Here is a 72,089-nt window from a genome sequence, read left to right as displayed (position 1 = left end):
GGGGGGGGGGGGGGGGGGGGGGGGGGGGGGGGGCAACTGAGTAGTTAATAGTCTAAAACTCCTTTTCTTTAACTTTCTATAATGCTTTCCCCTTGCCCCCCTGCTAGCTACGGCCCTGATAATATATCTTATACAAAAGGATTGAGCACAAGTTATCCAACGTACAAGGCCCTCTCCTAAATACAAACATTAAATTGTACAATAATGGAGACTACAATTTTCAATAAATAAATTAATTAATCATTGAAAGTAAACGTTTGTGAAAAACGATCGAATAAACTGAAAGGACAGAAAAGGAAAGGAATAGATCCAGAATTGTGGTTTCAGAACTGTGTTGTACCGAGATAGTGATAGTGATAATGATAGAGATAGAGATAGAGATAGTGATAGTAATATGATACTTGTTTTCCCCATATCTTATATATATACACACTGATGGAAATAAATAAAAAACCACAATAAATTATAGACTAATATTTTATTCACTACTAGCATAGTAATGTCTGTATTTCATACATAGTTGTAACATGGGATTGAATGTCAGTAGTGTAGAATCGACTGCTAATAACACAGCCACTATAGATGGGGGGGGGGGGGGGGGGGGGGGGGGGGGGGGGGGGGGGGTGGAGGGAGGGGGCTGGGGGAAGGGGGGTTGCCACTTTTATAATAAAAGTTTTATTTTGTATTTTTCTAAGAGGGAGGGGCGGGACTTGAGTGCTCGCTTGAGGTCCTTGCGTCGCAGGATCGAACCAACTCGGTGGATTCATTCAGCTGATTGGTTTTTTTCTCGTTCCAACCAGTGCACCACAACTGGTCAAAGGCCGTGGTATGTGCTTCCCTGTCTGTGGGAAAGTGCATATAAAAGATCCTTTGTTGCATTAGGAAAAATGTAGCGGGTTTCCTATGTTGACTACGTGTCAGAATTACCAAATGTTTGACACCCAATAGCCAATGATTAATTAATCAATGTGCTCTAGTGGTGTTGTTAAACAAAACGAACTTGTTTCTTAGATGATAACACCCGCTGCCTCCAACTAAAGGTCCTGCATACATTAGCGTTACGTTGTACACAAACAATTCAGGAATAGCGTACATTGGGATCAGTGCAAATGTTTTTTTGTTTAATTTCTTTTTTTTATGTTAAATATAGTACAATTTAGTATCAGTGAACAGAGACTTATTATGACAGGAGTATGGGTCGACAATGACGCAATGGTGACGCCTACTGCAGTACGTCTGGAACACTTATTTTGACAGGAGTACGGGTCGGCAGTGACGCAGTGATGATGCCTACTGTTGTACATCCGGGACACTTATTTTGACAGAAGTGCGGGTCGACGGTGACGCAGTCATGACACCTACTGATGTGCGTCTGGAATGCAATTCGTGGAATCAGCCAAGGATATCCGAGTGCCTACATTTTATCGCTCGTTTATAAACAGTTCCAGAAAATACTTATAAATAAATAAATAAATAAATATATACAAAACAGGAGTATTAACGACAACTGATAACTTCTGTCATGCTCCACATAAGTGGCATATACTAGTATTTATGTACTTTTTTTATTTAAAGTCGCAGACCCTAGTTTCAACCCGTACAAACAGACACTAAGTTAATTAATCTACAAACCTGAAACACATTTAGATAAAAGTTACAATAGAGTTAAATGAAGGAAATGTTTTATTTAACGACGCACTCAACACATTTTATTTAAGGTTATTTGGCGTCGGACATATGCTTAAGGACCATATAGATATTGAGGGAGGAAACCCGGTGTCGCCACTTCATGGGCTACTCTTTTCAATTTAGCAGGGGATCTTGTATATGCACCATCCCATAGACAGGATAGCCTATACCACGGCCTTTGGTGTATCAGTTGTGGTGCGCTGACTGGAGCGGGAAATGAGTTAAACAAGAGTCTGTGACGCTGAAACAGGGAACACCACAACTGGTCAAAGGCCGTGGTATGTGATTTCCTGTCAGTGGGAAAGTGCATGTAAAAGATCCCTTGCAGCATTAGAAAAATGTAGCGGGTTTTCTCTGATGACTACGTGTCAAAATTACCAAATGTTTGACATCCAATAGCCGGGGGCGAGACGTAGCCCAGTGGTACAGCGCTCGCTCGATGCGCGGTCGCTTTAGGATCGATCCCGTCAGTGGGCCCATTGGGCTATTTTTCGCTCCAGCCAGTGCACCACGACTGGTACATCAAAGGCCGTGGTATGTGCTATCCTGCATATGGGATGGTGCATATAAAAGATCCCGTGCTGCTAATCGAAAAGAGTAGCTCATGAAGTGGCGACAGCGGGTTTCCTCTCTCAACATCTGTGTGGTCCTTAACCATATGTCTGACGCCAATGTGTTGAGTGCGTCGTTAAATAAAACATTTCTTTCTTTCTTTCCAATAGCCGATGGTTAATTAATCAATGTGCTCTAGTGGTGTCGTTAAACAAAACAATTGTTTAAAAACTAGAATGGGGAAATGCCCTTTAAAAATAGATTGGAGCTCGTTTTCATAGCGATTACTTCTCAGACGCACGTGTGTTTTTAAAAATATCAAAAACGCCTGTTCTGGTATTATAAAAACCAAGATGACCAGAAACATTTTGGATGTACGAAAATGGATATTTTATACAATAAAATCTAAGCAATGTTTGATTTTAGTGATAAAAAACGGCTCTAATACTAAAAAATACGGTTTACTGGTTTAAAACTAGGATCTGTCAATTTAAAATACACTTATTCGTTTTCCAATGAAACACAATACTGCACATCATGCTAAATACAAAAGTACAACAAACTTGCGCGATAACTTGGGATTACCCGCCAACACAATACTAAATCGTCACGTAATCAGTTCTGTCAATCACAAACTATATTAATATAAGAGCTATACAATTGTGCCGTGTCCAGAGTTTCCAAATAACGAATTTTCCGAGACCTCTGCGTCGGGACCTATTATTATGTTATTAGTAACGTTGTATCCTCTAGGATGATGAACATCTCGTCCAAGACTGGAGGCAAAATCTCCCACGAAACCGGAGCCTCCTCCTCCTCCACCGCCACCAAGATACCCGAATACACCACCGCCTGCACTTCCACCTCCATTACCTCCTATTGATGTTCCAGATGCATGCCCGTTTCCTCCAGTCCCCATACCTGAAGATTGTGAACCGAGTCCGATTCCTGATGGAATGCCAAGTGCATTACCACCTTGACTGGTGGAACCCATCACAATACCCATCCCATTGCCTCCTCCGTTCACCATGCCAGTGTTTGAATATGGACCAGCGCCAACCCCCTGTACCTCTAGCATTGATATATCAAAACCTTGAATTAGCTTTGACCCTGTGCCAATCCCAGACGATCCAAAAAATGGGCCAATAACTTCTATGATGTTATTTGATCCACCCATAGACAGTATATTACCAGCTGTTGTTTCTTTCCCAGAGACGTCAACTGTACCCCCAATTTCTACTCCTAAACCAACGCCCATACCAAAACTACCACCACCAGCACCACCGATCATCTGACCATTAGTGTGTAGTCCACCAATGCCACTTTCAACACCAACATTTGAACCACCGGCACCTACCCCCAACCCCACACCACTAATTCCATTAATACCTGTACCATACGTGGGTATCCCAAACCCAGTGTCAGCAATTAGCCCTGGAACCTGAACACCTGACCTTCTAACGCTTGACCCTCCACCCACACCAATTCCAACACCTACACCTACGCCAATACCTACTCCCGATCTGGTACCCCTAGTTATTTGAAGTCCATTACCTGCGTGTCCCACACCTCTAATCTGTCCACCATTTGCAAACCCTCTATCCCTAAACCCTGTGGCTAAACCATTCCCTGATCTAGAACCAGTACCAGAAATAGGTTCCCCAAAATTGGTCATAACACCTGGTGGTGTGATGACTCGCCCTCGCTCTGCTCCAATGTTAATTCCAGATCCAACTCCTAAACCAGTACCAATTCCTAAACCTCTAGCACTTGTTCTTAGTCTGGAATTAGCACCGGCAGAACCAAAACCACCAGACGGAAGAAGTATGGGACCTCTAATATTTCGCTGAGCAATTCCCACTCCTATACCGGATCCAAGTCCAAACCTGCCAGCTCCAGAAACCCCCCTAAATGGATATCCAGTTGTACGGAAACCACGATTTCCAGCTGTAGATATACCTATCCCTACTCCGACACCTATTCCAGACCCACTACGACCACCATTTGCTCCTCGAAGTCCATTTCCTGGTCCTACACCAAAACGATTGGAGAAATATCCAGGGCCCAGGCCTAACCTGCTTCCACGTCCAACGCCACCACCATTTCTGCCCGCTATTCCCATCCCTAGACCAACACCATAACCTCCAATTTCACTTAATTCCGGATCCCACACTTATTCCTAACCTTGTTCCAACTGAAGGTCTCGCGTGGTTCCCATTACCCCTGCCAACTGTAGGGTTTAAACCACCGAGACCCGGTGATCCACTTGCGCCTATTCCAGCCCCTACACCAAGTCCAATATTCCCTCCGCTTGTACCACCAACACCGATGCCAATCCCTATACCAACCCCACTCCCACTTGTAGCAGCACTACCGTATCGTCTTCCTCCAATACCTGTTCCAAATGACACGGGGCCGTTACGATTGTGGAGTTCTGGAAGAAATGCCGAGCCTCTGGTATATGGACCTAACACAGGAGACGGTGAAAGCATGGATTGTTGCGGAGATGGGTATGGTGCAGCTCCCCATCTTCCTTTGAAAACCATACCAAGCACTGGCAACCTTGGGAAGACCACGGGACCTCTTGGTCCTCCGAAAAAAGATGGATGTATTCCGTATGGAAAACGACCGCCTGGAAAGTAAGCAGGCCACGGTCCCATAGGGAATTGGCCAGGCAATGGTCCTATTTTCCCTCCAAATGGTCCTATGGGAAAATGATGAGGAAGTGGTATAATTTTTCTTCCGAATGGTCCAATAGGAAAGCGTCCTGAAAATTAAAGAATAAAGATAAGTGAACACTATAAGCCATTATCGTCCATGTGCATGGAGTCGCACGTTATTACGTTTAGATACAATTAAGAAACAAATTTCATGGTTACGAGAATAGATCAGCAATCGTTTGAATGGAAATGCATTTAATAAACAATAACATAACGTAAAGTTGTTCAAGATAGTTTTTAGGGGCGAGACGTAGCCCAGTGGTAAAGCGCTAGCTTGATGCGCGGTCGGTATGGGATCGATCGACCGATCAGTGAGCCCATTGGGTTATTGATCGCTCCAGCGACTGGTACATCAAAAGCCATGGTATGTGCTATCCTGTCTATGGGATGGTGCATATAAAAGATCCCTTGCTGTTAATCAAAAAGAGCAGCCCATGAAGTGGCGACAGCGGGTTTCCTCTCTCAATATCTGTGTGGTCCTTAACCATATGTCCGACGCCATATAACCGTAAATAAAATGTGTTGAGTGCGTCGTGAAATTAACCATTTCCATTTCCTTCAACATAGTTTGGTGGGGAATGCAAAACCCAAAAGGATCATTTACTGTACTATAGGTAATGGTTGAAGGGAACCTTTTAAAGCGTAATATTCGTCAGCTATTTTATTTCATGGGTTGGGTTGGGAAAACAGAGGCATTCAGATGCTCTCCAATTTTATTTAGCTCAAACCAAAAACTTTATAGAAATGGAATGTGTATTTTAGTCGTTTATAAACATAGTAGACACTTACATAAACAGCCGTTACATATACAGTTCATTAATTGCATATAACATAGGTATAGAGACAAAGAATAGAAAGAAATGTAACAATAAAAAGAAACTGAAACTTACTTCCAGGAAAATGAGCAAGGCAAGCTATTGTCAGCTGAATTACTAACACCGCCGTCACAGGTAACACCGCCATAATTAAATCTACAAAAGAATAATACTACTTTAGAAATGCAGTCAGGGCCGTACCCTCCGGGGGGGGGGGGGGGGGGGGCAGTGGGGGCAGTTGCCGCCCTGTGAATCTCACTTCTTTTTTCACTCCAGAAAATAGCATACACATCTCAGGGTAGTGCCCCCACTAGGATTTTGATCAGGTTACGGCCCTGGCAGTGATCATTATTGTATTATATATATAAAAAAAGAAACAAACGAACAACAAGATGTATGCATTTATTACCGGCCTCGGTGGCGTGGTGGTTAATCCATCGGACGTAACGCTGGTAGGTACTGGGTTCACCTCCTGATCCCGGCTCCCACCAAAAGCGAGGTTAATGACTCAATGGGTAGATGTAGGGCCACTCTACCAACATCTCTCCCACCAGTCACTAACAACTAACCATTAACCCACTGTTCTGGACAGCCAGTCCAGGTATCTGAGATATATGCCTAGAATAGTATGTTTCAACCTTAATTGGATATGAGCACAAATATATGTTAAAATGAAAAAAACGTCCTAATTAGATTTCATTCTGTATATATTTCTTGTCATCGTAATAACTCGTGACGTAACAATTTTGAAAATGATCACAAAGCGAGCTATAGCTTTAATGACGGATACAGGAATTTTGAAAAAGGGGCTTATATTTTAAGATTTAATAGTAATGGAATGCCAAGAGTGAAATGCCTGTGAGCGTGGAATCATACTTCTCTGTTCACGTAGTCTCTAAAATTATCCTTGGGTTAATTTTCGTTTTGTTATCATTATCAGAACTGTTGATATAGTTAGTAATTCCTAGTACTTAAATCAGTTAGAGACATCATTAATTTTAACTTACCAATGCTTGTTTACAAATGAACGTATGATTCAAACTGCTAGCGGCGCATAAACCATGTAGTATTCGGCGGAACGGTCTCTGCAAAAGAAACAAACCAGTTACTTTTCAAATCTCGTATCTTTGAACAAGACAGAGTCCGAGCAAATTTAAAATCTCGCGCTAGAGACTTTGTCTATTCGTGAAATAATTATGCCATATATATATATATATATATATATATATATATATATATATATATATATATATATATATATATATATATATATATACACACACACACACACACAAAGTCAAACTTCGATCACTCCACCTTCGATCTCTCGAAAACTTCGATCTCTCGATCTGAAACGACGGTCCCGGCCGAGTTGCTATACAAACTAGTAATAACGACCTTCGAAAACTCGATAACCTCGATCTCTCGACCTAATTCTTTTGTCCCGCCATAAAGATTTAATAGAGTATGCACCTCTAAAACTCGACGTGTGTGGATTGATCAAACTGTCGTTGCCGATAGTATTTTAAAGACGAATGTATTGTCAAACAAGCGAAGCGCGCCTGTCTCGAGTGGTCTTGGCTGTCGAGGATTAGGGTGATAATTACAGAATTATGAGGTGACTGATATATTAATTCGCCTTTCAACTGTGGATGCATAGTTTTTAGAGTTCAGAAGTAGGCAGCGAAGCGCACGCTTCTTACAATATTAAGCGAAATCAACCAGCTGCAATGCAGTTTCAGATTTGAGCTCTTATATATTGATTTCGAAAACTCGAACTCCCTGAAACTCGAACTATTTCCTCGTCCTCTTCAAGATCGAGTTATCTTTTAAAGTTCAAAGTGTAGTAAAGTTTGATCTGTGCTGCATACATCTTTGTATGGCATTGACATGACATGACATGACATTGGCATTCAGGTTTTTACACTTTGTCAAGACTTTAAGACTTGGGAGCTAATTTCACAAACATAGACACTTTACGTTTACGGTTAAATTTGTACTTTAGAAGTATTTTGGCATCAATTTCAAATAGCAAATTATGTCAACAGTGCGCGGTCGGTTTGGGATCGATCCCCGTCAGTGGGCCCATTAGGATATTTCTCGTTCCAGCCAGTGCATCACGACTGGTATATCAAAGGCCGTGGTATGTGCTATCCTGTCTGTGGGATGGTGCATACAAAATGTCCCTTGCTGCTAATGGAACAATATAGCGGGTTTCCTCTCTAAAACTATATGTCAAAATTACCAAATGTTCGACATCCAATAGCCGATGATTAATAAATCAATGTGCTCTAGTGGTTTCGTTAAACAAAAACAAACAAACAAACAAAATTAAAACGATTCAAAACTAAGGAGTTCATCTATCATGTTATCAATCTGATTAAAATTAGATCTAACAGCATTGCGTGGACTCCCATGTCCAGGTGACATTTCGTCTATAAATAACAATTTAAATATCGACCAATTACACTTCGCCTTTTATAGCGTTATTCGGGGACATACAAATTCTAAAAATATCGGGCGAGATTATTTATGCAATAGGCAAACTTGTTGGTCTACTTCAACATTAAAAGACAGGGGGAAAAGTGCAGTAGTAAACTCTGGATTGTATACTAGTATAAACAGATTTTATGGCTATACCATCACGGGGGTGGGGTGGGGGGATTGGTCGTCTTAAAACGAATTTTATATAAAATTTTATATTGAAATTAGTTTCCGGCATACTTCACCCCAATCATTTCGAATGTTTTTAAATTCTGTTCAGATTTTGTAAGTAAGGTTTTGATTGGTCGAATGAAATGTCAACTGGACATGAGCTCCAACGGGGTGCTGTTAGATCCACAGGTAATAGTAATTAACCATTGGAGCTAATTTTAATTAGATTGTCATGTTATACACCAAAAAGCCAGAGATTAATCATTGTACCGGGGTGTCCTTTAAGAAAACATTCCTTTCCCTTGACAGATTTTAAAGAATACAATTCAATCATTATAAGTTTCAAAATGACAGTGGAAAGAGTATGCGTGGCGCCAGTGATTCACACAAAGTTTATTTCAGTCAAACGCAATTTTGTCTATTATGTTTACTTATTTTTGTTGCAAACATCACTGTCAAGTTATCATGTACAATGTCAAAAAACCCCACATTAAAGTCAAATAGTGTGAAGTAGCCAAAGGCAGTTCATAAACCACCAACTACGTCAACGTTTATGATGCAATTAGCGTAACACACGACCAGCGACATAAACACGCTGTATGTGTTATAAAAACATCATATAATATGTTCAAAGCAGCAATTTTTAGTGGTTTATTTGGTGTGAGTGTTTTTGTGTGCTTTTAATAATTAATTTAAACATTTAGAACTGATGGTTCTAAGTGTAACTATTTTGCCTTTACATATCACTCTTCGATACATATGTATATTATGCTGTTTCCAATCTTTTATCGAAGGGAGAAAGAAAATGTTTTATTTAACGACGCACTCAACACATTTTATTTACGCTTATATGGCATCAGACATAATATAGTTAAGGACCACAAACATATTGAGAGAGGAAACCCGTTGTCGCCACTTCATGGGCTACTCTTTTCGATTACCAGCAAGGGATGGTACATACCACAGCCTTTGTGACACCAGCTGTGGAGCACTGGTTGGAACGAGAAATAGCCCAATGGGGCCACCGATGGGGATCGATCCTAAACCGATCGCGTATCAAGCTAGCGCTTTACCACTGGACTACGTCCCGCCCGACGGGGATCGATCCTAGATCGATCACGTATCAAGCGAGCGCTTTACCACTTTATCGAAGTAGGGTCGAGATATATCTCAATGATACAGCGCAAATTTGAGGTGCAACAGTTCGTAGGATCGATTTCCATCGGTGGACCCGTCCGGGTTTCCCCGTACATCAAAGGGCGTGGTAAGGGCCGCTCAATAATTATGTAACGTAAAATTTGGCATTTTTTATATCCCACCCCTTTCCGCCCTTTAACGTTTTGCAACGGTAAGACCACTATCTAACATTACATAACGCTTGTAAATACCGCCTCCCAGCTTTTCTTGTGAATATGATGTAATTTGACCAACATTAAATAATTTTTCTGTTTTATTTCTGTTTGTTTGAATTGGTAATAAATAGTAGACAGAAAATTGTTTTTAAAGAACAAAGTGACAATGACTAATTGCAATTTACTTCATAAAATAAAAATCATTCATTCATTCATTTCATTTAATTTCAACTAATTTTCGTGCTTATATCCAAGCACGCTGTCCTGAGCACACACCTCAGCTATCTGGGCTGTCTGTTCAGGACAGTGGGTTAGTTGTTATTTGTTAGTGGTTAGTGAGAGAGGAGAAGGTGTAGTGGCCTTACTCCAATCCACAGAGTCGTTAAAACTCACTCTGAGTGGGAACCGGTACCGGGATGCGAACCCTGTACCTACCAGTCTATGTTCGATGGCTTAACCACGACGCCAACGGAAAAAAATCAAAAAAAAAAAAAAAAAAAAAATCACATGTATGTTTTAAAAACGTTGCGTAACTCTAGACTCTCCCTCCCCCATAACATTTCCAAACTTACCCCCACAATAGGGTAAAGTACTATACATGTTAAACGGCCCACTATACTGTTTTGTCTATACGAAAGCACATATAAAATATAGAAAAGATAGTTTATAAACCATGGCAGCGGGTTTAATTTTCTCCATCTTCTTCTTGACGAAATGTCGAAATAAAATGTGTTGAGATGTATTAAAACAAATATTCGTTTACTTTTTATGAAAGCAATGAAAGTGGGTCGAATCCTGGCTTACAAAGTGCTCAAACAAAATGGCTTGCAGATTTGTTTATGTTGCATACATATCCGTTGATAGCAAAATCACAAGTTTATAAAAAGCTATAGTTGTGTTTTATTTTGTGCATTATTTGTAAAATGTGAGGGGTGGGACGTGGCCCGGTGGTAAAGCGTGGTCTGTGCTATCCTGTCTATGAGATGGTGCATGTAAAAGATCCCTTGCTACAACTAAAAATTCCTGTCCTGAACGGAGGAGTCGGCCAAGGCCGGCACCTGTGCCCAGGACAGGCGTGCGCTACAACAGCTTGTTCTGAATGTGCACGTTAAACACTCTGACCTGACCTGACCTGATGAACAATGTAACGGGTTTCTCCTGTAAGACTATATGTCAAAATTACCAAATATTTGACATCCAACAGCTGATGATTAATAAATCAATGTTTTCAAGTGGTGTCGTTAAACAAAACAAACTTGAGTTAAAAAAATTAAAATATGTGACGGTGAGATGGAATCGTTAAAAGCAAAACGTTAAGTGTAAAATTCCATTATGTCTATATACATAAATAAGACATAAAGGAATGCACATCAAACAAGACGATCTTTCATTATATCTAGAGACAAGATAACAAGAGATTAATGTATGAATGACATGAAATTAATGGACTTGAACTCAGTCTAAATGATATATGTAGTAATATAACTATAATATTATAGGGCGATGCATAAAAAGTCATATATTTTGAAGATGAATAGAGAAAAGGTATGCAACGTTCAACGTTTGTTCCTAAAGCATTTTCAACTTCAAAAAGCGGGAGATGTTTTTTCTACTTCCATCACCCGATCGTAGGTCAAGAAAAAGAAATATTTTTATGTACTTTTTTTTTTACAGTTAGAAGAACCAAAATATATCACATTATTTGATTTACCTAGTCGTGGAACACTGGCTGTAACGATAAGTTATACTAATGTGCTTACGGAACGAGACATTATACCTCAGTGGTCTACAGGCTGGTAGGTACTGGGTTCGAATCCCAGTCGAGGCATGGAATTTTTAATCCAGATACCGACTCCAAACCTTGAGTGAGTGCTCCACGGGGCTCAGTGGGTAGGTGTAAACAACTTGCACCGACCAGTGATCCATAACTGGTTCAACAAAGGCCATGGTTTGTGCTATCCTGCCTGTGGAAAGTGCAAATAAAATATCCCTTGCTGCCTGTCGTAAAAGAGTAGCTTATGTGGCGACAGCGGGTTTCCTCTAAAAAACAGTGTCAGAATGACCATATGTTTGACGTCCAATAGCCGATAATAAGATAAAAAATCAATGTGCTCTAGTGGCGTCGTTAAATAAAACAAACCTGTTTTTTATACCTCAGTGGACTTACCGAAGGGACATCGATTCTACGACAAAAGATTAGTGCCCTAGCCACTGTGCTACATTCCACACTCCATGGAAGAAAGGAAGGATATAGGAAAATATTTTTGAGTTAATAAACGTTACAATATCGATTATATTTAAAAATATTAATCATAGAAAACATCATTAAATCATTTGTGCATGTAGGGATCACAAACGTTATATTTGTCTAAATATGTTCACGCGCTCATCTTCGATTTATTTAAAAGTCGGGTTCCATAAAAAGTTAAAAGTTTGTTTTGTTTCATGGCACCACTAGAGCACACTGATAAATTAATCATCGGCTATTGGATGTCAAACATTTGGTAATTCTGACACGTAGTCATCATAGAAAACCCGCTCGATTTGTTCTAATGCAGCCAATGATGTTTCATATGCACTTTCCTACAGACAGGGAAGCACATACCACGGCCTTTGAACAGTTGAGAGGGGCGAGACGTAGCTTAGTGGTACAGCGCTCGCTTGCTGTGCGGTCGGTCTGGGATCGATCCCCGTCGGTGGGCCCATTGGGCTATTTCTCGTTCCAGCCAGTGTATCATGACTGGTATATCAAAGGCCGTGGTATGTGCTATCCTGTCTGTAGGATGGTGCATATAAAAGATCCCTTGCTGCTAATCGAAAAGAGTAGCCCATGAAGTAGCGAAAGCGGGTTTCCTCTCAATATCTGTGTGGTCTTTCACTATATGTCCGACGCCATATAACCGTAAATAATTTTTTTTATCAGTAAATCGCAAATTCAAATAATAAAAATGACTAAAAACAAAACAATAACAGCTGTATGATCAACAGAATGAAAAGGATTGACAGATAACATGTTCCACAGTGATTAATGGGCCTTCCTGGAAATTGTCAAAATCGAGAATGACATCCTACGCACGTGTACGGGGCAACTGCGTGATGCATGCGCAAACTATGGAATGTGTTTCGGTGTGTTGATAAACGGACCTGGACGTTCTTTACTAGGATGTCTGTGGTCAAAACGTATGTTCGGTCTAATAGAGTTCCCCTACTTTGTTTTGAAGAGTATATTTGCATTTATGACTAATAACGATTTTGTTTCTGTACAGTTTTAGTAAAAGTCAGGTCTAGATGAAGCAAAAAAGAAATTTAAACCCAACAAATTCCTGTTCGTTTTTTTAAGTACTCTGTATCAAATATTATTGCACTAAAATATTACAATGACTTACCAAGCAGACACTATATTTGCCAAGCCTTTTCCTTGCCAACAAGCTAAATGGGAAGGATGTCTTTTTATATAAGCCATGTCACGGTGTCAATATCGAAAGGTGGTTCACAGGTGTATGGAAGTCATTGTCTTCAAATCACCTGTCTAATTGTGGATACCATTCTCCAGCAATAAAGTGATTATGTCCGAGAGGGAAAATCGGAAATCGTGACAGACCCAATCTGTGTCCAGTGTTGGAGAGACACTGGGTTATTGTTGTTGTTATTGTGAGACGTCGTGGTTTATTGGTAATCACGTCAATGTGTTTCGTCCACAAACAACAATATATTGTTAATCCCCACTTTCGCTGACCCCAAAAACTTGTACAGTGGCTTGGAGGTAATATATATCTTATATCAAAGAATCATTAATTACAAGGTTCTGAAGTGGTGTGACCCAATATTCCAGTACTTTTAAAAGCATTTGCGTGCACAGCTTTGCTAGAAAAATATATTTACATTAGTGGTGTGGCCCAATAGTCCGTTGCTTTCAAAAGCATTTGCGTGCGCGGCGTGGAGGAGGTAGTGCTTTGCTGAAAAATATCTTTATATTAGTGGTGTGACACAATATTTAAGTGCTTTTAAAAGCATTTGCGTGTGCGGCGTGGCGTGGAAGATAATGCTTTGATTGCCAGAAAAATATCTTTATATACAACTATAAAAAAATGTATATTTACAGTTGTGACAATTTAATATCCTTGTAGCAACCCAAACTGTTCCAACGGCCCAAGATGTCCCAGTTAGGACATATTGGACCGAACACCAGTCCAAGATGTCCCAGTTATTGGGCAGTTGGGACATTTGGGGCTGTTACAGCGTTTAATATCTTTATTTTATTTGACAGTCAACACTTAGTTTTTACAAGGCCCAAGATGTCCCAAGGGCCGAGAACTTTACGGATTAGGATATTTGGGTCCGAACACCAGGCCAAGTTGTCCCAATTGGGCAGATGGGACATTTGGGCTGTTACAACGTTTGATATCTTTATTTTATATGGCAGTCAAAACTGATTTTGTTTACAAGGTATGTCTTGGCCCAAGATGTCCCAAGGACAGAGCACTTTTACGGCTTGGGAATGATGACAGGTCCTCTAAAGGCGACCAACTCTACGACCCCGACGATTTACCACTGACCTACATGTAGCCCAATTGTAACTGCTGGGTGACCACAAATTTGGTAGCAAAACACTCAAAAGTTACTAATTTTTGTGTAAAAATAGAGTATGTCTTAGCTATGTCCAAATGAACACATATAAAACTATAGTCTTTTCAAATGCACTGCGTTAGTAAACGATGATGTACGTGTTTCATTGAAATTTAAATAACATTTTTGCTAAAGGATCCTCAAAATGTTACTACTTTTTTTATGTAAAAATACCGGTAGTATGGGACGAATTTATGAAGCAAGATTTTTTTAAACGCAGGTGTTTAAGCATTTTAACTGCATGCGTTTAAGACATAAATAAGCGTTGTAATTCCAAACCATTGTGCGGCCTCGGTGGCGTCGTGGTTAGGCCATCGGTCTACAGGCTGGTAGGTACTGGGTTCGGATCCCAGTCGAGGCATGGGATTTTTAATCCAGATACCGACTCCAAATCCTGAGTGAGTGCTCCGCAAGGCTCAATGGGTAGGTGTAAACCACTTGCACCGACCAGTGATCCATAACTGGTTCAACAAAGGTCATGGTTTGTGCTATCCTGCCTGTGGGAAGCAAAAATAAAAGATCCCTTGCTGCTAATCGGAAAGAGTAGCCCATGTAGTGGCGGCGACAGCGGGTTTTCTCTCAAAATCTGTATGGTCATTAACCATATGTCTGACGCCATATAACCGTAAATATGCCGAGTCGACACAAATAAAAGGTGAAATTTATAAATCTGCAGTACAAAAACACGAACAGAAAACTGGAAAATTGATGACTTCGCCGGAAGACCACGCTTGGGACGTGACAAATGCTACCTGCGCATGTGCTATAAATTAGGATGTGTCCGACACAATTAGGTCTCACAACAGGCCTCAGACCACAATTCATTTCGCTATATGTTTCTATATAGCCTTAGTGGCTATAACAGTTTTATTAATATCAGCAGGCCCGTGACGTTTTGTATGTACCTTTGCCTGCCTGGGGGACACATACCCTGAAAAGGACAACCCCTGTTGTCCAGCTCTTTCTCCCAGCATATTGGTTTAAACAGACACACCCTCTAAACCAGGCCGGAGTACACCCATTTTACACAAAAAGCACTACTTTTGCATGGGCCAGAATTACCACAAACAAGTCTTCAATGTCAACAAGTTACACATGTTTATAAACTACATGCTATCCCCTGTCACTTCAGTCAAATAGTTGCCACTTCATAGCTGTCTGCCATGAAATAATCACAGTCAAACAGCAGACTACTTGCGCGGTCAAATTCCGGATTTGGACAACCAAATGGGAAGATAACTGTAATCTGAGGCCTATCAGTCCATTTTTCCCCCTAAAAACTGGCCCACACTAATGCATTCCAATGATATACATATTAAAGCAATGCTCAGTAAGTATTGGGATGTCACCTTTAAAATGAGAGTATATAGAGGCTGTGTTAAAACACCTACCACAGTGCCTTGCCAAGGCCAATTTTAGCAATGGGAACTTGAGGGACACCAACTTCAAAATGTAATAACTTTATCAAATGTTGGAATTTCTTCATACAATGAACAGCTATTTTTTCTTCTACATATGTTTTATCTGCACAGTGTTGTCTTGGAAAGATTTTGAAATATTTAAAGGAAAAAAAAATCAATCATTAAATTTTACTTCATTTTTAATGAAATATTAAACTTAAATTTAAATTTTTGAAAAAAATTAAATTCTGAAACTGTAACATTTTGCATTTTAGATATGATAAGTGGAGGCTTATTAAAGATTTGGTGACTGAATTCATGGTACATTATTAAAAATGTGTCAGAGGGATGGTGAAAGTCACAAAATTGGGGCCATTTGCAACAGATTTTTACACACTAATTTCAGGGAAAATTAGACATGATAGGCCTCAGATTCAATTTTGACCTGCTATATTTATTTAATCTACTTCATTTACTGTATTAGACATGTAGCCACTTTGTAAAAGGAAAAACAGCCCATATAAATGCATATTAATATGAATATGCCCTACAGATGTTACTTAGGTATACACCATATGTTTTTTGTTGATGACAACTTTGAAAATGAAGATTTAATCACAAAATGCTGATATAAATCCTACCAAGAGGTACTTGCACCATATTTTTCAGTTTCCAGTGATAACTGTTAACAAGTGTAATCATGTGCCAGTGACTTGGATACCTCAGTGTAGTATTTCTTGATTGGAAGGATATTTGTAGTAATGACCACTGAATATGCATTATGGATTATTCTGCCATATGTATTACAAGCCAAATGTTAACCTTTTTGGCACATTTTCTGCAATAAACTTGACAAGTGTACCAGCATCTGATTACTGAACACAATAAATACATTCAGACAGCATAGAATATTAGCCTATTAGATTTTCTAAGAATAAAAGACCATTTTTGAAAAATGACTGAAACGTGTAATTTACATAAATGTAGGTGAAATGTATTATTAGAGTACTTAATCTTGTTAAAAACTGTATACTATTTATTTAAAGTGTTTAATTACATTTAGTAGTGATATATTCATTATATTTAGATCTTCTGTCCAATTGCAATAATTGAGAAACTCATTAAAATTCAATATGTAAAAAAAAAACCCATCTCAATATTGACCAACAAAATCCAACTTTTGCTCTTTTTTACCAAATTATTAGCTCAAAACCATAATTTTAATTTTTAATAAATTCAAAAAAATTGTTTTTTAATTTAATAAAATATTTAGAAAATAAATAAATGAGTTTTCATATTCCTTGTGGTATTCACAATCAGTCTGTTTAACTTCACCTCTCTAGTTATAATACTTTCATCAGAATTAAGCATTTAACCGGTGTAATGTGTGAACTATATCAGGCCTCTTACCGGCCTCGGTGGCATCGTGGCAGGCCATCGGTCTACAGGCTGGTAGGTACTGGGTTCAGATCCCAGTCGAGGCATGGGATTTTTAATCCAGATACTGACTCCAAACCCGGAGTGAGTGCTCCGCAAGATTCAATGGGTAGGTGTAAACCACTTGCACCAACCAGTGATCCATAACTGGTTCAACAAAGGCCATGGTTTGTGCTATCCTGCCTTTGGGAAGCACAAATAAAAGATCCCTTGCTGCTAATCGGAAGAGTAGCCCATGTAGTGGCGACAGCGGGTTTCCTCACAAAATCTGTGTGGTCCTTAACCATATGTCTGACGCCATATAACCGTAAATAAAATGTGTTGAGTGCGTCGTTAAATAAAACATTTCTTTCTTTTCTATATCAGGCCTCAGACCACAATTAATTTCGCTATATGTTTCTATATAGCCTTAGTGGCTATAACATTTTTATTAATATCAGCAGGCCTGTGACGTTTTGTATGTACCTGGGGGACCACACCCTGAAAAGGACAACCCCTGTTGTCCAGTTCTTTCTCCCAGCATATTGGTTTAAACAGACACACCCTCTAAACCAGGCCGGAGTACACCAATTTTACACAAAAAGTACTACTTTTGCATGGGCCAGAATTACCACAAACAAGTCTTCAATGTCAACAAGTTACACATGTTTACAAACTACATGCTATCCCCTGTCACTTCAGTCAAATAGTTACCACTTCATAGCTGTCTGCCATGAAATGATCACAGTCAAACAGCAGACTACTTGCACGGTCAAATTTCCAGATTTTGGACAACCAAATGGGAAGATAACAACAAACCGGCAGCCATTGTAAACAGTGTCAGGGTGACAGGAAAGCAATATTTGTGTAACGATACCTCAGCATAATTTAAAAACTACGACTGTTTTGAGAGAGAGAGAGAGAGAGAGAGAGAGAGAGAGAGAGAGAGAGAGAGAGAGAGAGAGAGAGAGAGAGAGAGAGAGAGAGAGAGAGAGAGAGAGAGAGTCTTTTATGCACTTTCCAATAAACAGCTCAGTACATGGCCGTCAATGTGCCATGGGGAAAATGGAATACATTGACGGTGATCGATCTTACAACCCATCACACCTCAGACAAATGCTCTACTACTGATCTAAATTTAGTAGGGTCAATATGGCGCCTAACCCCAAACAAATTGCAAGAAAAGTTTTTTGATGGTTTTATGTGTTGTTGAGTCTGGAGAACAACATATGAAAAGTTGGACAGAATTGGACCACCGGAAAAGGGTCAAACATGACGTCAAAAGAAAATGGTTGCTGGGCTAAAACAATGACTAATATTTACGATTTCTGCTGAGTTCCACTGTTTCAAACCATTGTAAGTATGAACAGTACTTACATAAACTAATATCTTTGTATGAGAATTATTCTATAGCATCATGGTGTTCCTTATGCCGGCATGCAGTGGCGGATCCGGGGGAGGGGGTGGGGGCGCACGGTCCCCTATTCGCGGCAGACGTTTTATTTTTTACGTTATATTTTACTCTCAAGATTGCAGGAAATCGCATCTACGGCACATCTGCACCCGCTCCCCCCTTATAGAAAATCCTGGATCCGCCACTGGCATGACGAGGAGGAGAACCCCCAAATTTGCAAAATAACATATCTCTAGCCATTGTTCCTACTTTGATAATAACCCACCAGATCAGTCTTGTTCCTCTTCATCTGATATTGGCTCCTGTGACATATTATCACAATTGCTATACTGGCAACGTCCACAGGCACTTGTACAATCCATTCCCTGCTTTCTACAGCTGCATCTGAGTGTGTTACAACCAGCTGAACAGTTGCAGTGAATCATCTGAAGTAGAATGTCAGGAGCAGGATTCTTATCCATCATAATCGGAACTAATCTTTCGCAATGAACATCCCAACCCCATTCAGTCGGGTCCATACCCTCACTAGTGCCCATCCACACCATAATTTGATAGTGCGTCCTCAGAGAGTGAAATTTCGTGGCTGAAGCCGTTGGAGGAAGTCGTTCTGGTGTGACGAAGGTCTTAGCTGTTGCAACCTTCTTACAAAGTAAACTATACCTCATGGATTCCAGGGAGTCACTTTGATTGCCACCGAACAATGAAATCATTGCCCTGGAGCCAGCATTTTCCACAGCAACTTTGTCATTCTTGGGTGAACAAATGACTGTTGAGCAACTACGTAAGACCGAATCATCCTTGATGATCCTTTGGAAACAGGGTTTTTTTCCAATCCCAAATATCCTGGACGTTGTATCACATCCGGTAAATGCATGGGTAAACAGAAGATCAACACATACTCTATCACTTAGTAGTTGTTTTAGAACCCCAATGTTATAAACATATGGTGTGGATTTGTCTGAGCGAAAGTAGATATCCTTGCAATCCTTAACCTTTGCATGATACAGGAGGAGGATCAACAAGTCTGTGTCTTCCCCGATGAGAGTTGTAGACTTGTAGGAAGACATAGAAATGGCTGCTTGTACTATATCCACGTCTGCATCTCCCTCAGCCTGGATGACATCACAGCCTTTGTGCCGTAAGCAGCCAGCAATGAGATCAATCATAGTCTGTTTGTTTGTCTCGTTTGAAAGGAAATCCTCCTTTTTCCCAACGAACTTAGTTGCATCTGATATGTTGACTATATTTGTGATCTTATTTACACCAAGTCGCTGATGTGTGTTGTCCTTTATGCTTGGCCCTTCGCCATAACCGTCAAAAACAACAGTGGCACTACCATAGTGATTCAAAGTGAATGACGCATATGTATCAGCAATTGAACTGTACGTGGATCTCTCATTCCATTTTAAACGATGTAGAAGAGATCCTCCATCTAGAACATAGTGCTCGGTGTCTGGAATAGCCTGACAAACTGCATCATCAGATAGGGCAGCGACATGATTCCTCAATGCTTCCACCAGTTGTGCCTTATCAGGTTTGCGTATGGGCAAAGTTCGTAGCTCATTACATCATTAAGGCAGAGATCACCCGACTGTGATACTACAATGAATCTTTGAAATAATAGAGCTGGATCTACTGTTCTGTCCTCACTAACCTTGATGGCCCGGGCAGTTGCTAGTGTCCTGACTTTTGTATTTCGTTTGTGCGAATATGAAAACACAGACTGTCCTTCCATCTTTTTCACTACATCACTGCCTACTGCGTAAAGGTCATGCACATTTACATCTTCATTGGCACTGATTCCAGTTATTATATTGCGTAATTTTGCATTATCAGAGAATGGAGAAACACGTCCAAGTTTTTCTGCAATTTTCTTCGAGTCCACTTCATCTCTGGTCATCCTTGAAACGGCTGTCTCTTTATGCTGTTCGCTGATAGTATAGACATTCCTAGTGAATTCCTGCATGGCATAATTGTAAACTGATGTTACAGTGGAAGACATTGTCCAAACAGCTCTCTGATGTTCTGTCATGCCACTTCCTCGTGTAAGCCCTCCTGTACTTTTAAGGGACCTCATCAGTGTTTGTTCAATCACTAGATCTGAACTAAGACCAGCCCAATACTGGTTGGTGCGTCTGATGACATGGAATCCATTTGTGAACTTCTGATAAACTGCAGGGTTGTCAGTTTCCAATGCGTTCATCTTCTGAAGGTATAAATAGCCAGACTTGAGGTAATTTGCCGCTGCGAATATGGGTAGACAATCGGATATAGCATGGAGGTGCATTTTCCGTGATCCTGTACGGTCGGCCTCGATTAGTTCCCTGGCAACTCCAAGCATTTGCTGATAATTCAGCCATAGTTTACTTGTTTTCGAATAATCTGATAATTCACCTTTTTTCAAGGTCAGCGCATCATCAATCCTTTTGATACAATCAGACTTCAGCAAATAATCCAAATCAATTTCACCAGTCTTCAGTTTAGTGTATAACCATTCAAGTTCTTTCAAGTGATTTGCAGTGCCTGGGAAATCATCAATGAATTTAGCTACAATTAGATCTGTAAGGCACTGATCAACAAGAAGATGCCCACGAAATGCTCGCTGCACAGCTTTTCCAGTCATCATATGTATTACTGCATTTCCACCGTATATTGTCTCCATGATGTCCCTCAGACCACTCCCATCCATCAGTGTTCCTATGGCCCCCAAAAGATTCATGAATGTATGGAAGCTCCCTAATAACAACACAACATCTCTTAATGGACTGTTGTCTGATACCTCGTTTATAATCTCTGAAGCTTTCCAAAACAGCGGCTGGTCGAACGTAATGATTGGTGGGACGTTGTGTTTACCAGCGAGCTTGCATATGTACTCAAGTGTAGAGAAGATACATGTCTTGTCTCCAGAGTACAAGTCAATCATTGGTAGGAAGACTATGGAAGACTGGCCAGGATGAACACATTCCTTGTGTAACAGATGCATCATTCCCTGCCAATTGGGTGAAGTTTGCCTGAATCGAATGGACATCTCCCACAATAGATCAATGTTATGATCAAATGCACTTGGCAAACGCTGAAATTCAACATTGCGACGGATGTTTTTTGCCCAACGGTATTCCTTAATGTCAACCTTTGTCATATCAATGAGTTTCAAGTCAGATATATTTCGCCTTTGAATCATGTGATTAACTTGGTTTCCTGGTGTTGTGGCTACAATCATCCCCATTCCATGGAAAGTGCCTTTTCCATTTAGGGTAACTATGTTGTGATCGACGTTATCTGCCGCAAATAACAACATCATATCATCGTAACCTCTACCTAAGACATCGGGTGCAACTGAACAAGCGGCATTCTCCTCAAACCTTTGCACTTCAGAGTATGAAGAGCAAAACCCCATAGTAGACAAACTGTCTATCAGGAATCGAGATCTGAATATATGGTGCAACTGCACTGCGAGCCCAATCTGTAAAGATGATATGGCAATCCTTGGACGAACTGTTTGAACGATGGACTGGCCAATACTTGCCACTTTTTTACAAGTGTCCTTTCCAACGAAAAGGTGCCGAAGCATAGTCCGCAAACTTTCTGGTACATATTGCAAGGCAGGCTCTAGTTTTAGTTCTGAAGCATTTGGATACTCGTCATTCACAAGCATAGTCATAGCTTTAATATCACTTTTGAGGAGTCTAGCGGCAGTTTCTATTATGGCTCTCTTCTGGGCTTCCTCATCATCTTCATTCGGCATGCTGAAGTAACTTCGAAGGATTCGTCCAGTCTTTTCATGGAAAGTCACAATGTCATGTATCCCCTCACCTTCAGCTACAAATATCGAGTCTCCTTAGTGTTTCATCATTTGGGTCTTTAGATACTGATTCCCATAGACAACAGACTCGTTATTATTTAAATACTCCTTCATTTTATTTGCAAGGTCGCTAATAGTAAACTGTTCTTCATCATTGTCCTCAAAGAAAGCACACATCTTAAGAAATGCTTGTTTCTGGTCCGTGTCCCTTGGTCTCCCAACTTTTTTCCGTTTACTACCACTAGGATCTACCCTATACTGCATAGGAATATCCCGAAAAGTGCGAAAATGTACATCACAAGAATGATGGTACAAACAGTCTGCTGCATGCAAATCTCCGCCATAATATTCAACGCGTCCTTTGACAGTAAATGCCCATTCATCACTACGTCTCGTACAGCTGACCAATATTTTATCTACAAATGAATCTGTTTTTACACAGCTATAGTCATCACAATTAGCAAGTTTGGTGCCCTGATTTAACTTCACAACTTTATTCCCACAGAATAAGCAGTCCGTTTTGCTACTGTAAGGGCCAACTGAAAGACGCGCACTTCGTTTGAGAGATGGGGTAGAACACAACTTAGTTTTCTTGTGTATTGCAATATCTTTTTTATTGATGTAATTCAAACGACACGATTTGTGCACTACAGTTCCATCTGCTACAATGATGTCATCACCTCTCTTGATACTTGAATTGTTAATACCTTCGGCTCCCTTTTTACCAATTTTAACGTAGTCTTCATTATCTAATTCCTTCTGGCATAAAGGACATTTTGCTTGATTTGTGCTCATTTTCAAGCCCTGAAATTGCAACGGCAGTATATGTCACTAGCTGTTGTTGTTCATCATATATGTACGTGGTCTATTCCTGCGAATGAAACTATAATGAAAAGTTTACCTAAAATGATGTGGTTGGGGTAAGATCATCATCAATGCAGTATCACATTCAAAATCATGAAAGAAACTGTTCTACGGAGGTCGCAGCGATGACTGCGTGTGTCATCATTTCACGAATATGACATATTTTACAAGCGACTGAAGTGACGTCGTGGATGACGTCAGATTTGGACGTCACATTAGGATGACGTCACGTTTCTAGTTCAGCAATGATTTATATACTTTCTACTAATGCTAAAAAATAGTTTGTGAACTTAAAAAGGTTGGAAACGGTAGAATCCATCAGCTAATAGTAGATATTTGCATTTTCCTCCCTTGGCAGCCATCTTTCTTTGACGTCATGTTTTGACCCTTTCCAGTGGTCCAATATCGTCCAACTTTTGATATGATGTACTCCAAATATAATAGTACAAAAAAATATCATAAAACGTTTTCTTGCAATTTTTTTAGGTTTTGGGGTATTTTCAGCTTATTTTGACCCTACTAATTGTGTTCCCTTGCAGATAACACCGCCAATTATGGTTTTGTAATATATCTACATGTAGAAATGACAAGACCATTAAAGACCTTACATGACAAATGGGATCTTGCAGGGTACACCATTTGAGTGTGAACTTTTTATTTGAGAATATCAAAGTAAGCGAGTTTTAGAAAACAGTAATTTACATAAGAGCCAGATAAGGCTGGTGTATGTTACACTGGTATCATTACCATCCTGGCATCTAATCTGTTGTCACCTTCATTTGACCGATAAAAAGGAGGGAAGTGTTTTATTTAAGGATACGCTCAACACATTTTATTTACGGTTATATGGCATCAGACATATGGTTAAGGACCACACAGATACTGAGAGAGGAAACCTGCTGTCGACACTTCACGGGCTACTCTTTTCGATAAACAGCAAGGGATCTTTTATATGCACCATTCCACAGACAGAATAGTACATACCACGGCCTTTGTTACACCAGTTGTGGAGTACTGGCTGGAACGAGAAATAGCACAAAGGGTCCACCGACGGGGATCGATCTTACACCAACCGCGTATTAAGTGAATGCTTTATCACTGGGCTATCCCCTGATAAAAAGATACTGTCTTGTAATTTTACTAAGATGTGGAATTATTTGATTGTCTCAAACACAGAAAATTGAAGTTTAACTTCAATTGGTAATCAATGTATATGTATAACAGAGAGAGACCAATGGATGTTTTAAACGTTTGTATCAAAATTATAATTGCTTTGTTTAACGACATCATTAGAGCTATTGGATGTCAAACATTCGGTAATTTTAACATATACATGTTGTCTTAGAGAAGAAACCCACTACATATACCTTTGTCCATTAGTAGCAAGGCATCCTTTATATGCACCATCCAACAGACAGGTTAGCACATACCAAGGCTTGAACGAGAAATAGCCCAATGAGTCAATCCCAGAACAAATGTACATCGGACAAGCACTTTACCAATGGCAACCAGCCCCAAATAAATTAATGTCAAAACCATATGAAAGACTTAAAAAAAAAAAAAAAACATATAGAGAATAGCATTTTATTATTTAAAAAAATTTCCAACTAATAAAATGATAAAACAATGTACTCTAAACAGCATACGTCAATTCCACAAAGCTAGGAAATGATTAACCTACATTCAACACTATTTTCAAGTTCAAATATGCCAGTCAACTGATGAGGACAAAAGATGTAGATATTGGTCTCGAATGCTAAAGGTATAAACACTTATTAGGATTTCTGATCAGAACTAAAATCTGTCAACAGAGGACATTTAAAGGTACATGTATCACGACAAATAGCTGCCAACAATAATACATGTGGGTACCAGCCAAATATATTGGAAAGAAGACAAGCATAAAATACAGATATTCAAGATCAACATCTGCTTGAAATACAAAAATGAACTGTACTTGGGAATAAATACAAATAAAATACACGTGCATGTTATGTACCGGTACATATACAAATGTATATTGCATGAGTATAATATAAATGATATTAGAAAAATAAAGCAACTACAGTGAAACCTCTCAAAACCGGACCCTCTGTAAACCAGTATTCCCTCAAAACCGGATGTTTTTAGCGGCCCTTTTCTGAATATTTGTATGGAAGAGAGAACCTCTCTAAACCAGACTTTTTGCCTGGTCCAGATGATATCCGGTTTAAAGGAGTTTCACTGTACCTCATATCACAGATGACAACAAAGGCATTGTTAATCCTACAGTGATTATCAAACTGAACTGCTATACATGGGAAATAATAGCCATATAATTATCATATTAACATATGATTAACAAATATTAACATGTTAAATTTATTTGATAACATGTTAAATATTGTAAATATATGAATAAGATCAAATCTGTTTAAAAGTATAAAACCACAGTACTGGCTATCCTTTACGAATACATGAATGGCTTTCATATCTACATGCAGATGTAGATGTAATTGTGATAAAGAGCCACCTTTAGGGTGTATACTACCAAATCAAATCCCATAGACGACAATAGTAACATATGTGGCTAAAACTCCTACCTGCAGCGTATCAATCGACATAAATGCCATGGATACAAATACTACCACCCCTCACCCTTAAAGTGAATCAGAAAACATTGGGGGTCAAGCTGCTCATTTCTGAGATAATGGGTAACATCTATGACTACCCTAGTTCCACACAAAATTTGAGTACTTGTTTTTCACAAGTACCCCATACATGTTCCAAGCACAAGGCTACTTGACACAGTGGTACTAGATGAAATAAAATTGCTCACATTTTTAGCCCAGATGAAACTAATTTTGTTTTACAACCAACACATTCACATTTATAACCAATCACAGGACTTGTGGTGTTCACTTCTCTATCAAAAGTTGGGTGCACCTCGAACTTTGACCCAGCCGGAAGTTATTTGGTTTAGTACTACCTTTAGAAGGAGAATATCCAAACATTTAAAAAAATTAAATAAAATGGTTGGCTGCTGATTATAAGCCAGTTTTCACTGTATAGCTTGATCTGGAGTAATGATAAAGTGGCTGGTCTCTCAAATTTATATTATTTAACCACATAAAAATACATCATGCACTTAATATTTCCTTTTATCATTTGGATGCAAGACGTTAATCTAGGTCATAAAAATATAATATATATCAGCTCACTATTAATATGTAACTATATATGTATATGGCTATTTTTCCTCTCAAAGACTAGAAAGCGAAAACAAACATACAATATCACAAAATTTGAAGAAACAAAAGAAGGACAACAAAGAATGGCAAACAATGTTAGCATTTAAGTTAGAAAAACTCTCAGATGTTGCAAATGTACATTTTAAAATAAAGACATTGGAAGTAATGGATATGTTGACGGTCATTAAAATAAATCTGTCATGGTATTTTTGGTGCATTATTCATGGGCTCTGTTATTTATGTCATTCTTTAGTTAAAGACAATACTTGGTATTACTATATTTTGTATTGTTATATTTTGTACATCGACAAACAATATTTTACTTGACGACAGAAATGCACCTCTTATGAATATATTTGCTGCAAACGCAATAAAATTCTCCAACAGTTGGTAATTTTGACATAGTCTTAGAGAGGAATCCTGCTACCTTTTTACATTAGTGGCACAGAATATTTCATATGCACCAGACAGGATAGCACATACCATGGCCTTTGATATACTAGTCATGGTGCAATGGTTGGAATGAAAAATAGCCCAAAGGGTCCACCAATGAGGATCGATCCCAAGCCAACCTCTCATAGAGTGAGTGCTAAAAATCATTACAAATACATGTACATGTAGCAACTGACGATATAGGCCTACCTGATAATGAACCAACTAAGGTATCCACAGTATGCGACATTATAATATTAAATCAAATGTTTAGTTTTTGTAAACAATAACAATAATAAAACAAAAATGCATTACTAATCTATTGTTAGCTACCCATACTATGCACAATATGGGTCTAATAGCATGTGTGCGAAATGTTTGTAATATGTGAAAATATACAAACAAATAAGTGTTGTTTAATATACACCTTATGAATAACAAACAATGCCATGCTATAAACATGGTAGCAAAACAATATATTTGCATTGTTAAAACAAAAATAATTTAAGTTCTATTATTATTAATTACTATTAATTTGAGAAAACAAATCTTCAAGTGTAAGTTTGAAATTTGTTAATCAATATGTTAGATACACTGTGTATTTAAACAACAGCGTACATGTTAGATACACTGTGTATTTAAACACCAGCGTACATGTTAGATACACTGTGTATTTAAACACCAACGTACATGTTAGATACACTGTGTATTTAAACACCAGCATACATGATTATGTGTACATATTTTCATAGCACCACTTTCTCAAGTAACAAATGAGTATCCATATTTAAAAAACAGAAGCCAGCTTCAATATAATGTTAAATTTAGTAAAACAGGCAATGTTAAAAACTTGTGCAAAATAAAAATACATAATAGGTGTTAATGATTTGTGTAAAAACATAAGTACTAAATACAGATTAATCATTATGCTGAATAACATTAGAAATGCACCACCTAAGATTTATTTCCATTGATGATTTTTTGTTTTTTTAACATGCTGAAATATACTAGAATATAAATAAATTACTTGTATTTACAGTATAAAATCCACTGCTTGCTATCGATTCTGGTTGGGCTGCTGGTACTCCCTTGCACTTACCAGCATAAGCGGTCCCCTCTTCCATCCACCCCAACCTTTTTACTGTCCTGGGCCCCGTTTCACGAAGTGATCTTAGCCCTAAGATAAACTTAAGTGCATAGGGTAGCTATGCGCTTAAGGTAATCTTAGGGTTAAGATACGCACTTTACCACAGGCAGAACAGGACATACATGGCTTTTGATATACCAATCAATGTGCACTGGAAAAATGACGTAATCAGAGAATGGGTCCAATGAGGTGATTCAATCATACGTACAACACAAGCACCTCAGGCCAGTGATCTATGGTCTGAGTTAAATCCCACTCCACTCAAGTAAAGTGTAGGTTCCATATCTGTAGCTACTCCACATTGCCCATTTGCAGGGGTGGGATGTAGACCACTGCTCGAGTGCTTGCCTGTGGCATGAATGATAACAGGATAACAGAGTTTTCTCCCCATACTAATCACTGATCCATGAATGATACATCGATGGCTGTGGTGTGAACTTTCCTGTACTGAAAAATGCATATAAAAGATCCCATTGCACTTTATTGGTAGGAACAGCCTTCACTTTTTCTCTCGACTAAATGTCAATATACATATGGAGGTGACTTTAAAACTGTGCTTACGTAAATTATCGAATTTTAAAATGTTATTTTATTAATGACATAGGATTAATATAGGCTATACAAAATTCGCTACTTGTGGGTTTTTTAATATGTAAAACATCAACCTCATCTAGTTAATCAGTATTTGTCTCTGTAGAGCCTCGACAAATACTGATTGGTTGATATTTTCCATGTTAAAAAATTTGTTATGAATCCTCCATATATTATATGACAACCAATAGCCAATGTGTATTTTTGTGGACCGGCCTCGATGGTGCAGTGGTTAAGCCATCGGACTAGAGGCTGGTAGATACAGGGTTCGCAACCCTGTACCGGCTCCAACCCAGAACGAGTTCTTAAGGGCTCAATGGGTAGGTGCATTCATTCCATATATTATATGGTGCATTTATAATGCTGTTCAGTAGAACACTGCAACTTGCCATATTATTACAAGGAATCTCACTGGTACATACATCTTCAGTTACAAGCTTATCAAGCTGTTCACAAACTCTCTATGTCAAAAAACTCTTCCAAGCATTACACTTGTAATACTAACGCTACAGGCATGTAAAAGTAACATAAAACTGTTAATCCAAACATAAATAATGTTGTATAAAAAATAAACATGGAAGTAATGCTGACATGGTGACAAGGACTGAATAATCAACACTGAGCTACTAACATATGCTTGTTGTAAAACAAACAGCAACTGTACAACAAATGTAACATAATACTAACAGAAATAACAGCAACTACGTGTAATATCACATGCTAGTCAGGGGTGTGGATAATGGATTACTGACTTGCATAAACTGAGTCATTATGCTGAATAAATAAAATTTTGCATTTCAGCTATCCATTGGCAAAACACAAATTTATATGTTAGTTGCTTTTGGACAACTTCAATTTTGCATTTTTGTTGGTCTATAGACATACTGATTTTTGAATTTCACTTATCCATGGACAAAAGTCCTTGGGGAATTTTTTTTATTTTAGTCATGTATGGACATAATGAATTTGCATTCTTGTTGGATATGGATAAACCACACTTTATTAGCGAACAAAAAATATAAACAAACTCTTAAAACTAATATCACACTTGGAGATACGTCATTTGCTGCATTTATCATACCCGTTGACCTCTGAGATTGAGCCAACTCTGTGTGTTGCAAAATCAGTATAAAACACACTGTTCTGAATTACATGTACTATATTTTCTACAAACAAAAAATAAAATAATAATAACAAAAATAAAATTATTATTATTATTTCTTTTTTTTACAAATAATACAGAACTGGACCGTATATTCGAAAATACGTTCTCAAACACATGTGAATGCGAATCTGTTCTCGTCACACTACTATGCGAAGTAGTGTGGAATTTGAGAACAGTGAACAATAACACAACTGCGTCTCTTTAAAATGTTTAGGAATATGTTCCCTGCACCACAACAGAGTTTCTAACACATAAAAAATGGTATTCAGGGGGCAGTAATACTGGTCATATTTTCAACAAGTTTCTCCCTTCACACTGTAGACCAAATGTTGTTATGAACACATACATGTATTACTTAAGTCTAATAGCTAATAGTCATAGTTTTAACTGTTTGTTTTTACACATACGTTCCTTTTTTCTTAGCAGATTAAAAAACACTGGCTGCTGACTTTGCAAAACCGAGTGACTGATGAAACAGGAACAGTACTGTTATTCGTACAGAGCATCATGACAACTGTTGAGCCTAGACACATATATTTCCTTGCGGAAAATGTCAAATGTCATCCTAAATCATGGTTTACTTCTTGTAACCTTTTTAGAAGTGGCTAGTCAGCAGGTTAGTATTTTATTGTATTTATTTATATAATTTTTTATGGGTGGGGGGGGGGGGGGGGGAGAGAGTCTGAATTTTATCAGTCAGTTATAATAGAAGTACAACAAAAATTAAATTTTGCTGTTTTTATACATGCATTATAATTGTAAAATATGACATCATAAACGGCACTGTTTAATGAGATACTGTACACTAGATTGTTACACTCTCTGGTGATTAATCAGTGCAAACATAATTATTATACCAAACATGGTGCAAAATACTGTAAGTTATATATGACAGAGTGGTCTATACTACCTAGTAGAGGAAACAACAGACAAAAGATGGGATGAAATTTAATCATTAATATAGTAGCAGCATTTTGCTTCACATATTTGTATAAATAAAGATACAGTGAAACCTGTCGAAACTGGATGAAGAAAATGTTTTAATTAATGACACACTCAACACATTTTATTTACGGTTATATGGCTTCGGACATATGGTTAAGGACCAGACAGATATTGAGGGAGGAAATCCGCTGTCAACACTTTATGGGCTACTCTTTTTGTTTAGCAGAAAGGGATCTTTTAATTATATGCACCATCCCATAGACAGGATAGCACATACCACGGCCTTTGATGTACCAGTAGTGGTGCACTGGCTGGAGCGAGAAATAGTCCAATGGACCCACTGACAGGGATCGATCACAAACCAACCATGCATCAAGCGAGCACTTTACCACTGGGCTACGTCTTTCCCGGGGACCTAACATTTATCCAATTTAGACAAGATCCAGTGTTTAGCGGGTTGCATTTTAGAATGTAGAATATTTAGGATCATGAAACTTAACCGGTTTTGACAGGGTTCCGGTTTGTTCAGGATCTGGTTTAGACAGGTTTTACTGTAAAAACAAACAAATATATGAATAAATAAATAAACAAATAAATAAATAAACTTATTAAGTAAAGTATCATAAGTAGACTGACTATGCAAAATTTTGGAACTATTTTCTACACAAATTGTCCTAAAATGATCTGCTAATGGATGGATATTAGCTGCAAATAAACCTGGACGGGCTGATGGGGATTAAAAAATGATATTATCCAAATGTCAAGGCTGGATTAGCTGATTGCCATCGCAGAGGAAAATGGTTATACACTTAGATATAAAAATAATTCATTAAAGCTGTGGTGCTAGTACAGACTAATTAATTCTGTTTTGGATGGACACAAGTCTCATGATGGGTGAACAAGGGCTATACACAACATAACACAGCCTCAACTTTCAACATAAAACAAATTATGGAGAATAAGAAGGAATTCCCCTATCAATCATATTGTGGACAGATTTTAATAAAAAATATGCATGAAATGAATTTAAAGGGACATACCCTAGTTTTTAGACACTAATGCATATTTTTGACTATTACAACCGTTTTTGATAACTTAAATCATACTTTACTTAGATTTTATTGTTTAGATTATCAATTTCCGTACATTCGAAGTGTTTTTGGTCATCCTGGTGTTTTTAATATTACAAAATGCCTTTCTTATATTTTTAAAAATGCACGTGCGTCTGAGAAGTAACAGTTATAGAGTAATTTTTAGTCTATTTTCTGAGGGTATTTCACCATTTCAAAGTCACAGACTCATGTTTCACTCAATTGTAACTTTATCCAAATGTGTTACAGGTTTGTGGATTAACTAAACTTAGTGTTAATTTTCACAGGTTGAAATTAGGGTATGTCCCTTTAACAGTTAACTTATGTATTAGTGCAAAAATTGTAACAAAAATAAAATGGAGGTAACTGCATTTTTATCCGATGTACTAAATAATGTACATGCAACTTGTAGGTCAAATAAGTAATCCTCAATAAACTTGTGTAGTCTTAACATCACTATATCTAAGGACCTACCTAATGCCGATTATGCAATATTTAAACATAAAGTAAACAACTGTGCACAGATAAAAAGTAAAAAGTAATAATTTAAATGTCACTTGTAATAATATTACACTGTAGATAAATCAATATTGAAATAAACTCGAGCACTAGAAATCAAAAGACACAGAAAAACTAAAATAAAAAATGATACAAACATACAATTGTATTAGTGAAATACTACAAACATTAAACTGCAGAGAAATGAACACTACATGATGAGTGCGTGTACGTGCTTGATGTGACCTTAACAATGTGTGTTATTTTCAACTGTCAAACCACTGACAAGCAACCACAGAGAAATATTGACATTCATTCTGTCCCTAATAAATTATCAAGGTGAAGTATTTATGTCAGTTGATTAATCCTGTTTTCATGATAATGGTGATTTTGACATGACAGTTTAATTTATATACATACCGGATGTACATTCCATAACCTTGCCCATTTCTACCCTTTAACAATTCTAATTAATGGTAAAAACAGTTTAATTAAAACCTGGGGTTTTTTTTTTCGGTCAAGGATTTTCTAGCTTTTTATCTCGCCTTAACAAAGCAAAAAAACGGTGCAGTATAGGTATTACCTTTTCAGTAGCGGTGATGGCAACTTTTGAGTTAAAAGTTTAACATTAAGTTTTACATTTAAATCAGTTTCTCACAAACTATAAGTCCTAGGTCAATTAAACTTGGTTTATAGTTGCACCTATGGATTTTCATCAAACTGCACCAAAATATTTTATGGTAGGCAAGACATTTAATTCCATGGAATTCTTGTTTAATTTTCAGATTTTTAATTTTCTGCTCACTGCTGACACCAAATATTGCCCAATATTATGAGAAGCTGAACCTCTTATTTTAAATCAGAGCCTCTAAACTATCATAATAATAATTAAAGATAATTTCAACCTTTGTAATAAATTTGGTGTCATATCCAGGCATTTTCTATACACTATTTTCTGAAGAATAAACAATGGAATATTGGAAAGAAGTACACATTGGAAAGAAGTACACAAGAATAAATATTATTTAATAATTGGTAAGATTATGTTTTTAAAAGAAGAAAAAACAATAATAACCCACCACTGGTAAATAACAAAGTCACTGCAAAATTATAAGTAGAAATCATTTTGTGACATTGCAAATCAACATCCAGACTGTCACAAACTTGTGCCTGATTCCTTTGTTCTTCGTACAATAAAATGTTTTCAATCAAAAACAGAAACTTGTGAAATATCACTTAAGTTTAGAAAATCCAGAATCAAATTTGAAAAAATGGATCTAAACACAAAGACTTTGTGAAGAGCAAAACATGAAAGTTGATGCCGTCCACTGTTGTAAAAGCATACCTGTTATCACACTTTTCAACATTGCTAAAGTGAGACTTGAATCGGAGGACTTGTCTTCAACATACACTGTATATGAGTAAAATTCTAATAAATGTAGTCAAATCTGTGTTAAACAGCCACCCAAAAGGGTTTACAATTTTGGTTCTTAAGACAGGCGACTACTTAATACAGGTCAGACTGTACTGTACATGATTTGGGAGGAAGATGAGATAATCTTTTAGGACCAATGGCTGCTTAAAACAGGTTGTGTTTTGTGTTATGTTTCATGATATGAGCAAACGGTAAAATGGCCTCTTAAGTCAGGTAGCTGCTTAATACAGTTCAATCTGTACTAAATTTCAGGATTTGGGAGAATCGACAGCCTACAGATGCCTGCTTAACATGAATCTATGCTAAGTTCAAAATTGAAAGGAAGCATGAAGCAATTGCAATTCAAAATAAACAAAATGCTTTCTGATTTAATTCATTTCAAAAGCAACTTTCACGTTCCATCTTAAAAGCATTGTGTAACTGAGATTAGGAAATTAGTGCTAATTATGTCAAAATTAGGATGACCAAAATAAAAATTTGATATAGTAAAAAGAAAAAGAAAATTATTACTTTAAATTTACAAAAACAATCACAGTAAAGTTTATATCAGTACAAAGCGATAAAGACCTTCATCTCAGTTTCTACCATTTGCTTGTTGATTGTAATGTCCAAAGCAGAGCCTGCTTTCATTCCACAAAACGAATTCTCAGACTTGTCTATCTGTAGTAAATTTCAATATTTTGGGAAGGTAATATGGTATTTTACGACTTGTGGGCGCTTCATGAAAATGGCCATTTTAAGCAAGGGCCCAATTCACAAAGGTCTCTTAGGCTCTGCTAGACTAGACAACAAAGCATCCTCTTTGCAAGTCTTTTAGCATTACACTGCGAGATCACAAAGTTGCGAGAGTTTAGTGAATTAGGCCCCAGGTCTGACTTGTGAAACTGTCTACAAGGGTCATCCACTGGCCCTAAATAACACATATTTCAATCTGTATCCACAGGTGGTACATTAAACAAGGTGCTTTTCAATTTGTGAAGAGCATTTTTCTACCAACATCAGCTGGTTGCAGAACTCGGTGGTGTGTGACTGTCACTAGCTTTGGGAGTCTGGTGACTGGCCGCACCCCGCTCCACAGTTCCTGGTTTTGTTTTAGCCAACAGAGGATTGTTGTGTTTCTCGGGAAGACTGGGGCTAATTTCTCCTCTCAGGAACTGTTCCAGTTTGTCCACACATGCGTCCTGGTAATCGTGAATCCACCTGCAGAAAGAAATAAACAGCAGTTGAATGATGCTATTTAGAACTGATTTGGTTTTCTTACATATCGCAGTGGTGTAGGAAGGTGCCAAAAAGTGGGGTGGGGGAAAACACACACACACACACACACACACACACACACACACACACACACATATATATATATATATCTCTAAATATACCATTGCTGCAGATACTGTATCATACAAAATCTGCAGAGTTGTTGATCGGTTATTAGTTGTCAAACATTTGGTAATTCTAACATGTAGTGTTCAGAGGAAACCTGCTACATTGTTCCATTAGCAGAAAGGGGTCTTTATATAGGCACTTTCCCCAGAGACACTTCAGTACATACCATAGCCTTTAATACAAGTCATGGGGCATGGCATTGGTTGGAACAGAGGAAAGTCTAATGGGTCTGCTGAGGAGTCTGTACAATAATAAAAAGGTTTAATATATATATATCTACTGTAGATCCTGAAATTAATGTGATCATAATATTAATGCAAAAAATGTGAGTTCGTGTTTTTTAAAATTAATAATATGACACATTTATTTCTATGTTGTGTCTAGCTATAGTCCAGCAAGCTATATGTAACACACTATTAAAACAAACACAGATTAAAATTCAAATATATTAATAATACAAATGGAGCACAATTCATCGTAGGAAAGACAGACTAATTGTCCAATAGTCCAGTAAAAGCCGACACGATCCATCGCGCGTGAATGGGTTTTAGCACGCTAATCTTGAGGTCGACCCTTTCTTTGTATTTACTGTTCAAGTTCGTTGCAACTTTGTCGGCATATCTTGGAAGGATACAGTTATAATGGTACATGTATGCTAATGTTTAGCCAAATTTAGGTATCTCTACACGTTAGGTAAAGGATTGCTGCAAAAATATGCTTTGAGTTTATCTCACCAAAAACACTAGGGACTAAACAGGTTAATTGACAGATATGTTAGCGAGTTGATCTCCACGACTGGTATATTAAAGGTCGTGGTATGTGTTATCCTGTCTGTGGGATGGTGCATATAAAAGATCCCTTGCTGCTAATCGAAAAGAATAGCCCATGAAGTGGTGACAGCGGGTTTCCTCTCTCAATATCTGTGTGGTCCTTAACCATATGTCTGACACCATATAACCGTAAATAAAATGTGTTGAGTGCATCGTTAAATAAAACATTTCTTTCCTTGATCTCATTAAAGATGCCTATCACTTGGATTTATCGGATAGTACACAGACGTGTGTTATTAAAGGGAGGCCACTTTCATGTTTTAGTGGTGTTGTGGTTAAGTCATTGGGCATACATGTAAGGCTGGTAGGTACTGGGTTCGCAGCCCAGTACCGACTCCCACCCAGAGCGAGTTTTAATGACTCAGTGGGTAGGTGTAAGGTCACTACACCCTCTTCTCTCTCACTAACCACTAACAACTAACCAACTGTCCTGGACAGACAGCCCAGATAGCTGAGGTGTGTGCCCAGGACAGCATGCTTGAACCTTAATTGGATATAAACATGAAAATAAACTGAAATGAAATGAAATCATGTCGCATTTTAGTCTACCCACTGTCACACACATTAATTTAGGGAAATGTTAATTTCAGGATCTACAGTATACACACACACATACGTTATTGCAGATTATTGTTTTTAAAAAGAAGAAGTTCTGTCTTAGAACCACACAAAACATTTAAAGCATTTTGCATTTGTAGGAAGTGTATTCTTTACAAATAAAGCCAAGTTATTAAAAGTCACTCTCAGTAGTAGGTATTAAAGAACATTCGCTCCCATAAACTCCCACCCACCCTCCAGATGATTTCGTTTGGAACAGCACTGAATGACAGGGAATACTTTGTTCAGTATCACATCCAGATTAGCAATGCATGTTTCAGAGATCGCCACACAATTTTAAAACATTAAAGAGAAGTTGCTGATCAATTTTTAATTGACTTGAAACATCACCAATCAAGATTTTGAAAACAAATTGTAAACTGCATGACTGCGAGTGTGTTCTGTATTGTAATTGGTTAATTACATTCTTTTTCCAGGATCAAATGAAAATAACACCCGGAAAGCTAATGACGTCGTAAGAAAGTGATGTCATTAGTAATTGAAACAGGCGAAGTTGACGATTCAAGGGTCTACAGATAGATTGTAGCCAGGTACATGTATTCTTTTCAAGAAATACCAAATATACGGTTAGGTCCATAGAAAAACGATTTAGTTTACAATGGACATAACCATATGGAGTTTTTAGATTTGCGGGTATTATTGTCTATTTGATAACCGCAAATTTAAATTTTTTTTACTTCAGGCTAACACCTTCAGTCAAAAATGACATTTCCGAGATGAAATAGACAATAAGACCCGCAAATCTAAAAACTCCATATGGTTATCTCCTAAATGTTTTTTGAATGATAAACATTATACAAACCTGATTCCATTAAAGAATCTTAAATTGTTAAGATCGTCTGGAAGTGTGTTGGATGAAGGCCACTCAAAGTTGTCCAACAATGGTATAATCTTGCACCCACTGTCCATAGCTGCAACAATTTCCTGTTGAAGAGTAATTACGGAATATATACACATATATATCTACTTATACTTTGATCTACATCACATTTAAAATTGATTACATATAAACTTAAATTCTACTGATGCAATTGAAACAGTCCTTTTACAAAAATACATGTGTAAATTAACTTTTGTAAATACTAATTAAATGTACTGGATGAAAGTTTTCTCAAAAGATGATTTGATACAATTGAAAATATAAAGACAGGGCACAAAATTTCAGTATCTAGCAATAACCATAATTCAGACCTCTGCAATCAGTGCTTTGGTTATACATGAATTTAACAAAAGGATCCATGTATTGTTGGTTGACCAAAGCAGTGAAAAGGGATAATGAACAGCTGAATGGTTTACAAGTACTTTTGAACTATTTCTTGCACATTAAAGGTTAAACTTATAATAAAATTATGAACTATAGGCTGTATGATTTAAATCTATTGTACTTTAATCCCAATAATGAGTAAAACATGTTATTTCTACTTATATGCGATGTCATTTTAATGTTTTTGGTACATATAATAAACACAAATCAAACAAATTACATCACTATTCAAGAAAAAAATCACACAATTTCATTTCATTTCAACTTATTTTCATGCTTATAGGCAATTTAGGTTCAAGCACGATGTCCTAGACACACACCTCAGCTATCTGGGCTGATTGTCCAGGACAGTGGGTCAGTTGTTAGTTGGTTAGTGGTTAGTGACAGAGAAGAGGGTGTAGTGGCCTCACACCTACCCATTAAGACCTTAAGAACTCACTCTGGGTTGGAGCTGGTACCGGGCTGTGAACCCTGTACCTACCAGCCTGTAGACCGATGGCTTAACCACTGCACCACTGAGGCTGGTAATCATACAAACTATTCACTATTCAAGAAAGATAACTCTTGGTCCTTTTTTCTTTAGCCAAAAAGAAATTTTAACATGCAGGATTTTCAATTTTTTATTTAAAAAAAAAAAAAATTGAAGTAGTCTTTATTGGAAATGAAGAGGTACATCATGTCATCTCCTGATTTTTGACTACAACTTGACAAAAAACCCATTTTGTCTGTTTTTAATTTTACTTTAAAATGTTAACCTTTAAATATACTGTACTACACTTTTTATGTGTGTACTGCCCTGGTGGAATGACATGTTCTTATATCAGTTTTAACTCAAAATATTAACATTATTAGTAAACTGATCAAAATAAATTTTAGTGAAAACATACAAACTTTAAACAAACGTTCTTTCTGCTTTCCATACCTTATGGACCCAATCTGACTTGTCATCATCTCCCATACACCGGTCCAAGGCGTTGGGCGTCAACACAATGATAAAGTTTTTAGCCATCCTCACACTCAGTAACAGGTTTTCATCAAATTTGCCGGCACGGAGCCGTTCAATATCAATAAACACCGAAAAACCTCGTAGCTGAAGATGGACTTTTAGTAAACTGAAACAGACAAACAATGAAATTTGACTGAGTAATATACATGTATATATGTTTATTTTAATAGTAACTATAATGATTTTTTATGGTTTACTTTTGCCTACTTGTGACCATATGCAGAACTTAAAATGAAAATGAAAAAAAAATAAAGAGTGATTACTTTCCCCTTTAACTTAGATTATTAAAAGCCATTTTAGATACCATATAATTTCATATACTAAGGGGAGCTAAAATTACTCCTGTACTATCAGGCATCAAAATAAGTCAAGAACGGGTTACCGGGAGGTTACCACATGTAAGAAAAGTCGTTTGTCGTTCTCGGCAAAAATTTCAACGTAACGGTAATTTTGTTTCCAAACATAAATCAGACAATGCATTCCGGACTTCTGCAAGCAATTTCGACAATTCGCGTTTAAGCAGCGCCCACTAGATAAAATTTACTTCCGGGTTTCGTTTCTCGTACCAATGTTCACGCACATCAATATAATTTCAGAATGTCCGCGTTTTAGCAGCGTGAACAAGATCTGTGCCGAGTAGTTTGCAAGAACATTTAATTTAGGAACAGTGATAAGATATGGAATGAATCATAAATACATGTATACTACAATAATCATCTGGCACACATGTAAGGGTGTTAAAAGTAGTAGTGACAGGAATTCAATTCTAACTTCCATAATATAGTTGTGGTAACAGGCTATATTTTGTCGTAACCTGTAAATGGGTTACCAGACGCAATGCTTATTCCGATGCCTGTACTATGGCAGTGTCATGTGGTAGAATGAATTATTAAAGACATGCAGGCATCAATGTGCAGTTAAAGCTTATTTTATTCTGTTGAGAAATCCAACCCTTGGAAAAGGAACTTCAATGTTTATTGAATGAATGAATGAATGAATGAACGAATGATTTAATAAGCACCTAGCATTTTTGGTAGGAAATAAGAACTTTGAGTAAGAGTGATTCAAATTAGGTACACAGACCTTATGTTAAGACAAAAGAAAACATTTGTTTTGCTCTCACGCTCTTACAAGACATTGAGAGGAACTTGTATGTTTTGCCCTTTCAAATATACTTAAAAGTTTGTTTGGTTTAATAACACCACTCGAGCACACTGATTTATTAATCATTGGCTATAAGATGTCAAACATTTGATCCTTTTTGACACGACGTCTTAGAGGGAAAGACACTACACTTTTCCAGTAGCAGCAAGGAATCCTTATTAATTATGCACTTTCCCACAGACAGGACATCACATACCATATCCTTCGATATACCAGTCGTGGGTCACTGGTTGGGACTGGAAAAAGAAAGACATGTTTTATTTAAAGACGCACTCAACACATTTTTATTTACGGTTATATGGCATCAGACATATGGTTAAGGACCACACAGATATTGAGAGAGTAAACCCGCTTGCACCACTTCATGGGCTACTCTTTCCGATTATCAGCAAGGGATCTTTTATATGCACTATCCCACAGACAGGGTAGAACATACCACGGCCTTTGATATACCAGTCGTGGTGCACTGGCTGGAACGAGAAATAGCCCAATGGCCCACCGACGGGATCGATCCCACCCTGACCGTGCATCGAGCGAACGCTATACTACTGGGCTATGTCCCGGCCCAGGACTGGGAAAATACCAATCAGCGAATGAGCTCCACTGAGGAGGTTTGATCCTATGATGCGAGCACCTCTGGTGAGTGCTCTACTGACCAAGTCAGATTCTGCCCGTAACATATTATAGTAATAGAGAGAAATGTGTCTCACCTGGCTAACTGCGAGCCATTTGACCTCCTGTAGCTGATAAAGGCATCGATACTTTTATTCTGGAAACTGTCTGGAACATCCAGATCAGACGACACATGACCTGGTGTACTCACACCTGAAAAACAAACCAGGAACTGAGGAGTCTGTCATCATATACACCATCACTGACTTAAGGTTCTGATCAAATGAAACATGAATTCTTTGCAGATAAATGTTTTGCCTATCATAAACATGTATGGTGTAAAGTAGAGTTTTAAAAAAATAAAGAAACATTACACTACACTGTCTACACTATGAAGAACAGCTAAACGGTTAACATAAATAGCAAGTTAATGAAGTTTGAAAAGTATCTTGGTGTATAGTTCACAATTAATCAAAATATAGTTCTATTTATTAAAAAAAAAAAAAGCAGTTAATATTAATTTTTTTGAGTGACAACATGCAATGAGGAAACATGATGATACGCAATGAAAAATATCTCTAACAACCTTTAAAAATAGCTGTAAACTTATTTATTACATTTCATTTAATTTCAACTTATTTTCGTGTTTATATCCAATTAAGGTTCAAGCACACTGTCCTGGGCACACACCTCAGCTATCTGGGCTGTCTGTCCAGATCAGTAGGTTAGTTGTTAATTGTTAGTGGTTAGTGAGAGAGATGAGGGTGTAGTGGCCTTATACCTACCCACAGAGTCATTAAAACTCGCTCTGGGTGGGAGCCAGTACCGAGCTGTGAACCCTGTACCTACCAGCCTTACGTTTGATGGCCTAACCACGATGCCACCAAAACCGGTATTAGTACATAAAACACTACGGAACTAGAAGGGAAGTAACTCTGTATCTTACATGGCTTTTCTTGTTCATTAAGCCTTCTCTTGATTAAAATTTAAATGGTCAAATGGTGTAAGCAAGCAAAGCTTGATGAATTCTGTTATAGAGCTGAAATTATTCAACAAAATATTTGCCTTTTATCTTCTGAAGAATGAGCATTCGGTGGATACCATTGACGATACCACAATCTTTAAGTAGATCGTCTGTCAGTGAGGGCAGCACTGTCTTGTCCACCCCACTGTGTAACAGCTGGTAGGTGTACTGGGAAAAGTCAGGACCAAGTTCCAGCAGCCAATCAGCAAGCTTGCTTGGGTCACATGATGTATAGTTGGCCGTGACCTTCAGGTCTTTCAGCTCCCTGAGAAATCTGGAATTAAAATAAAATAAATTTGTATACATTTTTTTAATTGAGAGTAATTTAGTAATATTAAAGGCTTCTGGCATTTTACTATATTTTCTTCCAAAAAAACAAAAATGTTGGTAGCACGTACACTAACAAAGAAAAAATACTTCTGCTACACCACAAGTAAATTAGTATTACAAGTATTAAAGATGAAAGGTTCACCAAATTTCAAAACATCACCAATTGAAGATAACAATTCAATTCCTGCAAGAAGCAGTTAGAAAATGGAAAATATATCTAAACAAATAATCTTTAAAAAAAATCTGGTTTGCTAAACACTGCAGTGAATCAGTTTTTTAAAAATCTTATATAAAATATTACTACATCTGAAACATGAAAAGACATAAGAGAACATTTATGATTGTGAATTTTCACTTATACCTTAGCAAAAGCTCAACCATAAGCTACACTGCACCGTTATTCTATTAAGTAATGCCACCAGAGTTGTATGCTTCCATCAAGGTTTGTTGATGATATCTACTGATAGTAAAATCGCATCTGTTTAATTATTAAAACTGTAGTGGTGTTCATGTTTTGCATGAATAAAATCAGCCACAGGGAGGAAAGATTAGAAGTTTATTAAAACTGTAGACACTGTTTGTGTTTGGCAAATTTAATACTGTAGAATACTTTGTTTTCGCGGGATCAAATTTTCGCGATTTAATGAAAATGGGTCAATTCGCGAACATTTATTTTCGCAAATCCCCCAACCCCCATCAATAAAAAAACAACGAAGTACAGATGTCAATAATTTTGTTTTAAAAACTGAACTTAGTTTTGCCGGTTGTTATGCTAATCTGTAGAACTAATCCTACATGTACACACGAGTGCTATACACATAAAACAATAGTTTTCCTGCTTTAACCAATCAAGACTTTATTGTTTACAAGTTAATAAGCTTACAGAAGGTGCTTTATACCGCATGCAGTTTTTCTTAATCCTTATAATTGTTATAGCCCAGTCCGGATTTTTTCACTTCCACATTTTTAATATACTGTGATAATGCATGTTGACTTCCGTCGTTGAACACGTGTAGACTGTCTGATGAACTGATCGCTAGCACATGCGAAGGAAAACAGCATAAAGCTTTTTAGTGTTAGTATTGTTTTATTATCATGTATGTACTTATCATCATGTTCTTGATTTAAAGTTTTAAACAGCTTTTGTGTTTTGTGGTTTGTTCCGTGACAGGAGGGAGCACCGCTTTGTTACTACTAGCTTCGTACATCGGAAACTAATGTGGTATAGTTGAACGAGACTACATATTATTTTATTTTTTTGTCGGCCTTTATTTTCGCATGGAATATATTTTCACGAATTTCATTCACACGCGAAAAACGCGAAAATAAATTCCACGCGAAAATAAAGTATTCTACAGTAGTTAAACAGTTTGTTTTGTTTAACGACACCACTAGAGCACATTGATTTATTAATCATCGGCTATTGGATGTCAATCATTTGGTAATTTTGGCATACGGTCTTAGAGTGAAAACCTGCTACATTTTTCTATTAGTAGCAAGAGCTCTTTTTATATGCACCATCCTACAGACAGGATAGCACATACCACAGCCTTTGATATACCAGTCGTGGTGCACCAGCTGGAATGAGAAATAACCCAATGGGCCCACCGATGGGGATCGATCCTAAACCGACCGCACATCAAGAGAGTGTTTTAACACTGGGCTACGTCTCGCCTCTCAAATTTAACAAGTGTTACAGGATGGAAAGGCAAGTCTGCAGGTTTGAGTCGAAACAGAAGGTCTGTTTTTTCCAAACCTCTTTCTGGTGATCTTGCACGCCATGTGCAGACTGTCTGACAACTCATCGTCTGTCAGTCGCAGCAGAAGATCTCCGTCCACCTGACATGTCTCAAAATCGGCTGAGTAGTCCTCAAATCCAACCTGGGTAAAAAAATAAAATAAATTAATATAAGTGAATAAGTAACAGTTAAAAGATTGGGGTTTTTTAACGGCACAATTAGAAAGAAAGAATGTTTTATTTAACGACGCACTCAACACATTTTATTTACGGTTATATGGCATCAGACATATGGTTAAGGACCACACAGATTTTGAGAGGAAACCCGCTGTCGCCACTACATGGGCTACTCTTCCGATTAGCAGCAAAAGATCTTTTATTTGCGCTTCCCACAGGCAGGATAGCACAAACCATGGCCTTTGTTGAACCAGTTATGGATCACTGGTCGGTGCAAGTGGTTTACACCTACCCATTGAGCCTTGCGGAGCACTCACTCAGGGTTTGGAGTCAGTATCTGGATTAAACATCCCATGCCTCGACTGGGATCCGAATCCAGTACCTACCAGCCTGTAGACCGATGGCCTACCACGACGCCACCGAGGCCGGTCGGCACCATTAGAGTACATTGATTAATAAATCATTGGCTAATGGATACCTTAGCAGTAGCCCAGAGTGTTTTGGCTACCAATTTTCATTCAGGCTGCCAGATGTTTAAACCAGGTACTCTGCCGGGCTACCAGATTTGTTTTTCCAAATTCATCGGTGTCTGAAATTCCACATTTCATGTGTGCGCTCTGATGCCATGAGTCGCTGTAACTGTTAATTTCTTCCAATGTTTAAAAGTTCTGGACCCATATTCACGAAAAGGTGAAAAATTACATCTACCACTTACGTCTTCCGTAGATTTACGTTTACGTGCAAGAAGCACCTTATTCTCAAAGATGGACGTAAACGTAAACGTAACTTAGTTGAACGTAAATCTACGATTGTAACTCTCTCACTGTAGAAATTTAAAAAAAAACCCATTAGAAACAATGGCTACGAGTTAATAACAAATGCGCAAAACGCAATTTCATTTGTTGTCTGCTAACAATAACACGGCGAACCATGGCAGTTTGGTATTGGTGAGGATCCGCATTTTGGTACAAACTTTAGGACATTCTTAAAAAGGAAAAGATAACTCAGGAGAAATGTGACCAAGTTGAAAACATCCATTTGATCACAAACTAAAATATGTTCAATCTGTAGGCGGATCGCCATCGCAAGCTGCTTCGATTATTGCAAATGCTGCTATTTTCCATAAATAATAGTAAATAACAGCGATCATGCTTGATTTATTATATGTACAAGACTTACGTGCAGCATTAGTTGTAACCGGAGGCACTCTTATATTTACGTCCAACTTTACATGTAACTTATGTTTACGTTGTTTCGTGACTAGCTCTTTAGTCATAGATTTATGTTTACTTGTAAAACTAGACTTACAATATTTTGTGAATATGAGTCCTAGTCCAAATCACACATATGTGCGATACTAGATATATTTATCACACGGTTTGAAAATGTATTTATTACTATAATTTGATTGACTAAGTATGTAATAAATATGTTTATGACACACACCTGTGACACCCAATATGTGACATCCTCCACAGTCCAGAGTGGTACCTGTGTCGACAGTTTGTGTGGAATTTCTTCTCCAATGATATGCAGTGCAATACCCGCCAGTTTGGAGGCAATCGTGTTAGGGGCACCCGCCATGCGCTTGAGTGGCTCAACACAGCCCACTTTGTACAGCTCCTTATTAAAAAGAAGATGATTTAGTTACATGCATTATTAATAATCATAGACATGTATCAGTAATAATCATAGACACATATCAATAATAATCATAGACACAAATAAGTAATAATCATATACATATCAGTAATAATCATAGACACATATCAGTAATAATCATAGACACATGTATCAGTAATAACCATAGACACATATCAGTAATAATCATAGCCACATATCAGTAATAATCATAGACACAAATCCGTAATAATCATAGACACAAATCTGTAATAATCATAGACAAACAGTGTCTTAAGAACTAAAACGTATTTACACATGCACTGGGTATACACCAGTAATGAAGTATTCAGTTTTTAAACAAACTGGAGAAATTGTTAATCTAACATCAGGGTTTTATGACCTATGTTTCTAGACTCCGATAATTGGCACTACTCCCCACCATTCCTCAAAATCTGTGTCATTTTTTATTCCCAATTTTGGAATAAAAAATTCCCAATCAATGTAAATAATTCTCATTTTTTATAATTATATAAAGGCATATTTTGAAACATAATACATAAGACTAGATATTAATTTGAATAAATACTAGCATACATGTATAGTATTAGTCTTTTCGATTCTAACAAGGCTATACTCAGATGTTTATTAAATGAAACTGAAAATTCCCAAAATTTTGTAAAACAATGCTAAAATTCCCAAAGTCAAAGCCAAGTCAAATTTTAGAAATAAAACCCTGAACATATATATGATCATTTGATATACATGCAGCTGTATTAATCCCAAAATGTATAAAATCCCATTATATGGCTGATATGAACCAGTAGTGTACTGTACATATATTCATGATGTCATGATGGTTTGAAACAAAACATTGTTCTCCTTAAACTGACATCAGTGGACCTAACTCTTGTTTATGCCTGCAACTGCTATCCAATAATGATACCATTGTGTTGCAAACAAGAACAAAACATACATGTAATAAGAAGAATCCTAGTTTAGAAGGCATGCATGAATACTTGTTTCTTACACACCCGTTGGTGAGAACACCATGCATTATTTTTGATAACACATGGGTTGTTAACACACGAATGTGTATTAACAATTTCATGACATACGACTGGCTGCTCCTAGATGATGACCAGGTCACCAGTGCCAAGCAGCCAGTGAAAAGCAACACGGTGGAAATAGATTACATTGTGACGTATAGTTAACCTGACAATCATGTGTCTGTGTCATGCTACAAATGCAACGGCTGTAAATAACTTTTAGTCCAAAAAGATGTTAAAACCTGGTATTTGCGGATATGTAAGAAATAGAATAATACATTTGTGTCCATTAGATACCATTTATCTCGCAACTCGTTGTTTAAAAACGTATCAAACTCGCTTTTGCTCGTTAGATACATTTTAAAACAACTCGTTGTGAGATAAATGGTATCTAACGGTCACTCATGTATTAATTTCTATATATCAAAAACCTGTTGTAAGTCATGTTACAATGGCAGGCCATATACATGTACTGTTAGAGCAAAGTAAAGGTGTATATATAGATCTTTATAAAGAGTCAATTTCCAGAACACAATACATTATGCCAATTTCCAAATTTTGCACTTAGTAATGAAGCCATATTGATGTTACTGTTAATAAATCTCAACAATATAACAGTAAACTTTCAATCAAAACGCTATCTATTCCCATTGAACAGGAGGTTAAACTTGTTCTTTGTGATACATGCTACGTCATGTTGCAGCTAAACCATGTTTTTCTCAAAATGATGTTAAGGGCAACCAGCCTCGGTGGTGTCGTGGTTAAACCATCGGAGATAAGGCTGGTAGGTACACCCTCTTCTCTCTCACTAACAACTAACCCACTGTCCTGGACAGACAACCCAGATAGCTGAGGTGTGTACCCAGGACAGCGTGCTTGAACCTTAACTGGATATAAGCACAAAAATAAGTTGAAATGAATAAGACTCAGTGGGGTAGATGTAAGACCACTACACCCATTTCTTTCTCACTAACCACTAACCCACTTTCCTGGACAGACAGCACAGATAGCCGAGGTGTGTGCCCATGACAACGCACTTGAACCCTAATTAGATATAGGTATGAAAATGAGTTGAAATGAAATGAAATGTAAATGGTTATGGTATATATATGTATTTAAAAAATCAAACCTCTTTTCTATTTTGCTCTGACTTGATTCCAGCCTCCATGGCAAAATGGAAAGCTGCCAAAGCTTGGGCTTCCTCTCGCTTGCTGGACAGTATGGGAACGAGTCGTTTCAGCCACCCGAGGGACCGCCCATGTTGGTGAGATTTATCCATCCTGGCAAAGTCGGCCGGGTCATGATTGGCCAGAAATGGCAAAACTAGGTCAAGAGTGCCGGAACTTTCAACAACGTTTTCAATCTCTTTGTTCGCCACAAGCACAGCGATCGAAAGGCAGGCATAATATCGCACACTGTCATCGTCGATGAATGCCAATGGAAACAGCCACTCTGGAACTTTATTGTGGGCCATGGCGTACTGGTTTTCGGGGCCTCCATACAGGGCAAGGTTCGCCAGGGCCATGGCGCAGTGTCTGAGAGTCAAGCGATCACTGCATCGGCACCAGTAGATGATAACGTCTAAACCACCAAGACTAATGACTTTGGTGCATGTTTCTTCAGAAATCTTGAACAGACTCACGAGAATACCGGTCGTCGGGCGAGCCAGATCACAGTTGCCACGAGCCTCGCAGATCATTCTGATGACCGTTTCAAGGCCGTTGTTGGCCAACTGTTTACGATTCTCGGTTGTCAAGGTCTGTTCGAGAAGATTAGCCGAGACTTTAAGTAAGTCTCTGTTGGAAGAAGCACAGTTGTTTATAATTATATCAAAAGCTTTTTCATTTCGAATGATATCACACAGGCTGTAAGCCAGGTCCCGGCCATAGACAGGCATGGACCAGGCTTGCTCCAACAGAATGTTCAATTCCTGAAGGGCGACCACCTGCTCCGGAACAGATCCAATCTGAAGTTGCTTGATCTTCTGCTTCAGCGAATGGGAGTAGACCTGGAAGGACGACTTCAGATTGGCTTTGTCCTTCTTCTTCAGCAACTGACACACTGACGTCTCAACAAATATCACCGATGATGAAGACTCCGATGACGAGTATTCATTTCCAGTCAGGTCCTCGCTGCTGCCGCCCAAGTTCGGAGTGCTGTCATCCGAGAGAGACCGCTGGCTGGCATACACGTGGGAGAGATCACCCGTGCTGAGTTCCTCGTCCTGCACGATGGTCTCCAGAAACCGCCCTGAAGACATCCTCATCATGCTCCCACTGCCAGATTCAAGCTCAACCTTCTCATAAGCTTCGGCCTTCGAGAGATCCATGTAGACCTTGGAACACTCGGAGACATTGCCGCTACAGTCATCATGAAGCCTCTCCAGATTGCTGTCGTCGGGTCCTGGTGTGTCCTGGGGCGAGTGCAGGACGGCAGCAGACTGAGATCGTTCTAATGCCTTATAAGGATCATTTTTGGAACACGAGCTCATGGGGATCTGGTCATTCATCTCCTGGGGCATGGTAGATTCAGAAGGGACTTTCCTGATGGTAGATGGCAGTTCTTTTGATGGTTTGCTATAGGCATCTCCTGCTGAGTGGGGTATATGTAGTGCCTCGGCCATGGTGCTTTGATCTTCAGGCTTACTTACAGTGAATGTCCTGGTAAACTTCCTCTCATGACCTACAAAAAGATGAGTACTGTAAAAACATGGTTAGGAGTACTAAGTACTGTAATGGAAACGCAAACACTGTATCGGTGATTATTCAACTATATACTGACGTCCAAAAGAAACTATAACAAGGAAAAATTATTTAATTTCTTTTATAATTTGTATTATGGAAATAAACTGGAGGTTAAATATGGTTCTGCTTTTATGGAACAAGATTTTTGTTCCCAACATGCCAAAACACCACTCTCATGAATACGTTTTAAACATGCATCATATTTAGTTTTTTCTTCAGTATTCTCTCACAGTACCGGTATTGATATAGTTTCTTTTGGACATCAGTATATTACATGCATGTACTGCACCGACAACAAAGTCAACTAAAGGTGGGCAGCTACATGTCCACATGATCTGACAATTATCATCAGATTAAATAAAATCAATAAAGACTATGAATAGGTGAGGGATAAACCTTTAATAATTATGTGTATTTCTCTGTGGATATTGATTTCAGCTTATTGATTTCTTCTCTCTATGGTACAAGTAATGGCCAGCAAGATAAACAAATCTGCTAATTGTACAAAATGTCCTGGCTATTACATGCCTTGAGCAAGGAGTGATGTTTTGTTTTGGTTAACGACACAACTAGAGCTATTAGATGTCAAACATTTGGTAATTTTTACATATTATCTTAGAGAGAAAATCCACTACATTTTTCCATTAGTAGCAAGGGATTTATATATATATATATATATATATATGCATCATTGCACAGACAGGATAGCACATACCACAGCCTTTAATATACCAGTTGTGATGCACTGGTTAGAACAAGAAATAGTCCAATGGGCCCACTGACAGGGATCGATCCCAAACAGACCACGCATCAATCAAGTGCTTTACCTGCCCCACAATGTTCAAATGGAAGAAGTTGTTTTGTTCAACGACACCACTAGAGCACATTGATTTATTAATAAATAGCTATTGGATATCGAGCATTTGTTAATTTTAACAAATAGTTTTAGAGAGGAAACCCGCTATATTTTTCCATCAGAAGCATGGGATCTTTTATATGCACCATCCCACAGACAAGATATCACATACCATGGCCTTTGATATGCCAGTTGTGGAGCGAGAAATAGCCCAATGGGGCTATTCAAATGGAATGTTTAATGTTAAAAATCAGTTATGGAAGACCGGCCTCGGTGGCGTCATGGTAGGCCATCGGTCTACAGGCTGGTAGGTACTGGGTTCAGATCCCAGTCGAGGCATGGGATTTTTAATCCAGATACCAACTCCAAACCCCGAGTGAGTGCTCCACAAGGCTCAATGGGTAGGTGTAAACCACTTGCATCGACCAGTGATCCATAACTGGTTCAACAAAGGCCATGGTTTGTGCTATCCTGCCTGTGGGAAGCGCAAATAAAAGATCCCTTGCTGCTAATCGGAAGAGTAGCCCATGTAGTGGCGACAGTGGGTTTCCTCTCAAATCTGTGTGGTCCTTAACCATATAACCGTAAATAAAATGTGTTGAGTGCGTCGTTAAATAAAACATTTCTTTCTTTTCTTTCTTTCAGTTATGGAGGGCATTACATGTACATGTTGTACCTGAGTTGAGGGGAAGCTCACAACTGGTAATTAGCATAATTTATAGCCACAAGATATTTTTTTGGAATAGCATTAAGCAGAGCTTCTTGAATATATAGTATGGTAGTCCAGTGCCAGTATTTAAAGCTACCAATAGTAAAAATTAATTAATCAAAATTGCATATAAATTACAATGTATGAAAAATAATGTTTATTGTATCTATGCTAAATTCAGTCTTTCCAGTGGTCTGAAACCTAAGTGTTTACATACATGACTGAGTAATATCACACAGGCAGTATGCCAAGTCAGGGGACGTCAATAAAGTATGTACCCGGTATGCCCAGAGGAGTTTTCATCCTGTTTGTACAACTCAATCTCAAGAAATTATCTAGAAGTCATATGACATATTGTATAATTTACTCTTAGAGCAATGGTATTCCTATGTGATCATCTATTAATGTTTTAATCAAAGAAAGAAAGAAATGTTTTATTTAATGACGCACTCAACACATTTTATTTACGGTTATATGGCGTCAGACATATGGTTAAGGACCACACAGATTTTGAGAGAAAACCTGCTGTCGCCAATACATGAGCTATCCTTTCCGATTAGCAGCAAGGGATCTTTTATTTGCACTTCCCACAGGCAGGATAGCACAAACCATGGCCTTTGTTGAACCAGTTATGGATCACTGATCAGTGTAAGTGGTTTACACCTACCCATTGAGCCTTACAGAGCACTCACTCAGGGTTTGGAGTTGGTATCTGGATTAAAAATCCCATGCCTCCACTGGGATCCGAACCCAGTACCTACCAGCCTGTAGACCGATAGAGACGACGGTATTTTAATCAAATCCACTGTTGCTTAATTGTGGTATCAAAGGCAATTACTGAATTAGTGCAGTCCAACAAACTCTATACATACAATGTATATCTTCTTTAAATATTTTGAATATGTGTTATCAATATTGTAAAATATACTCTTCATAAAAAGTAGGGGAACCTGAAATATTAAAGTTATATGTTTTGACCACAGACATCCTAGCTAGTAAAGAACATTCAGGTCTGTTTATCAACACACCAAAACACATTCCATAGTTTGCACATGCATCACACAGTTGCCCCGTACACGTGCCTGGGGTGTCATTCTCAATTTTTACAATTTCCAGGAAGGTCGATTAATCACTGTGGAACACTATTTCTGTCAATCTTTTTCATTCTGTTGATCATACAGTTGTTGTTTTGTTTTTGGTCAATTTTATTGTTTGAATTTGCAATTTACTGATCTAAAAAAACCGCCAACTTTCAAATTTCACTTCTGACCTCAATCGTCCTTCAAGATCTTTGGTGGTCATAAAACCTACTGTAATACTGAACTACCGGTTGTAATGTTTGCCCAATTAATTCACTATTATCATATAACCATTCCCCACAGCTAATATACCTTACAATTTTTATAATTGTAAATTCTTATTAAAGTTCCCCATCTTTTTTTGAAGAGTATATTTGCAGAAGATAGAACAAACTTACCAACACGATGTATAGTCATAGCTTTTAAAGGGATAAAATTTGTACTATTCAATTCCTTTTATTTGCATACTTCTATTGCATATAAAGATTAAGCCTTCTTGTCCTAATCACAAACCTCAATTATTGGGGTTAGCTCAGTCAGTAGAGCACTGATGTATGGGGCTTAGCACATAGGATCAAACCTTCTCAGCAGACCCATAGGTTTCTTTCACCATGACTGATATATCAAAGACTGTGGTATATGTTATCCTGTCTGTGAAAAAGTGCATATAAAATATCCCTTGGCAGTTGCTGTTAATGCTAATATATAGTATACTATAATAGTATTTGTACGTGTGTGTGCCTGTGTGTGTGTGTACGTGCGTGTGTGTGTGTGTACGTGCGTGTGTGTGTATGTGTATCAGATTACCATGTCTGACATCCAATAGCCGATGATTCTTTAATCAATGTGCTGTAGTGGTGTTATTAAACAAAACAGACTTTCATCTATCTGGGCTATCTGTCCACTGCAATGATTGTTTAATGACACCCCAGCAGTGGCAGCACAAAGAATACACCGGCTATACACTGGGTGTCAAGCAATGGTAGGCTAACATTTGTGGTTAGTCAGAGAGAGGTCAATGGACTGCCCTTGCACACGTTAGCTGTGGAATGTGCTTTCCTGTCTGTAGGAAAGTGCATATAAAAGATCCCTTCCTGAATTAGGAAAAATGTAGCGGGTTTCCTCTGATGACTACCTGTCAGAATTACCAAATGTCTGACATCCAATATATGACGATTAATTAATCAATTTGCTCTAATGGCGATGTGAAACAAAACACACTTTAAACACACTGTTTGAGCCAGAGCTCTGTAAGGTTTAACTACAGTAACAGCATATATACTACAAATAGGGAAAAATGGCTAACTGATATTGCTAAAAAATATATGAACTTAAAGTTTAACCTTTTAAATGAAAATGAACAATTTAAAATAATTTTGGACCCAACAATAGAAAATGCCCCTTTAACGAGCAAATACATGTATGTTTAATTTTGAAAATCTGAAAACTTGATTATCTAGGCTGTCTCAGTAAGTTAACTACTTGCATGTAAATAATTTTATGGACCTATTAGTTGTCAACCATACATGTTTTACTATGTAATGTACATACATTGTATATGAAGAGTTCAGGCGCAAAACGCGATATAAACCATTTTCTTTCTAGTTTTTAGTTAAAGCCATTATTGTATGTCAGTAAGGGCTAATCGTAGGCCCGCTGATTTCCTGCAAAATGTGATTGATCCTTATGAAATTGTATTGGGTAAATCCCGTTTTTTTTTTATCAAAACGCGATATACACCAATTAAAAAAAACATTTTTACTGAAAATTAAAAATGGATATATCGCGTTTTGCGCCTGAACTCTTCATATATAACTGTTATTGTTTTTTGTACCTGCTCCTTGTGTGCGTTTTGTACAATAAAACTGAATTGAATTGAATATCTTCTATAAAGGCTGGCCATGTATGCAAGACTCCACACATACACAAAGACCAATCAAAACAAATAATACCTTCTCTAGTTGTCCATGAAATCCCTTGCAGTCAATCAACCCTGTAACACAAACCTCTACATCAGGGATATCATCTACCACAGCCAATAACACTGTTACCCAGTAAAGCTGCTATATCTCAGTGAAATTTGGCAGACAATCTGCAGAACACATTTCACAATTTCACCTATCTGCTAGTTAGATCAACCTGCTGCTGGCCTCGGCTTAGGATAACCGGCAGTGCTAATTCAGGGTCAACTGTCAGATGCAAACAATGGGCGATGGTCCAATGTAAAGTTGCATGGTGGTAATATGAAATGATAACATTATGCCTCCAGTCAAATACATTCGTCCACACAGTGTAGCGAGTCCTTAATGGAATTCTGCATGTACACATAAGAGAGATCTAGGAAATACTAGTTCTAACTAGATGGTGTGAACAAGCCTTTACATAAAAGTTGAAATATGTAGGTTGCAGAAGGAATAATTAGACCAAGTGTCATTTATATACAGGCTCAATTTCTTTTATATATATACATATTTACACAGGCATAGGAAGGTGCCAAAAAGTGTGTGTGTGTGGGAGGGGTACACACATACATATATATAAATACATGTAGAAATACATAAAAACCATTGCTGCTGCTACAAAGTGGGGGGGGGGGGGGGGGGCACATGCTATGCCAGTGATTTATATACACGTGTGCGTGGGAGACGGGAACAGGGGAATTTTACTTTTTACATCTTGTACAACTATATACTCATATACTGTGTACAGACATGTTTGCTCAGTCATAATATGCATATATCTAGCTCTGCACCATACTATTTTTTTTGCATTTGTTGCATGGTTCCACAGGAATTTATGGATTAAACTACAAATTGTTAAATTTAACTTGTGGGAGGTAGGTTTAATATTTAAAAATTGCAATCTACCATCACCCACCAGGGTTGCCTCTAAATAAAAAAATATTTCACTGGCCCGACGGACTAGAATTAAAAAAATTTTTTACTAGCCCGCCAGAATTTCTACTAGTCCTCAGGTATATAGGACAGAGCTAAACCATGAAAAAAAGCTATGTAAGAAATTTCTATTTTACATAGGATATCACGCGCTTGCATTTAACATGATGTTGGTAATATATGACGTCATATTAATGTGAGGTGGTGATGTGAGGTCATTAGACACAGTTTTAAATTAATATTTTCTTATTAAAACCTTCATTTTAAAAGATATCTTATTAATTTATAGTGTTAAATTTTATTTTTAACACATGAAACAAACACAACAAATATGATAGTGTAGTTTATTTAAATGATAAAATGGTCAAATAAAAAAGTTACTTGTTCAGCCATCTTTATCTATTGGTGTAAAATAATGGTTTATGTACCGAATGAATGGGAGAAAAAGACAAAAATGGTAAGAGATATTTGGGCAAAATGAGCTAACCTGTGGCCAAATTCACAAAGGTCTCTTAGGCTCTGCTAGACAACAAAGCATCCTCTTTGCAAGTCTTTTAGCACTGTACTGCGAGATCGCAAAGTTGCGAGAGTGTAGTGAATTAGGCACCATGTATAATTTCCATCATTTTAACCACAGTATTAGTTGTAATCCATGTAAAAATGTGTAGTAATTCATATACAACCATATATAACTGTTTGCCAGTAATTAATGCTAATATTAATATGAATAAATTTATGTAGTTATCCAGATTCTGGTATTTTTCTTTAATTCAGGCAAAAACCAGTCAGCCCCCTACAATAATGGGAACCCGTACGTCTATGAATTTATCTACATATTGCTGTCTGTAAAACATAGCCAGTGCAGACATTAAAATACTGAAATTCACCAATAGTTCGCTTTATTTTGTGGACAAGCCTGCATGACGAGGTCATCAATGCTGGAACAACCTTTAGACCTGTATTAATTCATTATTACCTAAACATACAGCATATTAATCACCACAGATATTGTCACAAGCACTACATTCATGTATATATACACATCACACCCCCATGAACTTGTGTACAGTACTTACATGTACTATGCAACAATGGCTGCATTCACAGTTTCACATTTCATATCCGTCACCAGCATCAAGCACTATCATGTTTCCTGGATGTGTATAAGTGACACATATATGTGGCTACTGATATATATATATATATATATATAATATTACATGTGTGGTACAAGAATTATACTGACAGAAAGAAATAAGGATAACACGTTTTTGAGTTCCACTCCAGTGTAAAGATAAAAATGGTGGCAAAAAAAAGAGCAATGAATGATTTGTGCAGCTTTATTTACACTTTATAACTTACTTAAATAAATAAAATTACATTGGTAGGTATATTAATGTCATAGATGGGTCAAAGATAACTGGCAGCCAACTATTATTAGTGAAATGTTGCACGTGAAATCAAAATGAAAGAAGTGACTTGTAGATGTTTCTTTTATTTTTGTACAATCATAGCGTTGAAGACTCTCTTTTTTTTAACTGGCCATTGGACTCACTTAAAGTAAATTTTAGTGGCCCAATGTCCGAGGCCAATGGTTTTTAGACTTGGGCCACTAAATAGGACCTCCACGAGTCCAAAATATTGGACTCGAGTACTCGAAGGTCAAACTCGACCCAGACCCAAGTACCCGGCACTTATACTAGAAGATAATGAGATTAAGGAATAAAGTAAAATACTAGCATTATGCATCTTAATTCCAGCTCTCAACATGGAAGAAGAAGGAGGAAAGTTTTATTTAACGATGCACTCAACACATTTTATTTACAGCTATATGGCGTCACACATATGGTTAAGAACCACACAGATATTGCGAGAGGAAAACCGCTGTTGCCACTTCATGGGCTACTCTTTTCGATTAGAAGCAAGGGATCTTTTATATACACCATTCCACAGACAGAGTAGCACATACCACGGCCTTTGATATACCAGTTGTGGTGCACTGGCTGGAACGAGAAATAGCCCAATGGACATGGATGCCAAATCATGCCATTGTATTGTAGAAGTGTTGTGACGGATGGATGGCCAGCTTAAAAAGAGAAACTAGTGCATGATCAGGTAATTATTGTGTAAGTTACATCGTTGATTATCTACTGCTGAAATTTTTGTCCTATACATTGTCCATTGTATTATAGCTGCTCATTATATTCCACATTGTACGGTACTCGTGTCCTGTGAATGGACTCGAGTCTTGATAGAGTACTCGTGGAGACCCTACCACTAAACCTCCAACACCATTTGGTGTGTTCCTTAACCATATGTACGAAGCCATATAATCATAAATAAAATGTGTTGAATGCGTCATTAAATAACACATTTCCTTCCCTTCCAACACCATTTAATCATGAACCTCTGGGTCACAGGAAACTGTCAGAAAGGTTGACAGCAGAGAGTGACTACTTTGAATGCCCTCATCCACAGGGCGAGGAAGTTTAAAATTGTGCTACTCACACTCAGTCCCACAATGCCCTCATCCATAGGGTGAGGAAGTTTAAAATTGTGTTACTCACACTCAGTCCCACATTTAATACTGGCATTCAGTCACACATTATATCTTTGTATTATATATACAGATATAGACGAAGGGCGGGACGTAGCCCAGTGGTAAAACTCTCGGTTGATGCAGGGTCGATCCCCGTCGGTGGGACCATTGGGCTATTTCTTGTTCCACCCAGTGCACCACGACTGGTGTAACAAAGGCTGTGGTATGTACTATCCTGTCTGTGGGATGATGCATATAAAAGATCCCTTGCTGCTAATCGAAAAAGAGTAGCCCATGAAGTGGCAATAGCAGGTTTCCCCTCTCAATATCTGTGTAGCCATTAACCATATGTCCAATGCCATATAATCATAAATAAAATGTGCTGAGTGTGTTGTTAAATAAAACATTTCTAATTTCTATATACAGACATTACCACACTAGTAATGAATTACATTTGGTCTACAATATCAAGTGTTCTCATACCAGTATTTGTTTCTCTCAGTATATATTAATTTTGCGTGATCAAACTTGGTTAAATGTATATTATACATGTACCTGTTGTGTCTAACTTGCAGTTATTGCAACGCTGGGTTCAGATAAGACAGTAAGAAAAGAAACCCACTACCACCATATTAGCTACCGGTATTCCTAAATGCATTTACCCTATATATAGTATATATACATGTAAAGCACTGCACATACAGTTACCACAACCATTAAATACACATCATGTACCAGTTGTGGGGCAATACCTAAAATAAAACAGAGCTTCTAGAATTTTTATAAAATCCACTAGCCATGAGACTAGATATTTAAAATTTTTACTAACCACGATAAAAAATTCACTAGCCCTACATTACTTTAAGTTAAATAATAGTAATAATTGGATATATCATCTAAAGAGGGAGACAGAGCTTAAAAAACACTAACATTTGAGGGTGTACGGGTAGGGATGGGAGCAGGATATTCATATTTACAAAATAGACTTAACACTGCATCATTTGACAAAAAAGTTCACTAGCCATCAGGCATGGCAATAGTAGTTATTTACTAACCCAACATTAAATATCACTAGCCATGGGAGTGGGGCTATCATAATCTAGAAACCCTGTCTGGCACGGCAATAGTAGTTATTTACTAGCCCAACATTAAATATCACTAGCCATGGGAGTGGGGCTATCATAATCTAGAAACCCTGTCTGGCACGGCAATAGTAGTTATTTACTAGCCCAACATTAAATATCACTAGCGATGGGAGTGGGGCTATCATAATCTAGAAACCCTGTCTGGCACGGCAATAGTAGTTATTTACTAGCCCAACATTAAATATCACTAGCGATGGGAGTGGGGCTATCATAATCTAGAAACCCTGTCTGGCACGGCAATAGTAGTTATTTACTAACCCAACATTAAATATCACTAGCCATGGGAGTGGGGCTATCATAATCTAGAAACCCTGTCTGGCACGGCAATAGTAGTTATTTACTAACCCAACATTAAATATCACTAGCCATGGGAGTGGGGCTATCATAATCTAGAAACCCTGTCTGGCACGGCAATAGTAGTTATTTACTAACCCAACATTAAATATCACTAGCCATGGGAGTGGGGCTATCATAATCTAGAAACCCTGTCTGGCACGGCAATAGTAGTTATTTACTAACCCAACATTAAATATCACTAGCCATGGGAGTGGGGCTATCATAATCTAGAAACCCTGTCTGGCACGGCAATAGTAGTTATTTACTAACCCAACATTAAATATCACTAGCCATGGGAGTGGGGCTATCATAATCTAGAAACCCTGTCTGGCACGGCAATAGTAGTTATTTACTAACCCAACATTAAATATCACTAGCCATGGAAGTGGGGCTATCATAATCTAGAAACCCTGTCTGGCACGGCAATAGTAGTTATTTACTAACCCAACATTAAATATCACTAGCCATGGGAGTGGGGCTATCATAATCTAGAAACCCTGTCTGGCACGGCAATAGTAGTTATTTACTAACCCAACATTAAATATCACTAGCCATGGGAGTGGGGCTATCATAATCTAGAAACCCTGTCTGGCACGGCAATAGTAGTTATTTACTAACCCAACATTAAATATCACTAGCCATGGGAGTGGGGCTATCATAATCTAGAAACCCTGTCTGGCACGGCAATAGTAGTTATTTACTAACCCAACATTAAATATCACTAGCCATGGGAGTGGGGCTATCATAATCTAGAAACCCTGTCTGGCACGGCAATAGTAGTTATTTACTAACCCAACATTAAATATCACTAGCCATGGGAGTGGGGCTATCATAATCTAGAAACCCTGTCTGGCACGGCAATAGTAGTTATTTACTAACCCAACATTAAATATCACTAGCCATGGGAGTGGGGCTATCATAATCTAGAAACCCTGTCTGGCACGGCAATAGTAGTTATTTACTAACCCAACATTAAATATCACTAGCCATGGGAGTGGGGCTATCATAATCTAGAAACCCTGTCTGGCACGGCAATAGTAGTTATTTACTAACCCAACATTAAATATCACTAGCCATGGGAGTGGGGCTATCATAATCTAGAAACCCTGTCTGGCACGGCAATAGTAGTTATTTACTAACCCAACATTAAATATCACTAGCCATGGGAGTGGGGCTATCATAATCTAGAAACCCTGTCTGGCACGGCAATAGTAGTTATTTACTAACCCAACATTGAATATCACTAGCCATGGGAGTGGGGCTATCATAATCTAGAAACCCTGTCTGGCACGGCAATAGTAGTTATTTACTAACCCAACATTGAATATCACTAGCCATGGGAGTGGGGCTACCATAATCTGGAAACCCTGATGAAAACAAAGTTTGTTTTGTTTAACACCACCACTAGAGCACTTTGATTTATTAACCATCGGCTACCAAGAGGGATCAATCTTTTTCCTATAATACATCACATCTTAGGTGAGCACTCTACTAATATCCATTTCAAAAATGGTTACAGTTCACCATGACTGGCATATATCAAAGGCTATGGTATGTGTTATCCTGTCTGTGGGATGGTGCATATATATAAAAGATCCCTTGCTAATAATGTGAATTTGTTACAAATTTCCTCTGTAAGTCTATGTCAAAAGCACCAAATGTTTGACATCCAATGATTAATAAGTCAATGTGCTCTAGTGATGTCATTGAAAAAATTAAAAAATTCAACAAAGGTTTTATGTATTTGGACAGTGTAAATATTTCAAGTAATATCATATCCTGAGCATGCATGCAAACAACTAGTTAGTTTGAGTGTCCTTAATTTTGCCCTATCGTATTACATATGAAAATAGAGCTAGAGCTGTCTTAGTGTTGAAAACTGTCAATTTTGATAAATCTGTCGACCAAACAGTTACATGTATCATGTAGCACATGTAGTGAAAATGCACAGTTTCATGCAGTCTGATGTAGCAGGTTGTTTTGAGGTTCATATGTAACATTAATCTGATATGCTGATGACTACACAAAATCTGACATGTACTAGCTCGTATCTGGAACATAACAAGTTAAAGTTTGTTTTGTTTAATGGCATCCCTAGAGCACATCAATTTATTAATCATAGGCTATTAAAGGCACACTGTCACGGATTTAAGGACCTTATATTTCTCCAAAAGTGGACAATAAATGAAAATTACATCAATATTTGGAAACCAAATCTGGCTATTGAATCACTTTAACTAAACTCTGATGGAGTGAAATCCATGCCAATCTTCTTGGCAATATTAATTTTTAAATTATGGACCATTGCCATAATTCAGTTATTATTATTATTATTTTATAAAATATCATTAATAAGTGAAATATGATGGCTATGTAGATTGTTGAATAAAGTACATTTCAAATACATATTTTTCACGTAATATTTTGTTAGGCCATTTAATAGGTCAGTGGTATGTGACAATATGCCTTTAAATGTCAAACATTTGGTAATTCTGACATATAGTCTTAGAGAGGAAACCTGTACCATTTTTCCATTAGCAGCAAAAGATCTTTCATGTGCACCATCCCACAGACAGAATAGCACTACCATGACCTTTGATATATATACCAGTCATGATGCACTGACTGGAACAAGAAATAGCCCAATGAGCCAACCAACATGAGTCAGTCTTAAAAGAGTCAGGTTTTTGTTGTTGTTGTAGCATCTGTACTACTATTCTCCATTAAGTGAAGTTAACAAGGATCAAATTGAAGCTACATGTGTCTAATGTCAGATTTACAAAACTGTAGATTTCACACACAATACATGACAACCATTTGGTTATCAGAAACTGAGAGTTTTAACACATGTACACTTAATTTAGCCCTATCATCACATACAACATGCTAGATGATGGCTGGTCAACTTTCCCTGAAACTGACTAGACCTTTACTAACTCACCTCAATGAAGGGCTTGAAATATGAAGAAAAACATGGCTTATTTGTTTAATAGCAGGCAAAAAAGAAATATGCCCTGCTAAGATAAAATATGGCTTGCTGGATGAAAGACATGTTCATAATGGGGTAAAGAGAGGATTTCAGATAGTGTGTAAAAATGTTATGAACTTTCATATTCATTTTAGATATTAGGCATTAAAATATATTGTGACAGAAAGAAATGTTTTATTTAACAACGCACTCAACACATTTTATTTATGGTTATATGGCATCGAAATATATGTCACCACTTCATACTCATAGGCTACTCTTTTTGATTAGCAGCATGGGATCTTTTATATGCACCATCCCACGTCCTTTGTTATACCATTTGTGGGGCACTGGCTGGAACGAGAAACAGCCCAGTGGGGCCACCAATGGAGATTGATCCTAGAGCGACTGCACATCAACAGAATCATGAGCTAAACAGCAGATGAGATAATTCTATAATTATCATATAATTATCTCTTGAGAAATGACCCAGGGCTAGCTTTGGCACTCACCAATTGTGAATTTCAAAAACAACTGGTGAATTTTATTTTTATTTGGTGAAATAATTTAATAAAATAATTGATAGTTCGTTAAAAAATAACTGGGATTTCCTGCAGTTTTCAAGGTTTGACAGATAATTTGGTGAAATCTTCTTCTAACGCAGAGCTACAATGTAGTCCTGTGACCCGCAGTTTCACCTCCTATGTCTAAAAAACTATTTCGAGTCTTCAAGTGGTTGGAGGAGTGGGGCGTAGCCCAGTGGTAAAACGCTCACTTGATGCGCGGACGGTTTGGGATCGATCCCTGTCGGTGGACCCAATGGGCTATTTCTCATTCCAGCCAGTGCACCACAACTGGTACATCAAAGGCTGTGGTATGTGCTATCCTGTCTATGGCATGGTGCATATAAAAGATCCCTTGCTGCTAATCGAAAAGAGTAGCCTATGAAGTGGCGACAGCGGTTTTCCTCCCTCAATATCTGTGTGGTCCTTAACCATATGTCCGACACCAAATAACCGTAAATAAAATGTGTTGAGTACATAGTTAAATAAAACATGTCCTTCCTTCAAGTGGTTGGTCAACTGGTCAACTGGTTCCAATCTGTGTTTTAGTCAACTCACCACTTAACGGTTACTGGTACTTACCATCTGACCCCAGTGATTGGTCAGCTTATCCCAATTATTAGTCAGCTCACCAAATCACACTTTTTTATGTTTGTTTACAATCTAAATGTGTGCGACTCTGTAAATGATATGCCAATTTATGGTCACAATCCTAAAATGTTTACGAGACTGTTGAAAAAATAGATGTCTTGTACCATACATCATTAAATTTTGTGAATTTTTTTAGTATTATACAAGAAAAATAAATGGTTGGAGCTGTATATAAATTCACTGTGATATCTGTTATTCCAACTGTTGTCGGTCTACCTGTATGAAATGAACATCTTTTGATATATTTAAATATACTACTGAATGTTAAACTAACTTGAAAATAATGCTAATACGGTCAACAGGTTTAAATACCTGTATAATATAATAATAATTTAATAATATATATGTGTGTACAAAAAAAAATCAGATTAAGGCAAGCTGACCAATCTTTGGGGTGAAATGACAAAATGCTAGGGCGAGTTGGTAATTTTTGTGGGGCAAATTGACTAGACAGATTCAGGGTAAGTTCACCAACCTCTGGGGTGAGTTAGTAGGGGTTGAATTGGTTACATGTACATGGTCTACATTTCCCAACTGCTAAGTTTGCCTTTGAATCAAAGTTAAAGTTTGTTTTGTTTAATGACACGACTACTGGCACTAGAGCACATTTGATTTATTAATCATTGGCTATTGGAGGGCAAACATTTGGTCATTCTGACATAGTCTAAGAGAGGAAACCAGCTACATCTTTCCTAGCAAGGGATCTTTTATATACATGCACCATACCACAGACAGGATAGCACAAACCACAGCCTTTGATATACCAGTCGTGGTGCACTGGCTGGAGCGAGAAATAGCCCAATAGGTCCACTGATGGGGTTCGATCCCAAATCGAGTGTGTATCAAGTGAGCGCCTTACCACTGGGCTACGCCATACGGCATATGATTGACACTAATCGTATAATTAACAGTTATATTATGTTTGTGTTACAAATCTCGTGAGATGTGACATTTTGGTTTGCCATTCACTTCCATTCTTTACTGTCAAAACAGTTATTATGTCAATAAATGACAATTCATTTCACCAAAGTTGTCTATCTTCTACTGGCGCTACATCATCATACATCCCACCCAACCTTTGAATCATGCCATGGATTAGTAATATTACACAATCATACAAAAAAATATACAGTACCTGTATTATATGGAAATGTAATTCCAGTAAAACACAGATTCACTTCTAAAACAATTAATACAGCTACTCTAGCCTACGGGTATATCGATCTATCTGCACTTGTAAAACTAGCACAAATAATACCTTTCTCCTTTGGCCTATTGATATTTCTACGTTCCGTCTTGCATCACTGTAACTGAATGACATTGCGTGCTTTTGTGGGCGAGAACATTTGGTATTGATATTCCCCTGGACCGTCAGAGACAGCTGCAAATACGATTACTAACATAACAATCAATGATGAATTCGTGAATGAAAAATACGGAACTGGTTCAGACTATTGTTATGTCTGCTAAACTGATGTTTGTTTTAAAGACTGTAAAACGTAATATTCAAACACAATATGTTCTAAAATAGCATACCCTTCAAGTAGACAACCACATACGATATGCATCTTGGCACAATTTCAAACGCTGCGGTACTGAAACAACTCATCCCCCATCTTACTCTTGCTCTGTTTATGTTTATGTTGGGATATTCTAACTCCCACTTATGAGGGTATGCATATCTGATGCAGCACAAAATCATTACAAACATTCAACTTATATACATGTTATGTTTATTTTTTCATAAATAGCCTACTCAATGGTTACTTAAAACATGTTATTTTTAATTAATTAAGGGCACATTGTTCATAAATAAAAGTTATACGCAATATTGATGGACCCTACTGAAACTTTGAGATCGTCCAATATAAAAATGGCGCAGGGAAAGATGAAAACGAAGGTCAAGGTGCCCGGTAAAGTGAAGCAAAAACACAACCAGAGAGTAAAAAAAGCAACAATGAAGAAGGGTATGTAACACGTATATTCCTCTTAGCATTAAATTATAGTTTGGTTGGATTTTTTTGGGTATGGAATGGCGTTTAGAAGTTCATTTGTTTTTGGCAGGCTGTACTAGCAGTGTTGTAGTTTGCGTTGTTGTTAACTAGAGTTATCTCTCTTACACCGTATCTGTTAAATGTGACAATGCCAAAGGAAAGTCCTGCCACACATTTTTATATGATTAAGAAACACACATAACTGAATGCAAACAACTGCGATCAGCCAATATAATCATGCTACTTTTTGATTAGCAGCAAGGGATCTTTTATATGTTCTGTCTGACATACAGGGTTGTACATACCACAGCCATTGTAACTGTTACACCAGTTGACAGGAGCACTGGCTTTATCGAGACATAGCCATGTGGGTCCATTGATGAGGACTGATCCTTGATCCATTGTTCGTTTCAGCCAGTACACCACGACTTGTATATATATCAAAAGCCGTGGTATGTGTTATCCTGTCTGTGGGATGGTGCATATAAAAGATGAATCCGGGTCGTTTCACCATCCCATAGACCCGTTCACCCAGGGTTGATTCGTCCTAAATATTATTCGTACCGAGTCATTTTGCCCCAAAAGTGAGTCAATTGGCCCGGATTATATATTTATTACTTTATTTTTTGTTTATAATACTGTGTTCATGAGCCACAACTACAGTGGACTGTGATGAACTCTCACCCGGTTTGAACTGTAAAACTAATCAAATAGTTATCCACTAGTCCATCTATAGTCCTTCCCACAACTCAGATTCTTTCCTCAACAAGATAGCCAGTTGAACTTATATTTTCACCTATTTTAAAAGTAAAGTTTGTTTTATTTAACGACGCCACTAGAGCACATTGATTTTTTTATCTTATCATCGGCTATTGGACGTCAAACACATGGTCATTCTGACACTGTTTTTTTTAGAGGAAACCCGCTGTCGCCACATAGGCTACTTTTTTTTACGACAGGCAGCAAGGGATCCTTTATTTGCACTTCCCACAGGCAGGATAGCACAAACCATGGAATTTGTTGAACCAGTTATGGATCACTGGTTGGTGCAAGTGGTTTACACCTACCCATTGAGCCTTGCTCACTCAGGGTTTGGTGTCGGTATCTGGATTAAAAATCCCATGCCTCGACTGGGATCCGAACCCAGTACCTACCAGCCTATAGACTGATGGCCTAACCACGATGCCACCGAGGCCGGTCTTCACCTATTTTATGTGTATGTTGTGAGTGCAGTGTAATCTATATAATACACCCACTAGGCGTACCATTAAAAAACATGATGAACCAAATAAAAACAAAGAAAGGAATTGTTTATTTCCAGCGGATGTTTCAACCTGAAAAGACAAGCAAAAAATATTAAATACTCGAATTTTAGTATAAACCATCCGCTTATTAGACCAAACTTTGTGGTTATTGACAGCAATGTGTAAAAACCCCCACCCCAAAACCCGATGCATATATATATGATAAATCAATGTTTTTATTAACAAAATAAAAATTAGGGTGAAACGACCCTACATGGGGGCGAACCGAGTCAGTTGATGGTACGAATGGACCCTGGTCGAAACGCCGCGGGCGATCTAGTAAAATAGGCGAAACGACCCTACATGGGGGCGAACCGAGTCAGTTGATGGTACGAATGGACCCTGGTCGAAACGCCGCGGGCGATCTAGTAAAATAGGCGAAACGACCCTACATGGGGGCGAACCGAGTCAGTTGATGGTACGAATGGACCCTTGTCGAAACGCCGCGGGCGATCTAGTAAAAGGGGCGAAACGACCCTACATGGGGGCGAACCGAGTCAGTTGATGGTATGAATGGACCCTGGTCGAAACGCCGCGGGCGATCTAGTAAAAGGGGCGAAACGACCCTAAATGGGGGCGAACCGAGTCAGTTGATGGTACGAATGGACCCTGGTCGAAACGCCGCGGGCGATCTAGTAAAATAGGCGAAACGATCCTAAATGGGGGCGAACCGAGTCAGTTGATGGTACGAATGGACCCTGGTCGAAACGTCGCGGGCGATCTAGTAAAATAGGCGAAACGACCCTACATGGGGGCGAACCGAGTCAGTTGATGGTACGAATGGACCCTGGTCGAAACGCCGTGGGCGATCTAGTAAAAGGGGCGAAACGACCCTACATGGGGCGAACCGAGTCAGTTGATGGTACGAATGGACCCTGGTCGAAACGCTGCAGGCGATCTAGTAAAATAGGCGAAACGACCCTACATGGGAGCGAACCGAGTCAGTTGATGGTACGAATGGACCCTGATCGAAACGCCGCGGGCGATCTAGTAAAATAGGCGAAACGACCCTACATGGGGGCGAACCGAGTCAGTTGATGGTACGAATGGACCCTGGTCGAAATGCCGCGGGCGATCTAGTAAAATAGGCGAAACGACCCTACATGGGGGCGAACCGAGTCAGTTGATGGTACGAATGGACCCTGGTCGAAACGCCGCGGGCGATCTAGTAAAATAGGCGAAACGACCCTACATGAGGGCGAACCGAGTCAGTTGATGGTACGAATGGACCCTGGTCGAAACACCGCGGGCGATCTAGTAAAAGGGGCGAAACGACCCTACATGGGGGTGAACCGAGTCAGTTGATGGTGCGAATGGACCCTGGTCGAAACGCCGCGGGCGATCTAGTAAAAGGGGCGAAACGACCCTACATGGGGGCGAACCGAGTCAGTTGATGGTACGAATGGACCCTGGTCGAAACGCCGTGGGCGATCTAGTAAAAGGGGCGAAACGACCCTACATGGGGCGAACCGAGTCAGTTGATGGTACGAATGGACCCTGGTCGAAACGCTGCAGGCGATCTAGTAAAATAGGCGAAACGACCCTACATGGGAGCGAACCGAGTCAGTTGATGGTACGAATGGACCCTGATCGAAACGCCGCGGGCGATCTAGTAAAATAGGCGAAACGACCCTACATGGGGGCGAACCGAGTCAGTTGATGGTACGAATGGACCCTGGTCGAAATGCCGCGGGCGATCTAGTAAAATAGGCGAAACGACCCTACATGGGGGCGAACCGAGTCAGTTGATGGTACGAATGGACCCTGGTCGAAACGCCGCGGGCGATCTAGTAAAATAGGCGAAACGACCCTACATGAGGGCGAACCGAGTCAGTTGATGGTACGAATGGACCCTGGTCGAAACACCGCGGGCGATCTAGTAAAAGGGGCGAAACGACCCTACATGGGGGTGAACCGAGTCAGTTGATGGTGCGAATGGACCCTGGTCGAAACGCCGCGGGCGATCTAGTAAAAGGGGCGAAACGACCCTACATGGGGGAGAACCGAGTCAGTTGATGGTACGAATGGACCCTGGTCGAAATGCCGCGGGCGATCTAGTAAAATAGGCGAAACGACCCTACATGGGGGCGAACCGAGTCAGTTGATGGTACGAATGGACCCTGGTCGAAACGCCGCGGGCGATCTAGTAAAAGGGGCGAAACGACCCTACATGGGGGCGAACCGAGTCAGTTGATGGTACGAATGGACCCTGGTCGAAATGCCGCGGGCGATCTAGTAAAATAGGCGAAACGACCCTACATGGGGGCGAACCGAGTCAGTTGATGGTACGAATGGACCCTGGTCGAAACGCCGCGGGCGATCTAGTAAAAGGGGCGAAACGACCCTACATGGGGGCGATCCGAGTCAGTTGATGGTACGAATGGACCCTGGTCGAAATGCCGCGGGCGATCTAGTAAAATAGGCGAAACGACCCTACATGGGGGCGAACCGAGTCAGTTGATGGTACGAATGGACCCTGGTCGAAACGCCGCGGGCGATCTAGTAAAATAGGCGAAACGACCCTACATGAGGGCGAACCGAGTCAGTTGATGGTACGAATGGACCCTGGTCGAAACGCCGCGGGCGATCTAGTAAAAGGGGCGAAACGACCCTACATGGGGGCGAACCGAGTCAGTTGATGGTACGAATGGACCCTGGTCGAAACGCCGCGGGCGATCTAGTAAAAGGGGCGAAACGACCCTACATGGGGGCGAACCGAGTCAGTTGATGGTACGAATGGACCCTGGTCGAAACGCCGCGGGCGATCTAGTAAAATAGGCGAAACGACCCTACATGGGGGCGAACCGAGTCAGTTGATGGTACGAATGGACCCTGGTCGAAATGCCGCGGGCGATCTAGTAAAATAGGCGAAACGACCCTACATGGGGGCGAACCGAGTCAGTTGATGGTACGAATGGACCCTGGTCGAAACGCCGCGGGCGATCTAGTAAAATAGGCGAAACGACCCTACATGAGGGCGAACCGAGTCAGTTGATGGTACGAATGGACCCTGGTCGAAACGCCGCGGGCGATCTAGTAAAAGGGGCGAAACGACCCTACATGGGGGCGAACCGAGTCAGTTGATGGTACGAATGGACCCTGGTCGAAACGCCGCGGGCGATCTAGTAAAAGGGGCGAAACGACCCTACATGGGGGCGAACCGAGTCAGTTGATGGTACGAATGGACCCTGGTCGAAACGCCGCGGGCGATCTAGTAAAATAGGCGAAACGACCCTACATGGGGGCGAACCGAGTCAGTTGATGGTACGAATGGACCCTGGTCGAAACGCCACGGGCGATCTAGTAAAAGGGGCGAAATGACCCTACATGGGGGCGAACCGAGTCAGTTGATGGTACGAATGGACCCTGGTCGAAACGCCGCGGGCGATCTAGTAAAAGGGGCGAAACGACCTGTTACCATAAAAGAACCCTGGCTACTAATGAAAAAATGTAGCAGGTATCCTCTCTAAGACCATATATGTGAAAATTACCAAATGTTTGACATCCAATAGCCGATGCTTAATAAATGAATGTGCTCAAGTGGTGTTGTACATCAATCAAGCGAGCACTATAGTACTGGACTACCATACATTCTGCAATTGTTTTATTTATTTTTTTGTTTTTTTTGTTCACTAAGACAAGTCAGTGCTAACTTTGGTGCCATGGGCTGGTAGCATGCATTAGAACACCACACCCACACCCTACATGTATGTATTGTAATCATTTCCAGATTACCTGATAATTAATACACATATATGTTAATAAAACAATCTTTTAGCATTGTTATGTAATAAACATGTTTTCATTATTTTAAAACCATTATTTTGTCCAATTACAGGAAGGGTGGTGATTGCTCCCAAAAAGCTGAAACACTTGGAAGCAGCCACTATCAAAAAGGTATCTTGGACTCATACATGTACTTCTCAAATGATTTATTTTTAGCATTTGAAGTTGTGTTTTTATTTGCAATTTGGACGTTGTTGAGAGCCGTCAGCAATTACATAATGCACATGAGGCAAAGTGGGTATCACAGGATGTGTTACAAATCTATCTAAACATGCAGAATTTTACATAATATAAAGTAATGAGCAGCCGCTTGATTTGTTTCACTAGCAGTGGATATTGTCAACTGCAGGGGACAATATTTTGAAATCTGAGGTAACCGGAAGTCGGTTCACGTGGTTTTTACCTAGGTAACCAATTGTTCGGTTACATGAATTATATTTGTGTAACCTGTGGATTACCTGATCGGTTACCTCAAAGTTACGTTGAAATTATATTTTAAATACATAATTTTTAACATAAAGTTAAAACAAAATACAAAAATAAAACAGTTTCTCTAATGCTTGCAAATCGAAAGAAGTGACTTGTAGATTTTTCTTTTGTTTTCGTACGATCATAGCGTTGTAGATTTATTATTAATTATTATTATTATTATTATTATTATTATTCACCACTTGCCATCAGGATTGCAAAAAGTAATTTTTAGTTGCCCGAATCTAAAAACCACTGTCCTCGGGCATCGGGCCACCGTATTCTAGAACCTCTGTGCAGCTTGCGGAAGTTAATACTATTGTAAAAGGACTAAATATCAGCCCAGTACTGAAACAAAATAGATACATTTGGAGGAAAAATGCCCATTCCCTGGTGCATGATTAGACTAATAATTTTCTTTCATAAATAACAAATAAAGGCTACCATTTATCACTGATATGTAAAATTTAGTATACAGCAGATTAAAAAAAGCCCACCAAAAACCCAAACAACACATGTCCAGTTCCTCTGAACTATAAAACAGGCTACTCATTGGTGCATGATTAGATTAATAAAAATAAATCTTATAATAACATAAAAAGAAAGATTGCAATTTGACATTGATATTTTGTGGTGGCGTTGCTACTTTCACTTTATCGCTGGTACTTCTATACTACAGTGACGTTCCAAATGTTTATTATTTGATTTTGAAGATCATTATGGGATGTTAGTATTTGTGACATTTTTGCATTTTTGTTTACGTTAAAACCGTTTTCAACCTTTGTAAAATTATAGGCAATCCAATATTGTGTCTAGAAATATTCCTTTAGAGATAGAATAGCAGTAGATAATTTAGGCGCCTTAGCGGTCCATGCACATTTGTTTAAAACTTTTAGCTCGACTCTATACTGAGCCTTTGGTCACAAGTTACAACCGTTGCAATATACCGTTGTCACTGGTTTGCCATGCATTAAGTATCTAAAACATTTGTCGGAATACTAGTAGTATATCTGCATGAATAAACTTACTGTAATCATGAAGTCTGCAAGTTTTAATTTCTGAACGTGTACAGGTTACGACGTAACCGATTTGCGGTTCGCGTAAATTTAATTTTGCGTAACCGACACGTGAACAGAACGGCGGTTCGCGTGAAATATTGTGCCCTGCAACTGTAACTCAAGTTTTATTAACATATTTTAATTCAAATTACAACAAAATAATTTCATAAGTTGATATGCTAAAATTGCATAAATTTGCTTGTATCCACAAAATAGAAAACAGTGAAAGGCTGTACTGGTCATGGGAATAGGAATAGAATTTTTTTTAATTAACAATGCACTCGATACATTTTATTTATGATTATATGGCATCGGACATATGGTTAAGGGCCACACAG

At 38.4% G+C, this 72,089-nt stretch overlaps 2 protein-coding genes across 2 annotated transcripts; both read right to left on the bottom strand.

Annotated features, from left to right (window-relative positions):
* Positions 1–2,893: 2,893 nt before the first annotated feature.
* Positions 2,894–4,363, bottom strand: LOC121368675 (glycine-rich cell wall structural protein-like). Its single transcript, XM_041493414.1, has one exon. It carries the CDS (start codon positions 4,361–4,363, stop codon positions 2,894–2,896), a length of 1,470 nt encoding a protein of 489 aa, XP_041349348.1.
* Positions 4,364–32,433: 28,070 nt separating this feature from the next.
* LOC121368674 (NAD(+) hydrolase SARM1-like) lies at positions 32,434–64,942 on the bottom strand. The gene is made up of 9 exons (XM_041493413.1): positions 64,678–64,942; positions 47,787–49,339; positions 45,435–45,611; positions 43,830–43,954; positions 41,774–42,017; positions 40,818–40,960; positions 38,860–39,049; positions 37,476–37,597; positions 32,434–35,039 (listed from the first exon to the last, which is right to left on the bottom strand). Exons 1-9 carry the CDS (start codon positions 64,850–64,852, stop codon positions 34,838–34,840), a joined length of 2,931 nt encoding a protein of 976 aa, XP_041349347.1. The 5' UTR covers positions 64,853–64,942; the 3' UTR covers positions 32,434–34,837.
* Between the last annotated feature and the right edge of the window lie 7,147 nt (positions 64,943–72,089).

This window comes from Gigantopelta aegis, chromosome 3, assembly GCF_016097555.1.
Source record: "Gigantopelta aegis isolate Gae_Host chromosome 3, Gae_host_genome, whole genome shotgun sequence".
Taxonomy (NCBI): domain Eukaryota; kingdom Metazoa; phylum Mollusca; class Gastropoda; order Neomphalida; family Peltospiridae; genus Gigantopelta; species Gigantopelta aegis.
This window is presented reverse-complemented; position numbering and strand designations above follow the sequence as displayed.

Coding starts and splice junctions, on each gene's coding strand:
- LOC121368675 (XM_041493414.1), bottom strand. CDS start 4,363: ATGGGAATAGCGGGCAGAAATGGTGGTGGCGTTGGACGTGGAAGCAGG.
- LOC121368674 (XM_041493413.1), bottom strand. CDS start 64,852: ATGTTTGTAATGATTTTGTGCTGCATCAGATATGCATACCCTCATAAG. Junction 39,050..40,817: donor AATGGCTCGCAGTTAGCCAG/GTGAGACACATT, acceptor TGTCTGTTTCAG/TTTACTAAAAGTCCATCTTC. Junction 37,598..38,859: donor AGTCAGATTGGGTCCATAAG/GTATGGAAAGCA, acceptor ACTCTTCAACAG/GAAATTGTTGCAGCTATGGA.